This window comes from Gastrolobium bilobum, unplaced genomic scaffold (assembly GCF_033153095.1).
Source record: "Gastrolobium bilobum isolate Gb01-03AN ecotype WA unplaced genomic scaffold, APGP_CSIRO_Gbil_v1 utg713, whole genome shotgun sequence".
NCBI lineage: Eukaryota > Viridiplantae > Streptophyta > Magnoliopsida > Fabales > Fabaceae > Gastrolobium > Gastrolobium bilobum.
Window position 1 is genome coordinate 275,467 of NW_026897492.1, and position 70,699 is coordinate 346,165.

Sequence of the window (70,699 nt, forward strand, 5' to 3'; positions counted from 1 at the left end):
TTTCCAATTATTTCCTTTTAGGTTCAATGTACACTCTAATACACTCCAAGTATTTTTCCTTTAATTTCCAATGCATCAACTCATCACACAACTCATCCAAATACCATTTAAACATCACAACATATCCATAACATAATTTTGCATCATCCAACCCCAAGGGCCGAAATCATCAAGCTCACAAACCAAAGGATATTCAATCCAATTTAATACTTCCACACACCTTACAATCCTATATTTAACTCATACAAACACTCCACAACTCAATTACACAATCATACCACATAGTCATTTCATAAAGTGTTGAATCATCCATTCCAAAATTTGCCTAAGTTACCAATCAAATCATCAATAATTTTTATGACATAAATCACTCCAAAACATCATTCTAAGCCACATTTTAAAACTACATCAATTCATACAAATCAACCCTAGGTCACAAATTTTAAAACTCATGATTCAACCAATGGAAAGTTTTAAAACTTACTCAAAAGTTTGGTCTAGGACTCCTCCACAACATACTAAAGCATTGGAGGATTTAAACCACTCCAAGAACACAAATCTCTTCACTTTTTGTGGCTGAAAATGGCAGTTTCCTCCCAATGTAGTGAGTTTCAAGGCTTGTGGATGGTACGGTTGAGTTCGGATGGTCGTTTACTTGAAGTTTGATGACCAACTTTCATCAATTTGGTGGCTAAATCACTAAGAACCAAACCAAGTCTTCCTCCCCCCTTTCTTTGTGTTATCCACGGCTTTTAGAGAGAGAAAAGAAGTTTGAAGTGATGATGAATAGTGAATGGGACAAGCGACTAAGTCCACTTAAGTGAGGTGGGCCACACTGCCACCTCACGCGATTTCAAACGACTTTAAGTCTCCCGCCTATTTCGCTAAACGTCCATAATTTTATATACTATTTAGAAACTCTAATTTTTAACATTAACCATTGTCCTTTAATTGACCTTGATCAGATGAATCTGGAGTTTTCCGATCGTTCGGAGAAATCACAGTTTTAAGCTGTTATGCGCGTCGTGGGCACGCTTCCCCAAACACACTAATTTCCATCAATTTCACCATAAATCATATTTCCTAGTCCTATGTACCATTTATAACTTATATCCAAATCTATAGCTCAAAATTCATTCGGCACGCTTTACGGTGCAACTGTACCGCGATATTTTTATCCGGTAAAAACATTATTCACCAAATTTTCGGAAACTTGCCTAACCACTCAATTTTCGTTCTGAATCCATTTCCAGGGTTAGTTTTCTCATTTGAGACCTCCTACTGGATTTTACTTTCCTAGAGTTACGTGTTTGGCTAATTACCGTTTTACTCTTCCTTTGTATTTTGACCTTAATTTCAGGATTTTTACTAATTCTGCCCATTAATCTATATTTAATATATTAATATATGTTTTAGAAATGCAAGGTGTTATACTAGGCACTGCAAATGTGATCTTGAGGATATAGATCAAGAGGGAGTGTGACAAAGGAAGGTTATGGTTGAGTAAGCGGAAATACATAGAGGATGTGCTGAAGAAATTTAAGATGACTGAATGTAAACCAGTGTTGACTCCGATGACTACTGGTTCTAAGTAATCGATTGAATAGTGTCCCAAGACTGAAGAAGAAGAAGAAGAAAAGATGGCATCAGTTCCTTATGCTAGTGCAGATGGAATTCTGATGTATGCCACGATTTGTACTCTTCCAGATATTACTCATGCAGTGAGAGTATTGAATAGGCATATGTCTAAGCTAGGAAATGAGCATTGGACGGTGGTTAAGCGTGTGTTCTGTTATCTTCATGGTACGTATGACCTTAGGTTATGTTATGAAGGCGTGAAGAGCTCAAGGGGACAAACATTACTAGAGCTGAGGTGCTTTGTGGATGCTGATTGGGGAGGTGATATTGATAGTAGAAGGTCTACTAGTGGATATGTTGTTTTCTTATTTGGTGGAGCTATCAGCTGGATTAGTAAGAGACATACCACAGTTGCTTTATCTACAACAGAGGAAGAATACATGGCCTTGACACATGTTCTCAAGTAAGCTATCTGGTTGCGCAGGTTGTACAAAGAGCTTTCCTTTGCACAAGGAGAGGTGACCGTTGGGTGTGACAATCAAAGCGCCATTTTCTTGGCTAAGAACCCAAGTTTTTATGCGAGGACCAAGCACATCGGCATACAATACCACCTCATCAGAGAGAAGATATAAGACAAGGTTGTATTGCTAGAGAAGGTTGACATAGAGGTCAACAATGCTGATTTTCTAACCAAGGTAGTGAATTCAAAGAAGTTTAACTTGTGTATAGCTTTGGGACTGAAGAAACATACAAAGCATTCACCAAGTGGGAGAATGCTAGGTACGGTTCATACTTCACATATGGCGAGGTTAGCAGGAAGCCAACTGGGTGAATAGTTGTTGTTAGGGTTTATAAATCCTATTTATATGTCCCTTGTAAATTGAGTGACTTGTAATGAGTGTCAGTGAGACGAATATTGTATAGACAAGCTGGATGTAGCCTACATTGGGTGAACCAAGGTAAATCATTGTGTTCAATTTCTCTTCCCTTTCTCTTTTCTGCGTTTGATTTATGTGTGCTGATTTCCAACACCAGGGCCATATCAAAAATGAGAACTTTTCCCCTATAGATCAACCAAAACTCAAAAAAAACATTACTAATGTTAAGAAAAACTTGGACCAAGCAAAACATAAGACTTAGGCCCCTCAAGTCTGTCTTTCATTCTAAGCAAAAGAAATTCTTAGGAGTTATCTTCACCCACCATGGCATTGAACAACCCAAACAATTGTTGGATGGTACTCTACATGAAGAGTCCTAGACAATCAAGAATGTTCAACAACTAATAAGACTCCTAGCTTCCCCCTTCAAGATTCATGGAAAAAGTTGTTTATCATTCCTTACTCCTTTACAAGTTGATACAAATGGAAATTACTTTGAACGGATAGCAGAATGCAAAGCCTCTTTTCAACTATTAAAAGACTATTTAACCTTCCCGAGAAAACCTAGTTAGATTTGAACAACAATAGAAGCAATATTACCGTATGAAACATTGTTGGTCATAGGAATATTAGTCATACTAAATCACCTTAGTGTAAAGAAACATAAGTGGCAAAAAAATTTGAACTATGTTCACAAATTTTAGATGAAAAAATTATCATTAACTCATCTTTATATGTGATTTTCTTAGGGTGTGCATGACAACCATTTGAGAATCAATTTTCTTTTTTTAATTTTTGTTCCCGGGAACAGAAACAAAGAGAAATAACATTTGGTAAAATCGATTTATTTTTTTTCTTGGTATGAACCGGTTTAATTTTTGTGTTAGGGAACAAAAAAACGAAACAAATTTTTTTTGCTTCTCCATTCCAGGGCATAAAAAGAGAATCACCTTCATGTTTTCTTTTTTCATTCGCCATTCCAGGGCATAAAAAAAATTTGAAACAAAATTAAAATACAAAAATTTAATTATTTTTTTAAAAAACCCAAATCCCTTCCCTTTTCATCTTCTTCTATTGACCAGCAACCCCCATCCTCATTCAGCTCCAACAACCACCAAACTCCATAACCACCATATAAGCCAACCATCACTTCCCATCTTCATCGGCGAACCATATATCCACCACCGCGCCCAACCAAACCACCACCGTCAAACCTCATTTTTGTTCGCATATAACCATTCCACCTTTCATTGAAACCCCAAACATCATCTTCTCTGCCATAATCCTCCACGGCCATCACCACTTTCTTCCGACCAAATCCCACCAAAACCCCACCCCTTCGACCACTAGCCTCCACCACCACTGAATCTACTAAACACCAACCACCGACCCACAAGCAAGTCTCTCACAATCGATCCAACCATCTCCCCTCTCCACTCATGTAAAGTAAAATTAGAAACATTTCATCACCTTAAATTTTTTGACAAATTATTTACCAATCTATGTGAAAAGGTGTGTATCCTGATAGTATACATTCAAGTCGCGCATCACCTTATGCACAACTTGTGCAAAAGTTAGCATGTGTCTGCACGCATCATGTTCTGCATGATGCATATCATTCCTATGCTCATTCAAGGCGCACTCCCCCATATGCATCTTTCATGTGTGATTAGTGGCATATGCAAGCCAATTTTTGCACTAGTAGTACATGAGAATGATACATGACTACCATAATGCGTGTATTTTCATATTAGATTAGTAACTAGTTTGTTAAAAGAATTAAACTTGTGAATGGTTATATTATTCAAGGGTTAATCTTTTCTCATTTTACATAAGAAAAGATTCTCATGTTTCACACACAATTAAAAGGTCGGTCCCATCTTTATTTTTTTTATCTTTTCATTTTTTTGTGGACCCCACTTATGTAATGAGTGTGTAGCATCAGAAAATTGTCTCATGTAAAATGAGAAAATTAATCCTCATTATTCAATTTATATGAGTCAAACAAAATCTAATAATCAATATATTAAAAAGGGTTTGCTTTTTCTGCAGTTACTGCAGATAATTATCTGCAGTAAGCCCAATACGATGTCGTTTTGGGCGGAAATCATGGTATTTTTATAATTTTAATTTATTTCAGGGTTATAATAGTCTTTATATTTATAATTTTTTAAGATTTCAATACCAAAGCGACGTCGTTTTGAGAATAAATGCAGATAACTTATCTGCAGTAACTGCGGAAATATTTTTCCCATTAAATAATTTAATAATTCATTTTTTTATTTTGAGAAGTTGGCTAACATGTAATTTAAGGAAAGTATTCGTTTTGTAATAAAAGTGAAAAGATTTAAATAAAATAAAGGCTTTTAAATTTTTAAAGGAAAGTATTTTTTGTTTTATTTAGAAAAATTTATATTTAATTCCTTAGCAAGTGCTTTTAGAAAAACTCTTCAATAATCTATTTAATAATTTATTTATTATTTTTATTTCTTACCAAATGCTTATTTTTTAACAAATACTTTTAAGAAACTTGTTAGTAAAATTTATAAAAAAGTTGAGCTTTAATAAGATTAATTGAATAATTAGTTGAACAATAGAGGAATTAAAAAAAGTTTCCGGGGAATTTGTGATGAACTTTCTCTTTATATTAAAAATGGAGGGTCTAAGTGCTTTTTGCTTTAGTTTTTGTGAGATTGGATATCTTAAGATATTGTGCGGAGGCTTTATAATTATCAGTCCCCTTTCAGAACTTCAATGGAACCTAATAATGAACTTGTTAAGTTGTCATATCCACTATCTTTTCAGTCTAGACAATGCCAAATAAATAGCTAATATAGCTCAATCTCTCTATATACTACAGCAAGCTGGGAAGTAAGAGAAACCAAGCGCTGAATGTCAAGAAGCTTTAACATTTTAAAAGGGTTTCCCCACAAACTACTCATCATCAATAATCTAAGCCTTATGCAAAAAATTTAAATAAATAAATGGTTCTGAAGTAGCTATCACCCAATCTACTAAAAAGGCAAGTGTACAAAATCATATACTGTAATATATCTTAGAGAATATCAAGTTTAGCGAGAAGACCTTGATAATCTTCAGATCAAATTAATAGGGAAAGGACAAAACCAGATAAATAAAAAGGTTTAATGATTATTTTGTGGGAAAAATGTTTGTCCTTTTAAATGACACAACTTATATCCTTTCACTCTCACAAAGAGGTGGGACCCACGCCTTTATATTTTTTGTTTACTCTCTCTCCTCCTTTTATCTATTTCTTTCTCTCAATTAAAATGACACAACTTTACATCCTTTAAAATAATACACATTTTTCCTTATTTTGTTACATGATATATAGTTATTTCCTACAATTTCAAAATGACAAGTAGAGTGTATTTTGAAAAAAATTATATTGTAAGTGAAAAAAAAGTTCAAAAAAGTTCTATATTTTTTCTCCCAAATCGCAACAGACGTAATTTTTGAATTGTAAGAAATAAATTTATCTCCTATGATAGCATAAATATTTTTCCCAAGTAAAAATTAGAGAAAAAATTGAAATAATTATTATGCATTGCTTAATAAGTCGTAGAAAACAAAATAATACTTCTTTCTGTTACAAGAAGAGTGTCTAAACGTGAGAAGAAGCATTCGGTTAGACTGAATGAGTATGTAGCATAGACAATTACATGTAAAGGTAGGGAAGTGACAGGTGTCATTAAACATTACAGGTGTATGTTACAGGTATAGTTACTGGAGTTAGTGAGATTACGTGGAGATTTTACTGATGTATAAAATAGGTACTGATGTACAAAACAGGATTCATTCTGAATAATACAATCGTGTTCTTTTTTTTCTGAGTCTCTTCCTTTCTCTGTTAGGACAATACCTAACAATTGGTGCTTTCATCCTTTGAACGCCAATCGTTCGCCAAAATGCGTGTACAGGATCTGGCTGAGGAGTTTAATTCCTTTCAGCAACATGTCGATACTCGTTTTGATGATCACCAATCGTTGATGTCTCGTGTAGAGAACAATCAATCTCGGATTGAAACTCGTCTCGACGATTATCAAACTCAAATAAATTTGATAGTTTCTCAATTGCAGCAACTCAATACTACTGTTTTGGCTTTTGATGTGCGTCACCATGAGCCTTCGTTACGACCTTCACCAATTCCTTCCTCGGATGGTGTTCTTCGGCTCAAACTGGTTCGCGACAACCGGATGGTGTTTCTTCGGCTCAACCTGGATCACGATTGAACACAAATGTTCGCAATTTATCAAGAGCGATTCGATTAGAAATTCCTATGCTCAGTGGCGTAGATCCAAATAATTGGATTTTTCGCACGGAACTGTTCTTTGTTCTTCAACAAATTCCTGAAGAAAGTAAGGTGCCTATTGCTGGGTTGCGCATGGAGGTCACGGCGTTCGCTTGGTATCAATGGATGTTCAGCAGCGGTATGCTTCGTTCGTGGGAAGAGCTATCGCGATCTTTGCGTGAGAGGTTTGGGGCCTCTGCTTATACAAACTTGAAGGGGTTCCTCTCTAAATTGACCTAATCTAGAACATTGCGTGACTACATGCAACAGTTTGAAATGTTGCTCAATCAAGTTCCTGGCCTCGACGATGATTTGTATCTGAGTTTCTTCATCTCGGGATTGCAACTAGAGCTCAAGAGTGCGGTTCAACTTCATTGTCCACAGAACTTACACCAGGCGATGCAACAAGCAATGGCTTATGATGACCATCACTCAGAACTTCGAGCATCTTTTGTTGTTAGGGGGAAGAAATGGGTTCTTAGAGGTCCTGTTTCTTCTGACACTCTGGGACCTTTTGTTCGTGGTTCCTCTAATTCTCCAGGTTCACATCTTCCAGCTCCCATGCCTCAGTTTAATGGTCCCAAGCAGCCGTTAGCTTTACCTCCACCGCTAGCTATGAAGAGATTTTCACATGCAGATCTACAAAAGAAACGAGAGTTAGGTCTCTGTTATTATTGTGAGGAGAAGTGGAATGCTAAACATATATGCAAGAACAAGTTTTTGTTCATGGTGGGATTTGAAGACGAATTTCAGCAAGAACCAGAAGAGGATGAGGAGATTGTTTGGCATTCTGAAGATATGACTAAGGTAGCAAGAGATGGTGCTTTACATGTGTTAGGTGGTAACACAGGTACTTGTTCTTTACAATATTTGGCTGAAATTAAGAGCTGTAAAGTACCTATATTAGTAGATTCTGGTAGCACCCATAACTTCATCAAAAAGGAGTTAGCCACTGAATTGCAGCTACGTTCCAAAAGAATACGAATATTTTTGGGAAATGGAGAATTCCTAGTTGCTGATCATACCTGTTTAGATGTTTCCATTGATATACAAGGACACTTGTTCGTTGTAAATCTGTGGGTATTGGACTTACATGATCTTAATGTTGTGCTGGGAATGCCATGGTTGGAAAGGTTGGGCAAGGTTACTTATGACTATGTGAATATGACTATGGAATTCATGCAGAAGGGGAAGCAGGTCATTTTAGAAGGACACAAGGAGCTTGCTAATTCTGAGATATCGTTGAATGATAGTGAAGCTGCCTTGGTTAATTGTTTTGCCTTATTTGAAACACATGAGGAACAACTTTTACTTCCAAAACCCGAGTTATTGGCACTCAAGGATTCCATTCCAGAAGTGTTGTGGTCTGTTTTGCTAGAGCACCAGCATGTGTTCCAAATTCCTAATGAGCTTCCACCATTCAGAGGGTTGGACCATGCTATCCATGTGGTTGAAGGATCAAAGCCAGTGAGTGTCAAACCGTATCGATACACATATCACCAGAAATCGGAGATAGAAAAGCAAGTTTATGAATTAATTTCTACTGGGTTTATACAGCATTCCCAAAGCCCTTACTCTTCTCTGATTCTATTAGTGCGCAAACAAGATAATACATGGAGGATGTGTGTCGATTACCGGGCTTTGAATGCTATCACCATCAAGGATAGGTTTCCTATTCCCACAATAGATGAACTCATTGATGAGTTGGGTGGTGCCCAAGTGTTTAGTAAGTTGGATCTAAGGCCTGGTTATCCCTAAATTAGGGTCTTACCTCAAGATATACAGAAAACAACCTTTAGAACTCATGAAGGTCACTATGAGTTCTTAGTCATGCCTTTTGGCTTGACCAATGCTCCTGCCATATTCCAAGCTGTCATGAACCATCTGTTCAAGCCTTATTTGCGTCGGTTTATTATTGTTTTCTTTGATGACATCTTGGTGTTTAGTAAGACAATGGAAGAGCATGTTGTGCACTTGGATGTGGCTCTCGAATGTCTTAGAATGCACAAATTCTTTGTCAAGCTGTCTAAATGTTCAATTGGAGCAACTTCCATTAAATATCTTGATCATATTGTATCTCCTCAAGGAGTAGAGGCAGATCCGAAGAAAATTAAAGCAATGGTGGATTGGCCTTTGCCTTGCAATGTGGAACAACTTAGAGGTTTCTTGGGACTCATGGGATACTATCGACGTTTTGTTAGAAATTATGCAGTGATAGCTACTCCACTGACTGACATGTTGAGAGCATCGGCAAGGTTCCAGTGGTCGGCAGAAGCTTCTTATGCATTTCAACGTCTCAAGGAAGCTATGACATGTATTCCTGTTTTAATTTTACCCGATTTCACCTCTCCTTTTGTAATTAAGACAGATGCTTTGACTAGTGGAGTTGGTCCAGTTTTATTGCAGCAAGAAAGACCTTTATCATTTCTCAGCAAGAAGCTAAGACCAAGAATGGCTAATGAATCCACTTATGTGAGGGAGCTTTATGAAATTACATCTGCTGTTAAGCGCTGGAGACAGTATCTGCTTGGGTCTTCATTTGTGATTCGGACAAACCATAAAAGTATCAAAGAATTGCTTAATCAGACCATCCAGACCAATGAACAGCAGAAATACCTATGTAAATTGTTGGGTTATACTTTTAAAATCGAGTATAAGGCTGGAAAAGCTAACATTGTAGCTGATGCACTATCACGAATGTATGAGGATGGAGCCATCAATGCTTTAATATCTGAACCAGTATTCAATGTGCTGGAAGAAGTGTTGAAACAAAACCAAGAGGACCCATTTTTGCTGCAGCAACATTGTAACAGCCCGTTACGTACCGGTATTGTTAACATTAATTATGATATTAAGCGCAGTTACAATCACAACTTATTTTTACTGAGAAACTAGACACCTCAACCTTCGATTTGATATATCATACGCTTATTTTGACTGAGAAACGGAGCGGGAATTAATTTCCCAAAACTGGACCAGAACTGCCACATGTGCAGTGGGCACATGAGTAGTCTGCGTTCCTCCAATTTTTCCAGGTCGAAGACCAACCCAGAATTTCCTCCAATTTTGACACAAGGTAAAGGACATCTCAACCTTCAAAATGGCATATGGCACGTCCCTATTGGAACTCTATGGAGGGAGATATGCTCTCCCGAAGTTCGCCTAAAATCTGCAAATTCTACAGAAAATTCGCCAGAGTTTCCTTTGTTTCTCCAAAAATTCCAAATTTGTAAAAGATCATTTAAGTCTCAAAGGTACATAATAAACACATGATAATACAGTAATAATCCAATGGGTGGCACACACAAGGACCAACAACGCCTTGGGGCACTTACAACCCAATCAAGTTTATAGTTATTAGACATATAGCTCATATTAATCATTCTTAAGTAGTTGCAATCACTAACACCTTTTTCATGCATATTTTCATCATACATATAATCATAACCTAAAATAGGCCTAAGGCCCTTCCATCATAAATAGACATGCATCAAGTACGATTACAATATTGCTTTACAACTTACAACTCCAAATGAAACTTAATTACAATCTTCCAATATTACAACATAATACAAATGGTAAATAAACTACATGGCATAGCCACTACACTTAGGCAAAATGACATGAACAAGATGCTAATGAAGCTCCTACCAAAATACAATGGGATGTTCATGCCCTAAGTCTAGCCTAGGCCACATGGCCAACAAAATGCAAAAAGCTAAAACTCCACGGAATCACTCTGCGGGCCTCTTGCCCGCTGCTCCCGCTCCACTACTACCTCCTGAAATAAATGCCCCGAGACGGGGTGAGATATACGAATATATCTCAGTAACCAAGAGGTTCTGGAGAAAACTCCACCCAATGGTTCACTTCGATGCATATCAATAAAATAAAACAACCACTTTGAAAACGGGATATAGCAAGGGATTTAGAGAAAGTGGGGGATATCAGAATACAAAATACGACGATGCGGGATGGTAGCTACCAATACCACGCACGCCCTGGGCATATATAAGCCTATGGGTCCACCCAAGGTGTGATCAAATCACTGCCCCCAAGGTACCCATTCCATCAAGCCCATGGGTCCACCCAAGGTGTGATCAAATCACTACCACCAAGGTACCCATTCCATCCATAACACCTAAGACATTCCTAGTGTGCTCCTATCCGGATCACACACTATGACCCTCGGTCAACTGGAACTCCCTCTCGGAGACCTATCAAGTGGAAGTCCGTACTTCCCGCAGGCTAAACTAGTCTACTGGCCAGAGACTCGGTACATAAGTACCCACTCTGATATATGCATGCATGCCAATGTTGTTCTACTCTACTCATACACACTTCCTACCGTTGCCATCAACTGGCAAGGTGGAACAGAAAAGGGGAACAAGCCCCAGTACCAAGAGGTTACCTTAAATATTGTTTTCACAAGCTCCGCAGCAGCTTATCCCTCAACTCGGTACACAGCAGAATGCCTACACAGAGGACATTCCCAATCACTTATAGTTCAACCAATACATGCTAATTTGCAATTATACATGCATTGAACCAATTACTTACCTCAATCCTCTTGGTCCCGGACCAAGGGCAGCTCACTGATTCAAGATTAGGGATTCAGGTCGACGTACGTCAACCTATTCAATGACGTACAACCATCAGTACGCGTCAAATAACGTCAAAACGCCAAAATCACAAAATCACCTCACCCACACTTGGTAGGTTCGGCCATCCTAGGCTTATTTTCAATTTTATTTTTCTAAATTTTCTTTCTCATTTTATTACGCCTCAATTTGTTGCCAAGAGGACATTTCAAGTGCCGTTTCTCCATTTTCGCGTCGAATTACATCAGAACGTGAAAACCGCAAAATCCCCCCTTCCTCCTTGAAGGTTCGGCCATCTATGTGTTATTTGGGAATTTATTTTTCTAAATTTTCTTTCTCATTTTAGTACCTATCCTTGGGTTGCCATAAGGCCATTTCAAGTGTCGTTTCGTCGTTTTACGTCTTTTGAGCATCGTTTCGCTAAATATTTCGCTCTAGGTCCATTTAGGCTTCTAAACCACTTATTATTTTTCCATTTATTCTAACACTTGCCAACCACCACACAACCCATCTAGTCATCATATAAACACACAACACATAATTCAAATCATTTTTCAACATCAATTTACTCATTTCTCCTCAAAGTTTCGAATTTTGCCCTATGACATTCCAAGGAATTTCCATTCAATTTTAATCACTCCAACCTTCACACAACCTATTATATCATCATATTATCATACCACAATTCATCAAACAATGCCTCAACACAAAATTCCAAAGTCCCAAATTCATGACCTCAAATCCACTAAGTAAAAAATCATCACATTTCAGCTAAAATTTTCATTGCATTTCTAGCATTAATACATCATTCTAAGGCATTATCATCTAATTGACATTTTCCATTTGAGCTCTCTAACACAACACATCATAAAACCCCTCTTTAGGGTTCATAAACACAAATCACAAATCAACCATTGAAATGTTGAAATAACTCACCCAAATGCAAGGCAAATGACTCCTACTAAGTATACTCCACCATTGGAGCATTTGAAAACTCCATGAACACACAAACTTCAATGTGAGCCGCGGCCTTTGAGGGGGAAGATCTCAAAATCCTCTCACTTTCACGACTCAACAAGGCCACCAATGGCTTTGGAAGACAATTTCCAACAAATTTCAAGTTAAACTTTGTTGGATTTGGTTAGGATTTGAGTGATTAAAGGGGAGAAGAAAATTTTGCATGGAGAAGGGTGGGGAAGGGCTGATGGCTCGGGTTTGGGAGAGAGAGGGGAGTGGGAAGATGATGAATAGTGATAGGATGAGGTGGACTTAAGTGATTTTAAGTGGGGTGGGTCCCACGCCACCTCACGCGATTCAAAACGCGTCAAAACTCTCACTAAACGTCCTTAAATTCAAAGCCTATTTAGAAACTCTAATTTTTAACGTTAACTATTCTCCTTTAATTATGCTTGATCAGATGAATCCAGAGTCCTCCATTCGTTCGGAGAAAACACTTTTTTAAGCTATTGCGCGCGCCGTTGGTACGCATCCCCAAAATGACTTACTTTCATTAGATTTTATCAACAATCATATTTCCTAACTCAATAGACCATTTGTAACTCATATTTGAAACCTAGAGCTCAAAATTCAGCTGGCACGTTTTACGGTGCAATCGAAACGCGATATTTTTACCCGCGAAAAACACTATTCACTGATTTTTCTGAAACTTGTCTGTTAACTCAACTCAATTTTTCGTTCTGAACCCATTTCCAGGGTTATTTTTATCATCTGAGACCTTTTACTCAATTTTTTTATCCTCCTAGGGTTGTGTGTTTGCTAATTATCATTTTGCCCTTTCTTTGTATTTTGGCCTAATCTTTAGGATTTTCACTAATCCATTACTTGATTGCTCACTTAATATTTTAATTACTTGATTTACAATTGTGAGGTGTTATAATCACCCCACCTTTTAGAATTTTGTCCGCAAAATTAAACCATACCTGTCAGCTAACTCAGGATATAGCCGGAGGATCTCGTCCTCACGCTCCCAAGTAGCATCCTCAGGTGTACGTCCTTCCCATTAAACTTTAAGCATTGGAATCACTTTGCTTCTAATCTTCTTTTCACTACGGTCCAGGACCTCACTAGGACCTATAGGAACCTTCAAATTCTCTCTGATTTCATTGTCGTCCTGTATCACCACATGTGATTCATCCGGAATATAACGCCGCAGCTGCGATACATGGAAAACATCGTACAAATTTGACAACTGTGGGGGCAAGGCAAGCTGATAGGCCACTGGTCCTACTCTTTTCATTACCTGATACGGCCCAATAAAACGAGGACTCAGCTTCCTCACGCCCAATGCACGTCCAACACCGGTAACTGGAGATAATCGTACAAACACATGATCACCTTCTTCAAATTCCAGCGGTCTGTGACTATTATCATAGTAACTTTTCTGCCGATTCTGTGCCTGTTTAAGTTTTTCTCTGATCATTTCAATCTGTGCTGTAGTTTCTTGCACAAAATTCGGCCCAAACCTCTCTTTATCGCCTACCTCTGTCCAACAAGTAGGAGTACAACATCTACGTCCATACAATGCCTCATACGGAGCCATGCCCAGACTGGAGTGAAAATTTTTATCATAAGATAATTCTACCAGTGAAAAATATTTGTCCCAAGCAGTGCCCTGCTCTAGTGTACACGCTCTCAACATATCCTCGAGTGTCTGTATGGTCCTCTCAGTCTGACCATCAGTCTGCGGGTGATACGCAGTGCCCAGCCGAAGCTGAGTGCCAAAAGCCTGCTGCAAGGCTCCCCAAAAACGAGAAGTAAACTTCGGATCCCGGTCACTCACAATGCTAACCGGTATTCCGTGGAGCCTTACAATCTCTTTCACATATAACTTTGCCAATTTCTCAGTAGAAAAGTCCACTCGCACTGGAAGAAAATGTGCAGACTTCGTAAGTCTGTCCACTATAACCCAAATCGAATCATGACCAGCCTGAGTCCGAGGCAAACCAACAACAAAATCCATAGAGATGCTCTCCCATTTCCACTCTGGTATATCTAACGGCTGAAGTAACCCTGCCGGTTTCTGATGTTCTATTTTAACCTTCTGACAAATCAAGCACTTTGACACATATTCAGCCACATCCTTCTTCATCCCAGGCCACCAGAACTTAGTTTTCAGATCTTGATACATTTTTGTGGCACCCGGGTGTACAGCAAACTGACCCTTATGGGCCTCAACCATTACCTCTCCTGCTAACTCCTTGGGCACTACAATTCTTCCATGGTACAATAACAATCCCTGCTCATTCACAGATATTCCACTCTGCCCTTTCAAATACTTGACACTGTCGTTCCGTACCTGTGTTTCTTTAATCTTCTCGTATAATTTATTTTCCACCCGACAGCTCTCATGCAACCCATCTTCAACCCGTGTATTCCAGAATTCATCCACACTCCTAATAAAGACATCTGTCAGCTTCAAGTCACGGAATTGCTCAATTAATTCATTATCCCACAACATCAACTGGGACACGCTGACAGACTTCCTACTCAATGCATCCGCTACCACATTAGCCTTACCCGGATGGTATTTCAACTCAAAATCATAATCTTTTAGAAATTCAACCCACCTCCGCTGTCTCATGTTCAGCTCTTTCTGATCAAACAAATACTTTAGACTCTTATGATAACTGAACACAACAAATTTCATCCCATACAGAAAATGCCTCCAAATTTTTAAGGCAAATACTATGGCAGCAAGCTCCAAATCGTGTGTCGGATAATTCTCTTCATGAGGCCTCAACTGCCTCGAAGCATAAGCAACAACTCTCCTTTCTTGCATCAGCACACACCCCAAACCTTTCTTGGAAGCATCACAGTATAATTCAAACTCACTTTCCGGATCGGGGAGGGTCAACACATGAGCAGTAGTCAATTTATCTTTAAGGCCCAGAAAACACCTCTCACATTCCTGAGTCCACACAAAAGGAGTATCTTTTCGTGTCAATCAGGTCAATGGCAGTACCATTGTAGAAAACCCCTCAATAAACCTCCGATAATATCCAGCAAGACCCAGAAAGCTGCGGATTTCAGTAACAGTTTTTGGTCGTTCCCAGTACATAACAACATCAATTTTATTTGGATCAACCGCAACACCCCTCTCAGAAATAAAATGACCCAGAAATTGTATCTCAGATAACCAGAATTCACACTTTGACGGCTTCGCATACAACTTTTTATCCTTTAATACCTGTAACACCGTCCTCAAATGCTCACTATGCTCCTCTCTGCTCTTAGAGTAAATCAAGATGTCATCGATGAACACAATCACAAACTGATCCAAATACGGTTTAAAAATACGATTCATATAGTCCATGAACACTGCCGGGGCATTTGTAAGCCCAAATGGAATCACCTGATACTCGTAGTGTCCATATCTAGAACGAAAGGCTGTTTTAGGCACATCCTCCGGCCTAATCCGAATCTGATGGTATCCGGACCGGAGATCAATCTTTGAAAACACACAGGCGACTGATCCAACAAGTCATCAATACGCGACAATGGGTACCTGTTCTTAACCGTAACTTTATTCAATTTCTGGTAGTCCGTACACAGTCTCATGCTTCCATCCTTCTTTTTCACGAAGATCACCGGTGCTCCCCACGGAGACACACTCGGCCTAATAAAATCCTTTGCAGAAAGTTCCTCAATATGTTTCTTCAACTCAGCCAACTCAAGTGGCGCCATCCGGTATGGAGCCAATGAAATAGGCCCCACACCAGGCAACAATTCAATAGAGAATTCAATCTCTCTCTCAGGTGGAAATTCCGGTATCTCATCAGGGAATACATCCTCAAACTCATTAACCACCGGAATTGTAGAAATTTCAATCTCCTTACCACCCACCAATCCACCCAAGAAAAAATAACCCTGATCCCCAGCCTTTAAGGCTTTAACAGCTTGACACATAGACAAAAAGGGAGACGGAGTAACCGAGGGCTTCTCGTGAGATAATATCAACCTCTTGCCACAGCAATCAATCATCGCACAGTTTTGAGATAGCCAATCCATGCCTAATATCAAATTAACAGAGGCCAGGGGCAAGATAATTAAATCAATAGTGTAACCCCTGCCTTCGTAGACAAACCTGACCTCTTTGCAAATGAAGGAGGAATCACTAACCTCTCCTGTAGCCGTAGTAATACGCATAGGGGGATTCAAGTCAACGTATGACAACCTATACAATCACGTACAGCCATCAGTACGCGTCAAATAGCATCAAAGCGCAAAATCACGAAATCACCTCACTCACACATGGTAGGTTCAGCCATCCTAGGCTAAATTCCAATTTTATTTTTCTAAATTTTCTTTCTGATTTTATTACGCCTCAATAGGTTGCCAAGAGGCCAGTTCAAGTGCCGTTTCGCCATTTTCGCGTCGAATTACATCAGAACGCGAAAACCGCAAAATTCCTCCCCACCCCCTTGATGGTTCGGCCATAAGTGTGTTAATTGGAGATTTATTTTTCTAAATTTTCTTTCTCATTTTAGTACCCATCCTTGGGTTGCCATAAGGCCATTTCAAGTGTCGTTTCGCCGTTTTACGTCTTTTAAGCATCGTTTCGCTAAATAGTTCGTTCTAGGTTCATTTAGGTCCCTAAACACAATTCATTTTTTTCCATTGATTCAAACACTTTCCAACCACAACACAACCCATCTAAGTACCATATAACTACACCAATCATCATCCAAATCATTTTTCAACATCAATTCCTCAATTTTTTCCACAATGGCCGAATTATACCCTAGGGAATCCCAAAGGATTTCTTTCCATTTTCAACCATTCCTCAACTCAACCAATCACATTATATCATCATTTTATCATACAACAACCCATTATCAACATCACAACACATTTTTCCAAGATTCCATGTCATGACCATCAAAATTATTCTAAGTTAAAATCATCAATTTTCACCTAAAATTTTCATTGCATTTATCAATAACAACGTTATTCTAAGACATTTTCATGTACAAACTTTTCCCAATTGAGCTCTCTAACATCACACATCATACAATGCAAGCTTTAGGGTTTAATAATACAATCTCATGAATCAACCAACCAATAGGTGTAGAAACTTACTCAAAAGCTAGGCAATGGGCTCCTCCTAGACATACTCTACCATTAGAGCATTTGAAAGCTCCATGAACACCCTTTCTCCAATGTGAGCCGCGGCCTTGTGAGGGAAGGATCTCAAAATCCACTCACTTTCACGGTTTAACAAGGCCACCAATGGCTTTAGAAGACAATTTCCAACAAATTTCAAGTTAAACTTTGTTGGATTTGGTTAGGATTTGAGTGATTAAAGGAGAGAAGAAAAATTTGCATGGAGAAGGGGGGAGAAGGGCTGATGGCTTGGGTTTGGGAGAGATAGGGGAGTGGGAAGATGATGAATAGCAATAGGATGAGGTGGACCTAAGTGATTTTAAGTGGGGTGGGTCTCACGCCACCTCACGCGATTCAAAACGCGTCTGAACTCTCACTAAACGTCCGTAAATTCAAAACCTATTTAGAAACTCTAATTTTTAACATTAACTATTCTCCTTTAATTATGCTTGATCAGATGAATTCAGAGTGCTCCATTCGTTCGGAGAAGACACTGTTTTAAGTTATTGCGCGCGCCGTTGGCACGCTTCCCCAAAATGACTTACTTTCATCAGATTTTATCAACAATCATATTTCCTAACTCAATAGACCATTTATAACTCATATTTGAAACCTAGAGCTCAAAATTCAACTGGCACGTTTTACGGTGCAATCGTACCGCGGTATTTTTACCCGCAAAAAACACTATTTACTGATTTTTCTGAAACTTGCCTATCCACTCAATTTTTCGTTCTGAATCCATTTCCAGGGTTGTTTTTAACATCTGAGACCTTCTACTCAATTTTTATCTTTCTAGGGTTGTGTGTTGGCTAATTACCGTTTTGCACTTTCTTTGTATTTTGGACTAATCTTTAGGATTTTCACTGAATCTCCACTTAATTACACACTTAATGGTTTAAACACTTAATTTAAAATTGTGAAGTGTTATACCCATCACATACCAATTCGGTTTTCATGATTATTTTACTCCATGAATTTCTGACTTCTTATAATTCTAGCAACTCCATTACAATGATGAAATCCAACACATAGAGGTTCGGCTTCCTTAGCATAAAAACATTCAGGATTTAATTTAAATAGCCAGCCCCACAAAGCCTAGAGTACGGTAAAGTGGCCTAGAGCATGTTGTCAATTTAATTTAATTCACGCCATACAGTAATTCACAAGCAAATTTTCAAGTTTCTAATCCTTGTATTTTAATCGGTTTATCATGCTTCCCAAAGCTACTAATTTTCTGCCTTTATTTTATCCCAACCTTGGTTAGCAACTAACTAAATCTCCACTGTTTTACATGCAAGCCAGTTCGGTTTTTTAGCATCAAGGGTTGTTCATGATTTTTACTTACATAGCCAAACCTACTGAGCCTATGTGTGTGCTAAGGGAGGTTCTTAAACAGGCTGCACAATTTCATTTAATACATATAGCACTAGATACATCATCCTAATTCAACAACCGACCAACAAATATAACAGGCTACTGCTCCAAGTCCCAAAACTATTCCTTGAACTTACCATGGCTAGGTCCAAGTCGGCCAAAACGAGTAGAAACAAGAAACATAATTAACAAAAGCCTAACTTCCTAGAACCCACATGTAATTGAAACAGAGGAGAGTAAATGAGAGGTTTATCTTTTTGTAAATACCTTTTTGGCTGGTACACAACAGTCACGGTTTGGCAAGGAGCAGCTTTATACTTTCCTATGCTCCAAATTTCGGTTTTGCTTTTCCCCACTTGGGGTTGACGGCGTACACAAGGAAAGAAGGACGATGGGTTGAATGAAATCACAAGCTCCTTGGAGATTAGTCCATGGCCGAACCAGGGAAGAGATGAGAACATGATTCTGAGTTTGGTTGTCTCCCAATGTGGCTTCACGGACTTGAGGAGAGGAAAAAAATATAGTTAAGTGTTTTGTTTTCTCCCCAAGTGTTCATGATTTGTGGACTGGATGAGAGAAAGAACATGCAATGAGGGATGTGTGTGCGTCCTACAATGCGCTTAGGGAGGAGATGGGGGTGGATAAAGCTGGTCTACCTTCTGAACCAAAAGGGTGAACAATCAGATTGATTATTCCCCTTACCATACGCATAGGAAGGGAAGGGAGTAAATCTGTTGATGCTTCTGAACCAATGGGGCAGCAATTAAACTACTTGTTCTTCTTATGGCAGCGCTCACATCGGGTGAGGAATAGGGATGAGGCAGAGTCGTTATGGTCAACAATGACGATCAACCAGATATATGTGGGTCTCCCTTTTTCTATTCGCACATGTAAAGAGATGGAAGAAAAACAATCATGCTTTGTTTTCCCTTACTCCACGCAAGAAGGAAGAGGCTAAATGATGGTATACTGTAAATCAGAACTTTCTCTTCTTCCTTATTGGCTACAAGGTGAGGCAGCGCTGAGTGACTTGGGACAAAGACTCAAGTAATCAAAATTTCCTTTTTCCCTTACACCAAGCGCATGGAAGGGTAATGTGGACAAAAGGTTGATTCTAAGCCAATAGTAGGCTGACATGTAGGTTTTGTTGGGGATGAGATAAGGAATCACGAGGGAAAGTATCGTGGGCTGATTTAGGCCTTACATTTGGGGTCTTGGGCCGTGGCCCTTAGTGAAAAAAATGGGTTCAAAATATATATAAGTCCCATTGTTCTCCCACAATGGGAATTAACCCTTGCCTTATTATTTTAGGTATCTCAAATTATTAACTAAGAGTTTATTCTTTGTAATAAAGTTACTCACATACTTTTAATGAGTACCCATATAATTCTAAGTAGCATCATACTTTCTATAAGTTATAATTAAATTATTCCTAATTTCACATACCCAAAATAGGTACTCGTCTTCCAAGGTACTACAAATAATTCCTTAATTTATTTTAACTCCATGCTAATCAAACATTTATATAATCCGAAGGCAAGTGCTCTACCACATTCCTAATTGCAATTTAAATAGATTCCTAATTAGGCGGGATGTTACACCTATACTCATAACTAGAATTTCTCATGCATAAAATGGATACTCCCCTTCCATGGTAATACCAATAATTTCCTAATTTTAATTTAACGTCATCCAAAAGCAAACATTTATATAGTCCGACGGCAAGTACTCTACCATATTCCTAATTGCCATTTAAATAAATTCCTAATAAGATGGGATGTTACACTCTCCCCAACTTGTTTGGAATTTTGTCCCTAAACTTCATCTCACCATCCCAAAATCTGCTTAAATCTAACGTTTAATACCATTACACCATGCCGTACAGTTCACTGCATTCATACAGCCAGTTATAAAAGCCATCAACATCTCAGAGCATCAACAACAAATTTGTACTTTACAGGATCATTAAATAATATAGGTATCACACAATTTTGTTCGTACAGAATGAATACAAAACATCATCCTAAGCTTAATCATGATACAAGCAATTTCCTTAGTTCTCTTTTTTGTTTTTTAAACATCAACAAATACCAGATTACACAAGTGGAATAAAACGGACAAAAATCTCACTAAACCAAGAAACTCCAGCTATATAAGAAAACTGTAATAGGGTTTTAGTGCATAATGATTAAACAACTAAACAATTCCAATTGCAAAACACTTCTTTACTATATGAAGTTCAATAATTATTACTAGTGTAGGCATAAGTGCTTAGCCTTTTATTCACCCGATTCAAGATTATATCCTATGAAGGAAAATATGACAATAGACAAAGGGCTTCCTAACATTCCTATCTCATAATTCATCTTTGATGTCTCCCTATACTACTACTCAACTGATCATAAATTTCAATGTTTCCAAATAAAATGTAATTAACAAGTCAGTGGCCTATATCAAAGTTCCTTGGAATGTGGAGTCACATTTAACAATAAAATGATATTACCTCCTATTACCTGAGCAAATATAAGGCTAATTAACTAAGATTTCCACCTACAATTGTTTCGTCTTTGTAATATGCACGTTACAACTTCTTAGAAGTGCCATCACCTTCTACTTGATTCTTATCAATAATAACGGTCCAGTTTACTCGCTACACACATCACACATATGCATGACATTCAGGTTTCTACATTAGTTGTAACACCCCGTTCTAGAACCAGTTTGTTAACATCGAATTATGATATTAAGCGCAGTTACAATCACATGGGTTCAATTAAAATCCGGATAAATTTTTCATTTTTAAACATGCCGAATTTATAATACCCAATTTCATGATCATAACCATATTACCTTGCGGAATCAGATAAATCAAGCTTAACATCATGTTCTTATTCTATTTTTAAACCATTAATTTACTTCTTATTTATTTCACAACTTCTACTATATTGTAGATCTCTTCTTTCGCTACGCGTGGCTTCAAACCGCTCTCAAATCGGAGTACTGTAGCCCAAGTTATGACAATTGGAAGCAACACAAGAGAGTATTGGTCACAGGCCCCGCGCGCTTCAGCGCGCTACCGGGCGCTCAAGCGCGAGTTATCGGGCGCTAAAGCCTCCATCTGGGCGCTTAAGCGTACGTAGGCAGGAAGCATCAGGTTTTTCAGTATAAATAGGCGCTTAAGCGCGCACCAGGGCGCTCAAGCGCTTTATCCTGGGCGCTTCAGCCCCTATTTGGGACGTTTTAGCGCGCAGAGGCAGAAGCATCCCCTCCTTCAGCGGCTAAGGGCGCTCAAGCGCGAACCAGGGCGCTCAAGCGCGCAACCCTGGGCGCTTAAGCCCCCACTCTGGGCGCTCCAGCGCGAGGAGGCCGAAAGCATTGGCTCTCACAGGGGCAGCAGGGCGCTAAAGCGAGCTCCAGGGCGCCAAAGCGCGCTGCCAGGGAATTCCATTACCCTCATTTTTCAAGTCCAAGTCTAGGGGAAGATGCATCCCCATTCCAAACCCCAATGGTTCATGCCTCAAAACTTAATCCTAGCACTCATCCAACCTCTCCTCATGAGATTTAGCTAGAATTTGGGTAGCATAACCTTTGTTTTCTCAACGTTTCCCAATTTAAACAAAAGGTACCTAATTGATTCTCAGTCCAGTCAATTCAATAACTCAATACATAACAAGCATGCATATATTGAATTTCAAGTAGGCATCATTTACAGTACATATCCATTACAAATCATGGAACTTAGCTTACAAAACACTATGATCATTCCCTTGACTCCCATCAACAAAAGAGATGACCAAAGGCATGAGCATAGGCTAAGTCCATTCCAATATACAAATCATAATCTATCATTACCTATTAATTACAATTCTATACATGCGAGCTACAAAACAACATGTATAATATCAAAAAAATGCAACACTTCATGCATATGCTAATCCAGATATGGTCACTTGCCACCAGAGGCTCCTGCAGCATCCTTACCTGAAAGGGGATCCCCACAACACGGGGTGAGATAAACGAATATATCCAGTAAACCAGGGGTCCTTGGAGCATCTCTCCACCCCACAATTCCATATCAGTGTAATAGCAATAACAATAATAATGCAGTAAATACATATCTATGCAAAGTGCAATAACATCTCCAGGAGAAATCCCTCGAGCTTTCAAGCTGTCCTAAGGAAACTCAGATGCAAATAGTCCTACTGGCCAGCTAACTACCAAGTACGATTTACGCATCGTCATGCAACATACCACATAGGGAAACACCATCCTATGCCACACCAAATGCATACACATACGTATAACAAAGCATTACACTATTTCATTGCATTTATATACACTATAATTACCACTACCCTTTCAGGGGCTTGGCGGAACAATCAAGGGAATTACACCCAAGGTCCGAAGGCTTACCTCAAGCTTCAATTCGACCTTTGTTCACCACCCACGGATTCTACAGCCCGTTAATTACGATATTCCACTTCTCAAACAAAACCTACACAAGGTTTAATGCAATTAACACATATTGCATCCAATAACATCTCATAGCTATCAACCAAGCTATACAATTCATACCAAACATAAGCATGAACTCACCTATTCAATGGAGCTAATCAAGCTCCATAGCTTGCTCCAATGGTTGATCACTTACGGTTGGTCCAAATGCCTCAATCCTAGACATCATTAGGACACAATCATCAATCAACCAAACCATTGAGTACAATTGCAAGAAAGTCCAATATCAAGCATCATATTCTTGCCATTTTCCAAATATACTCATTTAGCTATCTAAGCTCATTTTCACCGATTAAACGTCGTTCTTAGCATTTTTCACAACATGCTCTAAGCTCCATTCTTCCTAGAAAATAGCTAATTTAACAACATTTCATCAAAACCCCAATTTACTATTCATTGAACCCTAACTCATGCAATTTTCCATGAAAATAAGGTTCAAGGGGTAGAATCTTACCACCACTGGTTGCACAACCAAGGATTGATGACTCCTCAAGCTTCAATGGAGGTTGAAGCACTCAAAACCCCAAATTTCACCAAATGGGCGAATTTTTGAGAGGAAATATCTCTCTCCACAATGCTCCCCACTCAAAACTAAGCTAGGATTATGAAAGAGGGGAAGATTTAGAGTAGTTTAGGCTTTTGAATCACCCAAAAAGGTTGGGATTTGCTCCCTCCTCTCTCTCCCTTTCTTCTCCTTCTTCTTTCTGGCGTCGACGGGAATGGGAGGGTTTGGCACTCTTTTTTGTGTTTAAGTCACTTAACATAGGTTAAGTGACTTTAAGCGGGTATTGGTTCGTCTATCTATTTAGCTCCAATAATTACCAAACTTCACCCAAAAGTCAGGAATATTATTCTAGGAATATTTCCATTTTTATTTTTATATTTTGGGTACTTTTGCCTACACCCATTTATACCCCTTAATTTTCACTGTGTACACTTTTTAACTTCAAAGTGACTCAGATTCATTTAATTAAGCCTTATACTTAATTTTACTCACTAAAACATGCTTAATTATTTAATTACATGTAATTTGCTAATTAATTAGATTAAGGCTATTATATTAGTCATCTTGCCTAATAATATCGTCTACAGAATTTTATTCTCATTATCCTTCGGGAAATCAAGTAAGTAAAACAGAGCACATTACATTCTAATTTTCAAATGAGAAGGATTTTCGTAAAATCACAAAACTTCTATTCTACCTTACAGACATGTCATGTTAAGTGGTACCCCTCATACAGCTCGTCAAAACACCCATATGAGGAAACATCCTCGAGCTTTCTGCTGTCCTAGGTACCTCGAATGTAATTGACTCCACTGATCAGAGGATCCATCAACCATGATATGACTTTCCAATTATCGACACATTTTACAATTTTGAAACGGAAATCCAACATAATCCACTAACAGAGACCACACTGTCATAATTCAAGTTCACAAAAACCACATCCAATTTCCGAGTTGCAATTAAATTTCCATTTATAATGACGAGTCACAAGCACGTCACAAATCTCATGCAGAAAAGAACCAAATCCAAAGTCCACTTAAACCGAAAACTAATCTCATCCATACAAACAACAATACATCCATCCAATGAGAACATTAAAAAAATAATGATAATATTTTATGCTGCATTTAAACAATTTCAAAATGAATATCAAACTTTTAACATGAGGTTTACCGTAGCATATTTAATTCACAGGTTGAATATTGTTTCGATCAAACAGCAATTAAACAAAATCAGAATGCTCAAGTTAAATTCAACTCTTACAATGCACTCCGTTTTTATATGAGGTGTTCTTGGAACCATGCAGGTATAACAAAAATTTCTAAGTGGTACTAGCTCGAATGTCTTATACAAAAATGATTAACAGTTCCTAACAAACATGTGCAGAAGGTAGGGATGGTCCATATTAAGTTATATCTAGGATTTGAATACACATGCAATCAGATCAAGAGAATGGTTGATCCTAGAATTTAACATAGAGTAGAAAATTATAACCCACTGTTTCTCAATTAATAATTCAATCAAATCATAAGGTGAATAGATGCAGTTTAAGGGTCGGTATTTTTATAATCCAAAAATATAGTTTTCTTTTGGAATTAGATACTGTGCAACCTGGCGAGAACATAATAACAATACTCCATCAATTCGGCTATGGCACAAACAAAGGTATTAGTCAAGAAAGTCAAACCACTCATATGTCAGGTGCAAGGTTTTTAAGCAACCAAAATTTTCTTTCAATTCGCTTAACCAACCAAGGAAAATCAAATGTAATTTCAGACGCTGCTCTAACAGTATATAATCAACACAGATTAAGTCAAAGACCAAGCATAATGCACTGCTCAATAATTTTCGTTGTGGTTCACTTCAGCCAGAAAATAGAATCATGTAGTGTTAAGGAACATTTCCAAGGACCACGAGTTTGACAATTTAAATGTAAATATTCATCAGAAATAGTAAACTGATTTGACCAAATTAATATTATAGTATACATAAAATAAACCAACTTAAAGTCCGGTGTGCCAGCAGACATCAACCTCCGAACCCACAATTTAATGCAACTAACAGATATGAGCTTCTATCAGTCAAAGCTTATAAACATTCAAAGTCCAATATCACTATTCGATCTAGTTGTATTATTGGTGCAGATTATCCATGCCCATGCACGATCAACAAAATTCATAGAATCCAGTTAGAATCTCCTAATGCTTACTCGAACATTAATTTTAGCAAGGTGTCAAATAACCAACATAATAAAACAAGTCAAACAATGTGTAGCCCCATGTAGTCACAATTTACCTGTTCAGTCCACTATATTTTAAATTCAGTTCAGATAACCTTTCCTTAATTAGGCATTCAGTTCCATTGATATGTTAAAAATCTAAACTGGTAAATTCAAACAATCACCACATAAAATCTGTTGTTATAATCAGAGGCAATAAATTTACATGCAAGTCTAAAAGTGGTCAAAATCACACAAGGCAATCCAACACGTACGAAGTAAAATGACAAGTATCACTCACAAGAAGGGCACAGAGACAGGAGTCAAGTACCCTACCCTACACATCACCACTTTGTTTAACAACTTCTTTCTCAGAATTATGTCTAGTGCCAATTCACCATTAGAAGATTTATAAAGACAACAGACCCACATGTCTAAGCCTTAATTAGTTCCAACGTCTACTTTCTAAGGGCATTAATTGGATCTACTTTGATAAGTGATCTATCACTACATAAGTTTGTCTACATACAGTTTTTAGGTCAAATAACAAGTCCTTCGTAAGGCTAGATAACTACATCAATCGTCATGATTATATCACTGCTACCCTTACTCAGTTATGAGACCCAACAAAATTAGTGAAAAAGAATAACAGTTTCTATTACCCGGTCATATGCTACAATCACAATACACAAGAAAAGTCATAAATAAAAAAAACAAACATGTAGCAGAAGTCATTATTTAAAGATAACTTATATCACCCACAACTTAGAATATCACAAAATATTCACATCAAGTATAGATATATAAAACCTTGCTTATAATTCATAGAAAACAGAATTAATAATTCACCATTAATTCAAGTGGCAATTCACTATTTCACACATAGTGCTCAGACACAAGTGTACCCCGTCACAACCATGATTGTGCACACACGACTTGCGCGACAGTGAGTTGATCAGGCTCACCACCTAGCAAGTGAATGGGCACATCCATGCTTAACATCGTGTACTCCCAGTATCATCACACCTCCAAATATAAAGTAATTTTAACCAGTAATTCATTCACAGTTAAGTTCAAACAGCAACAATGCAACAAACATATACAAATAATCAATAAATTCAGACATTGACCATTTAGCAATCAAGTACAAACAACAGATATTTCATCAAATACAGACACCTTGAATCAAAATTGCTCTGATACCAATTAGTGTGACACCCTCCCCTGTACGCATCCAAGGGAGTTGTCTGCTAAGCGGATTAGAGTTGAATTATTAAATAGTAAAATTTCTTGTTCAGTAAAAACTTTTTCATTAAACCAATTAGAAAATCTTACTTAGAAGACTGACTTTGAGGAATAAAACAACAAGTAAAATTTAAAAAGGCTTTTCGCTGCGCAACTCTGATTTTCCTGAAGACAGCCTGTCTTGAAAATATCATGAAAAATACGAATACAAAAATTTACAAAAAATTTCTTTGCTAAGAAGAAACTAGACATCTGGGGCTTCGCGTACATATAAATTATACGCGAATCGAAGGAGAATAGCCCCACGAGACTGAACTCGCAAAGTACTCAAAAATCCAGTGTGTTTTTCTAAAAACCTCCTGACTTATAAAAATCATAGTAAATCGATTGTCCAGAATTTCATTGTAAGGTTTACATAATATGAAAGTACACAACTGGGGCTTCGCATGCATATAAAGTAAGCCTCATTTGGAGGTCTGTAGCCCCAGAACGACAACTCGCAAAGTGGTCGCAAAAACAGTTCAAAAACTCCGAATTTAAATACAACGGAAATCGGTTTGACACTTTAATTTTTAGAATCACTTAAATTTAGATGTTATGAAAATATCATGTCACACTCATTTCAAGACAGAATACACATAATAAAATACCATCCTTAAAAGGCTACATCAAAACTGAATATACATTATCCTTCCAACAGAAACATCAATTAAACAGTAGGATATCCCAAACAGTAAAACTCAATCAAATCATTTCCATGAAATCACGTAATCAAATACTTCTTCACATGCTTCTAAGTCCTCCTGCAATTTATAAAAATTTAGCCCCCGAAGGGGTGAGAAAAATCCCAGTAGTGTGGCAATAAAACCAATACAGCAACAATATTAGACTAGGTACAAAATTGCAAAACAGTCGCATCAACATTTAAATTTCCGAACAGATGCTAACATATAATCAAGGTGCGTATATAACACCAAAGTACTAATCAAGATGCGTATATAACGCCAAAATACTAATCAAGATGCGTATATAACGCCAAAAGGTACGTTCATAGCACCGTCGTGCACGTACTAACAAGTACAGTGGAGATCCCATAGTGGCTCCTCAAGAGGGTTCCAACTGCAACCTATGCGGACTGAAGCCAAGTGTCTCATACCATGGTACCGTAGGGATGCCTATATGATGCGTGCTCAAATGTATGCTTATATTTATTATATACTTCTGTCTCCAAAATGAATGCATAATGCAGTATGCGATGACATGCTCGACACACACACAACCAGACACAGGTGAAAGTATGATGTGCATATGCATGACTAGATCATAATCATAATAGCATATTTCTCTTGTATATGAAATACCAAGCTGCCGAATAACAACTACTTCCATAAACAGAATCTTCCATCAAAACAAGTCCAAAGGCAGAATACATATACCATATAACAGGATACTAATCAGAAGGCACATGTGTGCATCAGTTCAAAATTTCATACACTAGCTAATAGTCACAGTAGGTCTCACCACCAAACACATACCTTATGTCCAAGCAATAATCAACAGCACCAAAAATCATCCCACACTTTAAGGATCAGGCGCACCTAATCAAATGCACCACAAGTCAGAATTTTATTCCAACTATCCTATTATTCATATGCCATTTTTATGCCTTCCAAATCCTTGTATGTGAACCGGTTTAACGTGCTTCTTGTACTATACAATTTTCTAACTCCATATTAATTCAATAGCATGTAGTAACGAAGAATTTTCCAAAGTCTTATACTTACACTGGTTCGGTTCTAGTTAGCGTAATAAAAGGTTCAGAATTTTATTCACTTAACCCATTCCACTAATTGCTAGCAAATCAGAATTTTCCAGGGTTTACAACACACACCCAAACTCGGTTTTAACATGCTTTCTAACTTAGGTTCAATTTCTGACTTGGTTTAACTTTACCAATCGTTAACAAAATTTACCACTTCTTAAGCATACAATTTTGGCTTTGGCTACTAATTAAGAATTCATAATTTAGATATTCATCTAACCTTTCTACAAGTCCTAAGGTGTACTAGGGGAAACCCAAAAACATGTTGTGATCGTTCATCAAGACATAAGCAAGGCCTAATTAATTTTCTTAATTCAATGACTGTAACATCTCGCCTAATTAGGAACCTATTTAAATTACAATTAGGAATGGGGTAGAGCACTTGTCTTCGGATTATATGAATGTTAGCTTTAGGAAGGAGTTAAATTAAATTAGGGAATTATTGGTATACCTATTTTAGGCATGTGAAATTCTAGTTATAAGTATAGGAATAATTTAATTATAACATATGAGAACCAGAGGATTTTCTAATTGAGTATACATATAGGAAGAGAGGTAAATTGACTCCACTGTTTTTCCATATAAGCGAGGTGTAACATAAAAAGTGATTAGGAATTATATTCAAATTACTATGAGGATTATGGATGTTTATATTAAATTCGAATTGTTGGGAGTGCTTGCTTTGTCTTCAGAGGATGTAGCTAGTTTCCATACCAAGGAATTAAAATTAAGGAAAATACATGAAATATTATAAAATGTAGAGTGCATGTGTGCTAAGGTTGAACAACAAGTAATACTTGTTGGAGTTCGAATTATGTGATTATTAAGTGATACCGAGTTAGGAGATTATTAGAATTTTTATGATAGGTTAGAAAATTATTTTTAGGCATATAAAGCCCTAGAAAAGATGTAGGACTTAATTAATAGCAATTTCAAGAAAGAATTAAATTAATTAAAAGGCTTGGGAATTATAAGTTCATGGGTTTAGTGTCTTTTGGGCTTGTAGTTTTTTGATTCCCAAGTTGTTTTGGCCGAACCATAGGGCATTGGGAGGGTTCATCAACTCAGCCCAAGTTCTCCACACCTTGCCCTAATCCTACCTCATCTTAGAAATCCTTCCATGGCAGCCCTTGATTGGGATGTAGCCTCCACATGGCAAACACATCAGCCACCTTATCCCCCTTGCATGTAGCGCTACATAGGGCACAAAAATCTGATGCCTTGTTCCCTTTAAGTTGAGTTGGTTCAGCCTTAATTCCATGCAACCAATCAGTTCACATGAGTCAGATTGCATGATATTTGTTTGGGCAGAAATCACAGCCACACTTTTTCCTCTTTTGTGCGCATAGTTAGGGTAGGAAGTCTGAACCTGTTGCTTGTAAGATTAACAAGAATAAACCAAATCAATTCGCTGCTTCCACATGCGCCCAATGAAGAAAAAAAAAACTGATCAGCTTGCAGGTGCCCTTAGTGGGCAGAAACCTTACACCCTTTCCCCACACTCACATGTGCGCATGGTAAGGAGAGGTCTTGATAAAATTCTGGCCATGGGTGATATTGCAATCAGATTTTAAACTTCTCTCTTCCTCCTTCTTATGCGTTGTGTAATATAAGTTGTGGCTGAACTCTTAAGCCTTAAACAGAAACCTGGTTTTCCCCTCTCCTCTTGACCGTGCTCACCCTAGCTAAGCACATCAGAATCATTGTTATACCATTTTCCTTCCCTCACACAAAAAACCGTGAGCCAACATAGAAGGATATCAAGAACAACAACACCTGAATCCTTCCCTTTCCCTTATTCTAGCAAGGCCGCGAGCTCCTTTGAGCAGGGAACAAAATCACTCAGCATTTTCCTCCTTTCTTTCTTATTGATCGAACTCCACATAACAAGAAGACCGAAGCCTTGGAGCATAAGAGGAACCTCCGTTTGCATGCATGGTTAAACCTTGACTCTAGTCTTCCACCTTTTTCTCCTTGTGCGCACGGTCACCATTTAGGAGGGATGGACCTGTTGCCTTCGTGGAGCTTAGGAGGCTTGGTGTTGCTTCTCATTTTGTGTGTTTCCTTGTGTGTGTGCTTGCAAGAGGTATGCACCAAATCCTTCCTTTTTCTCTGTTAAACCGTGAGACATGCTAGGGAAATAGCCCTTTTAATTATTTTATGGCTCTTCTAAAATTCTGCCGTTTTGTACCCTTAGGTCATAGACTAAAAACATGAGTTGAATAAACCTTGAAATGATCTTCTTATAAAATTTGGGATTGAGTTAGTGTATCTAAATTGTCATGGACTTAACTAAAGAGGACTGTATGTTAGACTCCCCATGTAGCGCACCATTGAGGAAGTAAGTAGAGTTTGAGGAAAGAAATAACCCTTGATGTTTTGTTGAAGAAATCGATTCTGCCTTATTGAACCTTGTTATGAACTAAGTTTATTTTAACTTAAATGTACTGTATGAACTTAGGTTTTCCGTTACGCACCCTTGGCATTGTCAAGCTAAAATCTCGAAATAATATCATGAGCCCATTGTATGCTTAGGACCGATTCTGTTTTGATGAGTCTTGGCATGAACTAAAATCCATTTAAATTATTTAGACAGCATGATAATAGGCTTCTCTCTTGCGCACCTTGAATAGAGAAATAGGAATTTTATGAATAAAGTCTTGTATAATTTTGTTATAACCGAATCTGCCTTGGTTGGGAACATTAGAAATTCACGCTGTTTAACGTTGGTAAATCTCAAATTAAAGTTAGAATATCTTTGGGAAAATAGCCGTGGTGGCCGAATGGGTGCATGAACCCTTAAGCTTGGAAACTTATTGGTAATTTATAAGGAAAAGCTTAAACGTATTCTGATTGGATTACGCTTGTATATACCTATAGGTGTTCATGCCTTGTGAGACTTTGGATCAGTTTAGTTGTTGCCTGGTAAATTAATGGTGACATGTGAGGTAAGTGTTTGGTGGTATTACCTAATGTGACTATTAGCTAGCGTATAGAATTGTGAATTGTTGCTCACATGTGCCTAATGATTATCCTGTTATTTATTATGAAAGTATTCTGCCTATGGAAATGTTATGTTGGTAACTCTGTTATGAAAAAAAATGATGGCGTGGCAGTATGGCATCAAAAGTACATGAAGTATATGTTATGAAGATGATGATATAAGCATGCACTTTACATCATACTGCATCTGTTTTTCTGTTTTGTGTGTGACAGCATAGCATGGCATACGTGCATATAAATTTCATGTTGCATTGGCTAATAATAATATCTATATAAATATGCATACGATTGAGCACGCATCATATAGGCATTACCTCGGTACCAGGGAAGGGGACACTTGGCTTCAGTCCGCATAGGTCCACAGTTGGAATTCACCTTTATGGGAGCCATTATGGAATATCCACTGTGATGGTGCGCGCACGACGGTGCTATGAGCGCAATGATGGTGTTATATACGCACTAAGATGACTATGATGAATATACATGACCAGGGCGTTATCTACGCAATAAGATGATGATGATTAACAGCTGTATGGAATTTTAAATGTTGATGCGACTGCTTTATAATTCTGTGCCTAGTTTAATACTGTTGCCTTATTGGTTTTGTTACCACACTACTGGGATTTTTCTCACCCCTTTGGGACTGTTATTTTTACAAATGGCAGGAGGACGGAAGAGCATTTGAAGACATAATTAATTGGATATTTGTTGTTATGTACTGCTGTTTGGACTAGTGTTGTTGTTGTTATTTAATGGATGAATGTATTAAATTAAGTAGCTTGGATTACTGTTGAATTATGATTTTATCACTGTTTTTAAGACTTTTATGTTCAGCAGGTATTTGAAAACAAATTCTAGAAACGTTTTGCGAAAATAATTTCTGAAGTTTTGAATGCTGATTTTGAAACAGATTTGACGAGCACTTTACGAGTTATATTTAGTGGGGCTACAGACCTCCAATTCGCTTATATTTTATATGCACGCGAAGCCCCACGTGTCTATTTTCAGATTATGTAAACGTTACAATGGAATTTTGAAAACTGGATTTTATACGAATTTTGCAAGACAACAACGTCTGCCAGGAAAATAATAATTTCAGCAAGTTAAGAATTTTGAAAGTATACTCTGATTTTTGGTAAGTAAACCGATTTCAACTATGTATTTTAATTAGGAACGTCAAAATGATTTTTCAGTACATAAAATTGTGACGAACGAACTCTAATTCTGCTTAGCAAACAACTCTCTTGGATGCATACAAGGGAGGGTGTTACAATGACGATTCTAAAACTCAGGATGGGTCGTACCCCAAATTCACACAAAACCCAATTTTTCAGACTTGCATGCATCAAGGTCACGGCTGTTCATAAGGCAGAAAAGTCTTATTTCTTTTAACATATATACCAATAACCGAATAGTGAGGGGAAAGGGGAGAAAGAGTTACAAAATCAAACTATTCCCTTAAAATAGAAACAATGGGGTAAGATGAGGTTTTAGGTTCAACCTTTAGCATACAAAATGTTCAAAAAATTTATTTACATACCCACTGCATTAAGGGTTACAATTAAAAAATTTCCCATTGTTCCCAACACACACACATACGGTTTTTAGGGTCCTTAAATTAATCAATTTCAGCCTTCTTATCCATTTCTAGCAAGGGACAACACTTCCAAGGTTCACTACACATAAGCATAAACAAAGGAATAGAACGACAACAGTATTCCCCTAAGCTACTCATTCAGACCGAGACAGTATTTGAAAGAACGACAGCACAAGAATTTCTCTTCTCAATATTCAAGCTACAGCCAAACTGTGAGGGAAAAGAATGACAACACAATAACTCCCTAAAATATTTATGTAATCGAGACAGTGATGTGAGAATGAGACTTGAGTTTGGACATTACCCCTTTATAAGTACATACAGCTAGTAAATTATTTCCGGAACAGCAGCCTTCTTCATCCAATGTTCCACGGAACTGATTCCCATCATACACAAGGAAGGAGAGACTCAACCACAGCCGAGTCATGGGCATGCAGTGGAACAAAACGAGACTTAATCAGAACGGGTTTAATTTGAGTTAAACAAGGAGGAAAAAAAACGAACACATCACCTCCTAGAGCTGAGTTAAACAGCGCCCAAAAGGAACAGAAAAATGATGCTAGGCTTGGTCCCAAACGAGGAAGAAAGGACAGGAATCAGCGATGAGCTCCTCACTTCCTTGCTGATGAACGTTCGGTTGAAAAGGGAAGGAATAGAAGTGGAACTTAAGTGCTTATTCCCCTCCTAGGACAACCACGGTCTTGATAGAGACTATGAGGGAAAATGATCCAACATGCATACCCCCCCAACCATCGGTTGGGTTTGGCAGAAAGTGTGGAGTGAGGTGAGGTTCAGTTTAGATGTTCAAGGTACTTTAGGAGTGTGAAAGGGTGGGTCACGCTTCTGATTCGGTTCCTCACTGTTTTCGCGCAAGAACAATATGAGGAAGAAGGTTAACTATCCATCTAATTCAATTGCCAAAGCATCAACCTTATCTTTCCATGAGAACCTTAGAGAGGATTGATTTGGATGAGGTAGAAGTTTTCAGCCAATAGGAATATATGCCTAGGGAGTGGACCAATCAGAATTCATGCATGCTGATTGCCTTTTAAGATAACCAATAAATAAGTGTTGGGGTATTTTAAGGCTAAATGGGGTTTACTTTTCGAGTTTGGGCCGTGGCCCATTATTAATGCATGGGGTTTAATTCACCTTCCTATGAATCATAATTTCATGTAATTACTAAGTATTTTCTAAGGTTTTATTAGGGGATGTAGTTTAAAGTTTAAATCTATCCCACACCTACATGTAATTCCATTTCATGGCATGACCCCACACTCCCAATTGCAATTTAAATAGTTTCTTAACAATTATTATTCCACGTGATCACTAGGTAGTAGCTAATGTTTCTATATGTAATAATTAAATTATCCCTATACTCATAACTAGAGTTTCTTATGCATAAAATGGGTACTCCCCTTCCATGGTAATATCAATAATTTCGTAATTTTAATTTAACGTCATCCTAAAGCAAACATTTATATAATCCGACGGCAAATACTCTACCACATTCCTAATTGCCATTTAAATAAATTCCTAATAAGATGGGATGTTACAATATATATATATATATATATATATATATATATATATATATATTGATTTATCGTTTCTCAAGCTGCTTGAAATAACTTTATCTCCGGCTACTAAATCATAACCGTATAAAGATGGATCTACGGTGATAAAGGAAGAGAGAGAAATAGAGAATCATAACCATTCAAATGTGAATCAATTAATATAAGGAAATAAATAAATAAAATGACATAGTTCTGTGGTCGACGGAGATAAATATATCTCAAGCTGCTTGAGAAATATTTCTCTCTCTCTCAATGGTGTCACATGCTTACAAATAAGAGTCGTTGATCTTTTTTGATCTAACGACTCTTAGTTGAAGTGTCAAATTTTAAATTTGAGACTGGTGTCAAAGGATCATATATATATATATATATATGGGAAATGTTTTTCTTATGTTGTTGGAGATGTGTTTTCTTATGTTAGTGAAACAAAATTATTAGAAGGACCCACAAATAATTGGATAGAGCAAAAATAGAGGTGAGATCCACTTTTATTATGTGTGTATAGGAATTTGGTTTATCTCATGTTGAATGAGATAAATATAACCCTATATATATATATATATATATATATATATATATGTATATATATATATATATGTATATAGATATAATAAAAAATGAACCATTCAACTATGTGAACCGTGACCAGTTAACACATGTCAACTGGTTTTCAGTTTCTATACCAATTTTTTAGATCTCTTGAGTGGATGTTTAGGATACCTCGTTTTGATATTTTGTCTAGCTATCAAGGTATGGCTTAGTGTTTTTTAACAAACTGATTGCAAGAGGGGAGTGTTGAGAATATGTTCTATTATTATTCATTTTCTTTGTTAAAATAATAGTTACACGTTGTGCATCCAAAGTGTACCGTTGGGATCTATAAGCCCACTATGTTCCTTTTAGGTATAGAATCACTGTATGGATGATACCCTTAGCACAGGTAGAAACCAAGCTAAGAGGTATTGTTCCAAGTATGTAGCAAGCAATTAACAATGGGGTTAGATGTGTGTAATATGACTCAATATAAATGGGCATAATAACGATACATAAGATCCCTTCCTCAAGTGCCCAGGGGGCTATTTATAGTGGAAGTGATGTGAATCTTGCTTGGGTTGGTGAGGAGGGGGTCAACCCTCCTTGGGATCTGCTAAGGGTAGCAGTGCTGGGCGTGGCAGACGCTGCTGTGTTAGCAGCGCTGCACCCCCTATGCCTGGCGGTATCAGCGTGGGACAAAGGGCAGTTCCCCTTATGGCATCTGGGGCGACTGCCTTTGGGGGTTATGGTCCCAAGGTAGGACATTTTGGTGTTTCCCCTTGGGAGAGTGGCCGTGTTGGGAGTTGGGGGATCTCACCAGCTGGTAGGGCTGACGTGGATTGAGGGTTGAGATTGGGCCTGGACCTTTGGGTCGTAGCCTTGTTGGGCCATCCGGAACAAGAGCCCCCAGCTTGGTAGCAAGCGTAGGTTGGTGCCAAGGAAAATGGGCTTCAACGATGCCTTGTTTAGCGATCTGAACGGTTGGTACAGGCTCAGATAGAGATCTCTTGATGACTTACCGAATATTTGGAGTTTGGCAGTTTGGCAGTTTCGAGTGGGGTTTCCTGGGTTGACATGGCTTTGGCGTTGCCTTCTTGGCGATCCGAGCGGTTGCCAGGGCGTAGAGAGGGATCTCTTAATGACTCTAGCGAATGTTTGGAGTTTGGCGATGCCTACTTGGCGATCCGAGCGGTTGGCAAGGGCCCTTTTTTTTGGAAAAGACTGCCATTCTGACAGACAAGGTGGCTTTTCGAGTTTCGAGAGCAGTAATGATGGGTATTTCCATCATTGCAATCAACTGCAGGCACTCAAATGTCACGAGGCACGACGCATTAATGCGACGTGAGGGGTGTCTTGGCCCCCTGCAATTACCATCTGGCCCCTCATCACAACCGCCCGTTTCATGACGGTTGTGCCATCCTACGGTTGGGTATGGAGGGCCTTACACGTGTATGCCATCCTGGTCTTTTTCTCCCTATTTAAAGGGGAGAAACACCTCCTTGAGGACCTTCTTCACGTAACCCAGACTCCCTATTGCTCCTGCCTTGTTTCCCCTCCGTGAAAGTGTGCTAGTGCCGGTCCTCTTTTCTTCATTCTCTGCATTATCCCAGGTATAATGTTTCTGGCTTCCTCTTTTGGTATTTCTTTGTATTTCTTTGGCTTTGCTTCCCTTCTATCTTTTTCTTGTGATGGTTAAGTTTACGGAACCCATCCCTGGTTTAATATTGCCCGAGTTGGAAGTGGAGATTAAGGAGGAAGAGTTTGATGAAGCTTTCGACACTCTGGATGACAGTGCAGTGGGGCCAGCTATGCGGGAATACCTTGCTAGTCATGCCCCAAACCGCTCTTTAATTCCTGGGGTTGAGTCATTACCTCATGGTAGAATACCCGAACTTCTGGGTTTTAGTGAAGAGGAGATCCAAAATCTCCTACCGAAGAGGGCATTAGACCTGTGGTTCCGTACTCTGGTGAGGCGTCTAGTTCCCGTCTTCATGGAGGGCGCCGTGAGGCGACTAGAGAGAAAGCTTCTAAATCCGGTAGGCGCCAGTCTGCAGGATCTAGAAGACGACGGTCAGGGGGCTCTGGTGAGGGGACTGGCCCTCGCCCTTCGCGAAGGAGTCATTCTAGGCCTTATGTTCGCTCTTGTGATCAGGGGCCGCTTCACGCTACCATGTTTCGCGGCGCTCCGATCTTGGAGCTGGGCGACTTATTCGGCCACTATCCAATATTAACAGCCAGCCGCAAAACCGTCCATTAGAGTACTTATTCGGCCCTTCTTGTTGCGACTTTGTATAATTTCTCTTACAAACTAGTGTTCGGCTTCTTCTTTCGATTGCTAACTTTGATTATTAACCGAAATCACCCATCATTTTAGTCCAACGTTAGGCGGGGGTGAGAACTATCCCAGTCCGACGTTAGGCAGGGGTGAAAACCATCCCGTGACTTTGATGTTGGATGGGGGTGAGAACCATTCCAGTCCAACATTGGGCGAGGGTGAGAACCATCCCATGACTTTGATGTTGGCTGGGGGTGAGAACCATCCCAGTCCAACGTTAGGCGGGGCGAGAACCATCCTGTAACTTGATGTTGGCTGGGGGTGAGAACCATCCCAGTCCAACGTTAGGCGGGGGCGAAAACCATCCCGTAACTTGATGTTGGTTGGGGGTGAGAACCATCCCAGTCCAACGTTAGGCGGGGGTGAGAACCATCCCGTGACTTTGATGTTGGCTGGGGGTGAGAACCATCTCAGTCCAACGTTAGGTGGGGGTGAGAACCATCCCGTGACTTTGATGTTGGCTGGGGGTGAGAACCATTCCAGTCCAACGTTAGACGGGGGCGAGAACCATCCCGTGACTTTGATGTTGGCTGGGGGTGAGAACCATCCCAATCCAACGTTAGGCGGGGGTGAGAACCATCCCGTAACTTTGATGTTGGCTCGGGGTGAGAACCATCCCAGTCCAACGTTAGGTGGGGGTGAGAACAATTCCGTAACTTTGATGTTGGCTCGGGGTGAGAACCATCTCAGTCCAACGTTAGGCAAGGGAGAGAACCATCTCGTAACTTGATGTTGGCTGGGGGTGAGAACCATCCCAGTCCAACGTTAGGCGGGGGTGAGAACCATCTTGTAACTTTGATGTTGGCTTGGGGTGAGAATCATCCCAGTCCAACGTTAGGCAGGGGTGAGAACTATCCCGTAACTTTGATGTTGGCTGGGGGTGAGAACCATCCCAGTCCAATGTTAGGTGGGGGTGAGAACCATCCCGTAACTTTGATGTTGGCTGGGGGTGAGAACCATCTCAGTCCAAGGTTAGGCAGGGGTGAGAACCATCCCGTAACTTTGATGATAACAGACAGAAAAAAGAACCAATGGGATTTTTTTAATCAAAAAGAAATGACCTGCCTCATTAAAAACCTTCCCAGGAAAAACCCAGTGGCACAAAATCTTGGGAAGGAAAAGAGTACAGCATACAGGTTACATTGCGGTTTAGCTATAGCATCGCCGGAGCTTATCAGCGTTCCACGCCCTTAGGATGGCCTTTCCCTCAAGTGTCTCCAAAGCATACGCTCCTCCTCCTAATTTGTTGGCTATTCGATAAGGTCCTTCCCAGTTTGGGGCGAGCTTTCCTTCACGGGCGTTCTTATTTTCGATGTCTGCTCGCCGAAGAACTAAATCCTTTACTTCAAATCTCCTCACGATTACTCTTTTGTTGTACCGAGCAACTATCATTTCCTTGGTTTGGCGCTCAGATTGTGCTGCTCACTCTCTGAGCTCATCCAGAAGGTCTAGAGCTTCATTGAGATTTTGGTTGTTGGTCACTTCGGTCACATGCTCTTTCCTCCAAGAGGGTTCTCCGATTTCGACAGGAATCATTGCCTCAATGCCGTAAGTCAATCTGAAAGGGGTTTCTCTAGTACTAGACTGGGCGGTTGTCCAATAGCCCCATAGGACGTTCTCCAGATTTTCCACCCACACCCCCTTATGAGATTCCAGCTTCTTCTTGATTCCCTTAGCTAGCATTTTGTTAGCTGATTCTACTAGCCCGTTGGATTATGGGTGTTCTACTGCAGCAAAATGGTGTCGAATGTGCGGGTCCTTCATTAGCTCCTGGAACTTGGCGTCTGTGAACTAAGTACCATTGTCCATTACGACTTCTCCTAGGATTCCGAAACGGTAAACAATATTTCTCCAAAAGAACTTCCTCACCCATTGAGATATAATGGTAGCAACTGGCTCTGCTTCAACCCATTTGGTGAAATAGTCAATGGCGACGATCAACCATTGAACTCGTCCTGCCGCCTCAGGGAAAGGGCCCAAGAGGTCCATCCCCCATTTGTAAAGAGGCCAAGGGGATGTTGTCACAGTAAGTTCTTCTGGTGGGACTTTGTGTATGTCTGCAAATCTTTGGCACTTATCACACGCTTTTACGTGCTCATGGGCGTCATGCTCCATGGTCGGCTAATAAAAACCTGCTCGGAGAGCTTTCTTTTGCAGAGAGTGGCCGCCCATGTGGTGGCCATTGATTTCTTCATGGATTTCTTCCAAAACGTACCCAACATCGCTAGGGTTCAGGCATTTCAAAAATAGGGTTGAGCAGCCCCTTTTGTATAAGCGCCCCTGCATCATTCAAAAGTTGGCGCATTTCCGCTTTATCCTCTTGGCTTTCATCTGGTCCGCTGGGAGGGTACCTTCTGATAGGTAGTTAGAGATGGGAGTGATCCAGGTATTTTCGGCGACTCCTTCGGCGATGTCTGCAATACTCATGACGATTCATGGATTAGGCAGGCTATGCTGGATGACGGAACGATTATTACCTGGACTTTTGGTGCTTGCTAGCTTGGCAAGAATGTCCGCACGTGTGTTTTATGATCGCCTAATGTGCTCAATTTCAAATGTCTCAAAGGTCAAAATTATCTCTTTGACTTTTTCTAAGTATTTGCACATCAGCGGCCCTTTAGCTTGATATTCACCCGAAATTTGAAATGTCACCAACTAAGAATCACTGAAGGCCTTGAGATTTTGCGCTCCCAGCTCTTTGGCTTGGAGCAGGCCGGCAATCATTTCCTCATACTCAGCTTGGTTGTTAGTGGTATTAAAGTTGAAAGATAGTGAATGCTCCATCGCCACACCGTCTGGATTTTCAACTATCATTCCGGCTCCGGATCCTTTGCCGTTGGTAGAGCCATCAACATATAGCTTCCACACCGCCGACCGAGGGGTTTCTGTTGCTTGGCTAGCTGCTGCACAGGTGTGCGTCATTTCGGCTATGAAATCTGTGAGAGCTTGAGCTTTAATGGCGGTTCTGGGTTCGTAACTGATCTGGTACTCCGACAGTTCAATCGCCCAGGACATCATCCTTTCGGCGATATCAGGTTTGTGCAAGACTTGGCGAATAGGCTGATTGGTTCTGACTATAATAGGGTGGCATTGGAAATACGACCTCAGCCTTCGTGCAGCGAAGATGAGTGTGAGGGCGACCTTTTCAACTTGTTGATACCGCAGTTCTTCCCCTTGCAACACTTTGCTGAAGAAATAAATTGGTTGCTGCCCTTCATTTGGTTCTCTGACCAGAGCTGCGCTGATGGCCTCAGCACCCACGGTGAGGTATAAGTACAGAGTTTCACCGCTGTCTGGCTTGGTGAGGACTGGCGGGCAGGATAGGGCTCTTTTGAACTCCTAAAATGCTTTCTCACATTGATCAGACCATTGAAAGGACGTACTTTTTTTAGCAAGCTAAACAATGGGAGTGACTCTTGCGCAGAATTCGCCAAGAAACGGGTGAGGGCCACTAGCCTCCCGGTCAGCTGCTGTACCTTTTTGACTGTTCGAGGGCTTCACATTTCTATAACAGCTTTGCACTTGTCGGGGTTGACCTCTATACCTCTCTCTGCTAGCATGAAGCCAAGAAACTTACCCGAGGGAACGCCAAAGGCGCACTTGCTTGGATTCAGCTGCATGTTGTACTTTCGCAACCTATCGAACACGCCTTGAAGGTGTGAAAGGTGTTCCTCTGGCGTTTCCGATTTGGCGATCATATCATCAATGTAAACCTCAACGCTGTTGCCAATCAAGTCTTTAAACACTTCATTCATCATTCTCTGGTATGTGGCACCAGCGTTCTTCAGTCCGAAGGGCATCATAGTATAGCAATAATTGGCGTTCTGGATGATGAACGCCGTCTTGATTTGGTCCTCTTCAAGCAACGGAATTTGATTATAGCCGGAGTAAGAATCCATGAATGAGAGTATTTTGAAGCCTGATGCATTATCAACCAGCTGGTCAATGCTTGGAAAGGGATATGCATCCTTAAGACATACCTTGTTCAGGTCGGTATAATCTACGCACATCCTCCACGCCCCGCTGGGCTTTTTAATCAACACTGGGTTGGAGAGCCAGGTTGTCTATTTAACTTTTTTAATGAAGCCAGCGTCATGGAGCCTCTTTACTTCCTCATCGATCACTTTCTGGAAATCGGGGCCAAACTTTCTCTTTTTCTGTGCTACGGGCTTTGCTTAGGGTCCACGATCAACCGATGGCAACACACTTCAGGGTCGATGCCTGGCATATCAGACGGTTTCCAAGCAAACAGATCTCTATTACCTCGTAGCAATTCAATCAACCTGTCTTTTACTTCAGGGTCAGCGATCGCCCCGATGGTGGTTGTTTGGTGGTCAGCGTCGCCTAAGACGACATGTTCTAATGCTCCATCCGGCGTGGACCTGGAGTGTTCCACCTGGGGGTCATCCCTTGCGTCAAATTCTACAAGAAAACACTGATCAATATCCTTATTACTGTTGCCAGGGTTTTCTTCAGTTACTTGGGTTGTTATGAATTGGGGGGCAGGTTGGTCCTTGAAGGAAACCCTGGTTGCCGGTTTCAAAGATATGTTGTAACAGCTTCGTGCTACCATTTGGTCTCCTTTAACCGTTGCGACTTTGTTATCCCTTGCTACAAACTTCATTGCCAAGTGTCGATGAGACACACTCGCCTAGAAAGCGGCAAACATCCTCCTTCCGAGGATGGCGTTGTATGCTGACGAGGTGTCGAGAACCAGGAACTGGATGTCTGCAGACCTTGAAGTGGGCGGCGTTCCCATTGACAAGCGTAGATTTATCATGCCAAGGGGCTTGGTTATTGTTGCATTAAAACCTGACAGTTCACCAACAACAGGGGTTAAATCATTTACCGTAAACCCTAACGCCCTAAAACAAGGTAAAAATAAGATGTCAGCAGTGCTGCCGTGGTCAACAAACACGCGATTAACACCGAAATTAGCTATTATTGCTTGGATGACTAAGGGGTCATCATGTCCGGGTAGGACGTCGCCCAAATCGCTGTTGTCCCAGACGATTTTAGGTCTGGTGTGGTCAGTATTGGCTTTTGCTTTTTGATGATTTTACCGGACACCGCCAAACACTGTTTCAAATGCTTCTTTCGGGCATTCGCCGTTTCTCCGCCGCCGCTTAGTCCTCCTACAATCATGTTTATTATTTCGTGCTTGATGACGAATGGATCCTCGTCACGCTCTGCACGCCCAGCACTGTTGTTTGGGCCCTCCGGTTTCTTGGGGAGTTTTCTCTATGGTTATGTTCACGGCGAGGCTTGTAGTCATATTGGCCGGCTTTTCGCCTCTCTGGTGACCTGCTACGTTGACGGCGTCACTGCCGATACCTGCATCACACCCAGGGTTATGAATCTTTCTTTGGGCTCCTCCCTTGATTAGCTCGTCAATTTCATCCTTGAGGGATCTACACTCCTCAGTGCTATGGTCGTTGCTATGGTGGAACTTGCACTACACCGTGAGCTCTCTCTCTGGCGGTTGTGGCTGAGGATTAGCCTTGCGTTCTTTGTATTCCGTTTGCAGGACGCTGTGTGATTGACGGCTTTGGGTATCCCGCCCTAAAGGGCGGTTGGAATACTTAGAGGTTTTGTGACTTTTCCTCTCTTCATCCTGGTGGTCTATTTTGTTGGCTCTCTTCTCTCTGTTATGAGAGTCGTCAGCTCTACTCCCCTTATACTCTTTGATCTTCATGAATTCCTGAGCTTTTTTCTTGACCTCCTCGAGGTCCGTAATTTCGTGGCGGGAGAGCTCATATGCGAACACCCCTTGTCGCAAGCCTGACAAAAGTACTTGCACCTGTACTTTAGGGTCTAAGCCCTGCACCTGGAGATCCTCTTTACCGAAGCGGTCCAAGAAAGATCGGAGGGGCTCCCCCGACTGCTGGCGGATCTTTTCGAGGGCATGTACAGACTTGGGCACTGGGCGACTTGTTGCGAAGTGGGTCTGGAATTTGCTGGCCAGATCATCCCAGGATGCTATACTGCCAGTTGGCAAAGTGGTGTACCATGTCAAAGCTCTACCCCCCAGGACCGTAGGGAAAGTCCTGCACATAAGGAGGTCAGTCTCACCGTGCAGGGTCATTGTTGCCTCGAATTTCTGGATCCATTCAAAGGGCTCTGTATCGCCCACATACATTGTGATGTTTGATAGCCCTTTGAAACCAAGGGGTATTGGCGTTAGGCGTAGACTATCATTCAGGGGTTTGTTGCGCCTTGAGGTATTAGCGGGTGTTATTCGTAAGTTAGGGTTGGGAGTATGGAGGTTTGGTGGTGGGTGTGGTGCTTGGGGGTCCTCAATAGAGTAAGAGAGGGCTGGGGCTTGATGGGCGCCATACTGTGGTGGGCCTAGGATCATGCTTGATCCTTGGGGTTGTGGGATGATTGTATTAAGGGGAGGTACTGCGTAACCGTGGAACGGAAAGCCTGTAAGGAAAGGCGGAGGGTAAGGGGCAGCAACATTATGGGTGTAAGGTCCAGGGGATATGGGGCGACCATTGGGACTTGATGGTCGTTGTGCAGAGCGACAGGCTGACTTCTGGCCGGTCGTTGGTGGTGAGTTGGGGGAATGATTTGTGGGCCAGGGATGGGGAGTGGCATCCTAAAACGAACTCCTGGTGGTGGAGGCTGATTTGGGATCACGTTTTCTCCTTGCATTTCGCGTATGGCCACGCGACGATTCAATTGTACAGCCCTAGCGTCTGCTGCAGGTAACGGTGGGTCAACAGATTGCAGTATCGGGGAAAGGGTGTCACCGACTGGTTGTTCAGCTGGGGCTAAATGCATGGATGGTGGTGAGTTGGAATGAACTGTTTGCACATGACCTTCAGGGGTAACGACTCTAGTTTGTTCTGTTCTTCTCGTCGTGACAGCCATGTTTAGCTATCAGAAAGTGAGATGCCTCATTTAGATCTTTGGTATGAGAATGGGAATAGAAGTTTATAGTTTCTCACAGACGGTGTCAATGTATCGTTGGGATCTATAAGCCCACTATGTTCCCTTTGGGGATAGAATCACTGTATGGATGATACCCTTAGCACAGGTAGAGACCAAGCTAAGAGGTATTGTTCCAAGTATGTAGCAAATAATTAACAATGGGGTTAGGTGTGTGTAATGTGACTCAATATAAATGGGCATAATAACGATACATAAGATCCCTTCCTCAAGTGCCCATGGGGCTATTTATAGTGGAGGTGATGTGAATCTTGCTTGGGTTGGTGAGCAAGGGGTCAACCCTCCTTGGGATCTGCTAAGGGTGGCAGTGCTGGGCGTGGCAGACGCTGCTGTGATAGCAGCGATGCACCCCCTATGCCTGGCGGTGCCAGCGTAGGACAAAGGGCAGTTTCCCCTTATGGCATCTGGGGCGACTGCCTTTGGGGGTTATGGTCCCAAGGTAGGACATTTTGGTGTTTCCCCTTGGGAGAGTCGCCGTGTAGGGAGTTGGGAGATCTCACCAGCTCGTAGGGCTGACGTGGATTGAGGGTTGAGATTGGGCCTGGACCTTTGGGCCGTAGCCTTGTTGGGCCATCCGGAACACAAAGCAAGGGGAACAAGTGTCGTTTTTCATTCATACTTTAAGTACAAATGGAGGATTAGTAAATGTATGACGCTCATTTTCAGAATGTTCTTTAAAGCTTCTCCTTTCTTCCTTTTATATCTGACTTTAAATATTAACTGATTATAATCATAACTATGATAAAAAAATTTCCCAACTCTATTGTTTTGTGTTTTAAGGTATAAAATGTGAAATATATTGTGTAAGATGTTTCAATTTCATGGAAACATGATCATCTGGTAATTTCATTCTTAATGTAGCTAGCATCTGTTGAAAAGCTTTGGCAGATAGGAATATGGGCAAGCTTATATGAAGGGTGGTGGATTGCTTTGGCAGCCTTCCTGTTTGGAACTATCCCTAAACTGTAATTAGTTTTAAGTAAAAAGGTTTGTCATTTCAAATGACACACCTTACATCCTTTCACTCTCACAAAGAGGTGAGACCCATATTTTTAAAACTTTTTTCCCTCTTTCTTTCTCTCATAATTTATCTCTTTTTCTCACTTAAAATGATATAATTTTATGTCCTTTAAAATGATACACATTTTCTCCTTAGTTTTGACTCTCTTAAGGGGGTGTTCAGTATGAGTATTTTGGGGTAAATCCTGGAAAGGTAGGGTGGAGATTTTTTTTTTTACCATATTTGGTATGAGTATTTGTAAAATTATCCTAGGAAAATTTTTTCCCCATCATCTCCTTTTTTAACTACACATTCCTAAAAAAAACCCATCCCACCCATGGTGTTTTTTTATTCCCGCGAAATGGATTTCGCATTTTAAAAATTTGAGACCAAAATGCCCTAATAAATATATCAGCAAAAGTGAAGATATTGCATAGAAACAAATAAATCTTTGGTGCTACTGTTACACCAAAGATTCAGTACATTCCACCAATACAAATATTACATGTCAGCTAAAGTTTTCTTTTCTCTGCCAAATTTTTTCTCTCTCCTATGATGTGTAATGCTCTCATTGGTGGGATGCACTGAATCTTGGTGCAACAGTAGCACCAAAGATTTTTTCCATAGAAACATACATCGTCATCTTCTTCTTCATCTTCAATGACAAAATAGTCCTCTGAAGCACATTCAGAAGTATCATTCGATTTCCTCCAGCAAAATTCATACTAGACCCTCTTAATATCCATGCCCGTTCATGGGATGATGTGTATGCTGCTAACTAGGGGTGAAAGTGGGCTGGGCTGGGCCAAGCTTTGCCCCGAAAAGCCCAAGCCTACATCAAAAAATTTTAATTAGGCCTGGCCCAAACCTAGTATGAGTCTAACTGTTAGCCTGGTTTGGCCCATTTATAAAAAAACAAATGGCCTGGCTTGGCCCGTTAGCCTGTTAATTTTTAACTTCCAAGCGGAACCATAAATCAACTTTACAAAGTACTCAAATTATGTTGCTACACCAAAAATCATAATTTCAACGTCCAAACAGAATCATGAACCATAACAAAACTCATACAATATGCATTTAAGTCATTTTCAAAAGCAAAATGCTCAAACTAAATAACATATATTTCATCAGATCTAACAAACAAATCATACTATGTAAATTAAAATAACTACATGAATCCAACAAACACATCATGATTCTTGTAGTAAGTACAACCTCACCCAAAAATCTTTTAATATATTCATATACACAATCTAACATGTTGAGATATTGGTTCCTCCTATATAAGAAATAAAGTAAGATTTTTATTAAAATATAATCGAATATAATTAAGTTATAAATAATTGCAATTGATTAAATTTATATCTTTTGTTTTTTCTTCAAGGCATATTTACTCTATTTTATTTTATTTAAAATAAATAGTACAATATAGGTCCGGTATGTAGGCTTATAGGTCCGACCTTTTGAAAGTCGGCCTACGACCTTTTTATTAAACAGGCTTTTTTAAAGCTCAAACCCGGCCTATTATACAAAATATACTAGGTCAGGTTTGGCCTGATGTAGGCCGAGCCGTAGGCCCGTGTAGGCCGGCCCGACTCAATTTCACCCCTATTGCTAACTGAGCTCCTAATGCAAGCATTGAAAGTGTTCTCATGGATCCTGATATGGTTTCTTTAGATCGCACCACACTAATCAATTCATTTTTATATTCTGGTTCATTAGCAAAAAAGCCCATCATGAGCTTCAATGAACAAAAAATCTTTTCCAATGCTCAAAATTATGAGGATAGTATTTTTCTTATTGAAACCTTATACTGTAAATTGTTTCTCAAAAGCAATTTTTTTTTGCTACATAAACTAAAATCATTTATTGAAAAACATTCCAAGAAAACCTCTTCCAAGGAGCGAGGAGGAAGAGAGTCCTGTATGTGCTTCAACAGATGTATATAAGTTGCAGGAAGCACACGGAGAGAGACAGACTGTCCTTTTATAAAACGAAAATTGAAAACAAATATTCACACACATGGCTAATTTTGTAATTTCAGTCCAGATTCCTACAAATATTTTATAATCAACCAAATATGACATTAGAAAAATAATCCAACATTCTCGAGAAAATTTTGGGCTACCAAACACTTTTTCGTAACTTATTTGTGAAAAAAAATTTCCGACCATATTCTTGATAATTTTTTTTCACTGTAAAAAAAAATATATCTTCTCTGTCAAAGGACACCTAAAGGGTGCCACATTTGGATGCTATTTTTAAGTTTTTCAGTATCTGGGGCCCGTATAACATATCACACACTATGCTCATTTTCCACTTAAGGACATCCACAAGGCTACAAGCTTGGCACTGATAGCTTATCTCGTGGGGACCAGCTGGTGGTGATAAAGGTATCTGAGAGCTTTTTGCCGGGACAATGGGCAAAGGTGCCAGCTTGGAGGACATAACCTTTCATTGAGAGATAATAATAAAAATGGTAAACTCCGGTGCACGAGGCTCACTGAGTTGTGGGGATAGGGTTGAGAGTTGATTATACACAACTTTATCTTTGTATTTTTGCAAATAGAGGGTTTCTTATACTCGAGCCTAGAATCTTCCAATCATAAGAATCAACCTTATCATTGCTTTTGAGAGATAATATGTCTACATAAAATTTTGAAACTTGAATTAGATATTAGGTGAATCATACAAAAACCTAGGACTACCATTGTGTGCATATGTATCCTTATAGGTGATTATAGGTATGATTCAGAGCAGCAAAGCAGTGAATAACGTTTATCCCCCAGTTGTTGAAGAGCAGATGCTGTAAAAAAGTGATCACTCAGAACCATTTAGGAAGGTACCATTAATATACTTGGCAGGTCCATTGCTTTCAAACTTTCCTGTTACAGCTGATGATGCTGGCAGATAACATTGACAAGAAAAAAAACCAAATCTGAGTGGGTCCTGATGTTGTTCAACTTGTTTAATCACCGTAAGCATCTGAAGCCATTATCATGTCCTGATTCATAGGAACATGGTTCCAAGTAGTATCCCAATCCTACCCCATGAATGAAATGATATATTTTCATTCCAAAGAGCACTCCTAGCCTAATGACTAGGATGAAATGGATTGTGAGATAATCTTAAATCATGTCAATTTGATGATAAGTACTAATGAAGATCATTCAAGGAAACGGCGGATTTATTTCATGTCACTAAATGCACATTTAAGTGCCAAACGTAGCCATCCACAGCTTATATGAATATAACACATGCAGAGAGGAATGCATTGCTATAAAGTCTAAAATATGAAAGGTTGCTAGTGGCTTGTGAGTCATGTAATTTGTAAAAAATTAATTCAATCCAAAAGCTTGAGCAGATGAATGAGGCTTCCTTAATGATTTTTATATTTCTCTAACACACTTCCGTAGACTTAATTAATTATTAATTAAATGGGGATAGAGAAGATCAAATGATATCATGTAAAAAATTCAACCCAAAAACTTAAGCTGATAAGTGAGGCTCCCTTAATAATTTTTATATTTCTCTAACATAGTATTTTCAAATAAAAAAGGTTAGACAATGCTCTGGGTAATAGTCAGTATGTCCTGAGGTGAACATTAAAACACAACCAGAATAATGGCAGAACAAAATATAATGCCAAACTTGTATAATGTTATGTTTTGGCAATGGAGTGGTCCTAGGTAAGTTTCTATTGCTTATTTACTGACATGAACCACCTTTACTATATATAATGACACACTTTTTAATATATTCTAATAAAAGGAAAAAAAATGCAGCACATTTCAGCTTTATGAAAGCAAACTTCAGAATATTTACAATGTTTTTCCTTCTTTCCTGATATTTAATAACAATACAATCCCATAATCTGTTTATTCTAGTTTGTAACTTGTTTTTACACTCGTATAGCTGAATAAAATGGTAGCAAGGGTAGCATAAGGTGATGTTTCCGATCAAATGACTAGAATCGAAAAAATTATAACTTGTACAAATATCTACTAGTCTTCATAATGTAGTACAAAGAATTACACAGCAAAAGAGAACATGTATACTATACAATCTCTTTGTATAAAGAATCAAAGAATGATATCCTGTTGTGTATGATTTTAAATCTATCATTCGACTAATGATGGAAATTTACATTGCCTCACATACATATTACGCCTATTAAAGGAAATTTACATTGACATGATATGTATTAAAAAATGGTGCTCTAAATCCCACTGATACCTTGAAAGGCACCTCAAGTGCTTCCAAAGGTATAAAAGCAGCACTCACTTGTTAAGTTGCCAAGTAAACTTCATGCCATAAGCTTTGGTATTCATTTGTATATCATGAACTAGCATGTGAGTCATTGCACATGCACTCAGGGACAGGATACTTGGTAACATCCCTCCCAGCCTTGCTAGTCCTGAGTTCTGGCTGCCCCAATGAGTCCTTGTGCAATTCATTGATAATCGTGTTGAACTCTTCTTCACGGAGGGAAGAATTGAGAAAATAGGGGATCGTGTGTCTTTTGTTTGGGGTAATATATTTCTTGTGCCCGGCATATGCCCTATGACCCTGAAATGATATTTTAAGTTTCAGAAACTAAAAATTTTGCCACATTAAGATTCAAGTACAAAAGCATTTCTTAGAATAATTACCAGTAACTTACTATTAATAAGCATACCTGAATTGCATGGCCCATGTTTCCTCCATGAGATGGCATGAAAACATCACTCTTCTCAGAGACTATGTAATCTATGGCAGCCAATAGAGAAGCCTTTTTTGCAAATGGTTGTAGTTCTCCAGGCATGGCAAGATCTTCCTTACCGAAAAAATGAGGAAACTCTTGGATTAATGGAAGCAAGGCTTCTTTTACACCCAATGGTTGTCCTCCAGCCCAATAAATTCTTGCCTTTTTTGGAGCTCCTAGAGCTTTAAGTAACCTAAAAATGAAATCACAATAACATCTATCAGGAAATCCAGTTACACTCAAATTTTTAAAAACCAATAATAAAGAGCACGAGTCTGAAGTAGAGGTAAAGTTACTCCTATGTGGCTGAAAGATCACAAATTTGAATCCGGAAACAGCCTCTTTGCAAATATGCAAAGGTAAGGCGTCGTACAAGCATTGCTCTCATCCCTACCCTCCCTAACGGGGAGTGGTTTTTTTAATAAAACAGAAGGGTCACAACTGTACCTGGTAACCTCCATAGCATTCAAGGGGCAAAGACCAGCCATCTTTCTTTCATGGTAAGTCATGTTTGATCTTGCAGTCAAGAGCTCCGGCCGTTGTATCCTCTCATTGTTGACAATTTCATCAAACTCAGGACTCAGACCAGGGAGGCAACCAGTCCTCACCCACACATCCTTTTCCATTCTTAGATGAAGAGCAAGGTAAGGACCCTTGCTCTTCATTCTCTCTGCAAATGTGTTACCAAGTTCCTGAACTGGTGGGGAAAACCTTAGTGCATTAAAAGCAACCTGAAAAATAAGATGAGAACTTTAAGTATCTGCAATTAGTTGTCATATAAATAAATTTCTAAAGGGTGAGTTTTAGTTCTTTTTTTTAAAATTTCTTTTATTGTTATGGTTTTTCCTCTTTCACTTGCAGAAAAAGAATATGATGATGAAGAGACTTTGCAATACCTTGCATCGAAGCTTCTGAAGATCAGAAGGAAGATCCTTTGATAGCCTTGAATCCAAGCCACGTAAAAGCAAAACACCTTCTCTATTGAGCTGCATCGTACAACCAGGATTATAATTAGAAAAAAGTCTTGTTCAACAAGACCAACATGCATTATTGCCAACACTCTAGTTTGAGCTTACGTACACAAACAATCATGAAGCACTATGGGACAACAATTTAGGACTCAAAAACTGGAAAGGCTAAAGACTATTAACTATTAAGTACTACTGAGTATATGCCCACTGGAACAAAACACAACAAAAGTTAGGAACTCTTCTTACTCTTCTGAGATATCTTGAACGGATCCAACTGGGAGTGACATGAAGGGGAGGGCTTCCCTCCACTGGCCTTGTCATTAGGTGTGTTGATGGCAATGCTGAAACCACTCGTACATCATTGGCAAGAACTCTTCTGAAGTGCTCCAGATCAAATATATCAGCAAATTCACTGCAACCAAATGAATGTAAACATTACAAAAACTGAAAGAAATTTAATTGTATGATTAAACATAACTAATGCTTAAGCTGCAGCTCCAATGCAAGCATTAATCAATATTTTGTCCAAACTTTTAAAATTTGAATTCCTTAATCTGCTAAAAGGCTAAAACCAATTCTGAATATGCTAATATGATTCAACTTGAAAAAGATCATAGGCTATGGACAAGAAAAATAGTTACCTTTCATCACCCCAAATGACATTGACTTGCAATATAGGAACAAGCAAAGCAGCCCCAAGAATCCTAGCAATGACAACCGCATCAACAATCTGATTTCTCTGCTGATTCATGCCCCCAGAAACCACAACCATGAGGTACTTTCTTCTGTCATTGAAAATCCCTTGACTTGCTCTCCTATAATCTCTGCTGAAACCCAAGCAAGGTTTGTATCCCAACCCATTTGGTTGCTTCCAAAACTCCCTCTTTTCAACATCCTCATCATCACTTTCCACCTTGTCCAATCCACTAGGCCCTTGTGCTCTAAATTGCACATGGGAAACTAAAGCCTGTGCCCAACTACTTTTGTTCAAAATCTCATCTTTCTGGGCAATCTCAACTGGTTTCTCTGTCTGCAAGACAACACCAATCTTGGATTTTGAATGGTCATTTGAGATTGAGAGGTGTGGCTTGGATTTGGCACATGGGTAAGGAGAAAATGGGGTGTCAAGATTGAAGCCAAACTTGAGCATGCCAAGGAAACCAACGAGAAAGAGCGTGAAAAACCAGAGTCTTGGGGTCCTGCTAATGGTGTTGGTGAAGATAAAGAACCTGTTTTTTCTTGAAGACTTTTTGGGGGAAGATAGCAGAGATTGCAGAGAAGATGATGCTATGGAATTTATTATCTGAGAAGGAACTGATATGTATGACAACTTCTTGGCATTATTTTTGGAGTTGGCCATTGAAGAACTGCAAAATGAGACAGAGAGAGAAACTCTAACTAATTTTCTTTTATTCTGTTTGATCTTATGAAGTTAAGAAGAAGAAGAAGAAGAAGACTCGGAGATAAATGAGTCTGGAGTGTTTTTAAAAGAGCCTACTTTTTCACTCCGAGCCTTCTTCTCTTAGAGAGAGAAGAGAAGGTCGGCGGGAACGCGAAGTCAGATCAACATTTCTACGCGTAATCAAAAAGGAGGAAACTTTAGACAAGTTTTGCTCTTGGGAGCTTAATTTAAGGAGGAAACTTGCTTCGTTTTGTTCCTGTAAGTCCCAATTTTTTGGAATAGGGGAGAAAAGTGAATTTTTCACTAACGTTAAAAAAAAGAAAAAGACTGTTTAGTACGGTAAAAGATTTTATGAATATTTGTTCAAGTTTTCTCGTTATTTTTGGGAATATAAATTGGTTTTACAAAATTAAACTTTGCCTAATTTTGTTAAAATTTTTTTGATATACAACAAGTGGGTTAAAACGCGGAATATCATATTTTATGAAGAGGAACTCACAATTTTATAAAGTAGAGTATCATGGCTAGAATTTTAATAAGAGAGTGTATTTTAATCATGAAAATATTAAAACAAGATTATTTATGTCCTATAAATTATATAAAAAAATTTCACCTAGTGGTATTATTTTATAAGATTCTTATTCACAATTTTAATTCACATGAATCTTACTTTTTCCATGAAAATTTTAAGAATTATTATATCAAACATGAGTAACTAAGATTCTCAATATAAGTTTTCTGAAATATAAAATTCGCTCTCTATCAAACAATCAGATAATATCTTATTTATCATGCTTCATTTCTAAAATGGGCATGTTTAAGTGTTGGCATTCGACATTCATTATAACATTATCCATATTTGTCTTTCAGTCGAGCTGGACATAACCACAAGAGTTACAAAGCTCTCCTTATTAATTTTTAACAGTTGTATATCTGGACTCGAGCTCAAAATTATTGGTTAAGTTAGAATATTTCTCACCAATTAATCCACTTACTTGGTGATCTCCTTTGTAATGGATAGGTAAATGAATTGTTTATTTGGTAGGGAATGACCCTTATGCCCATTTTTTTTTATTAACCCGATAAGTAAACAAATAACTACAAATTTGGTTGGATTTTTCACCTAGATTTTGATGTTATCGTTGGTAATCAATTTTTACATCCAAATATGGCATACGATGTTGCTTTTTCGTTTGTTTTCTATGGAGACAGGTATAATATATAGTTAGAGTTAAATCCAAAGTCATCTAACTATTATATCTGTGAGAATTCTATCTTACCATCATGGGGATAAGAAATATGATCAGATATTTCTTTTATATGAAGAGGGATCTAATATTTAATGAGATGTAAATTTAAGGTCATCTAACTATATATCATGGGAATCCTATCCAGCCATATACAGGGTAGAAATTGATATTTCAAATCCACAAAAAATATGTGAAATATGTCAGTTAGTTGAAATTTTTTCGAAACTGAATAAATTTTAACTCAACTCAACTCAACTCAAATCTGTAAGTTGTCTTAGACTAAGACATACTGATTATTATTGAAAAAAAAGTATGATATTGAAGAGTTTTTTTTTAATTTAAATTAATACTGTTAATACAGAAATTTTTTTATTTGATATTTGCTAAGACTAAAAATATGTACAAATTAATTTTTAAGTGTTAAAAACTTTATATATATATATATATATATATATATATATATATATATATATATATAATTCAGGTCAGCAAGTTGGTTTCAATGGTTTGCCCCATTCGTGACCCACATAAGAAAGCAATTTTTATCCAACTTTCATAATTTAAAATTGAGATTTTGTAGCGACTGACCCAATGAGTCGAGTTAGTTTAGAGTGTCATCTTTAACTAAAAATTTCCCAAGAAATGATTATTATAGTTTAGAGTGTCCACAAAGTAGAGTTAATTCGAAGGCTGTTTCATGAGGTGTATGAAGCGTATTCGGGAGAAAAGGATACTGCTATAAATAAGAGATCCATGGTTATAAATGTTTCTTGGCATTTTCCAATGGAAGGATTTGTAAAGCTGAATACAGTTGGTGTTGAGAGGGAAAATTTGGGTCCTGCTGCTTGTGATGGTGTTATTCGGGATTCTCAAGGTAATTGGCTAAATGGATTCGCCTTCAAACTGGGAATTTGTAGTTCGTTCAAGGCAGAGCTCTGGGGTGTGCTTAGAGGATTGGAATTGACTTGGAGAACTAGGTTCAGACAACTTATATTAGAAAGTGATTCCACAAGTGTGGTCACTATGCTCGCCTCTCATGGTGTAGCAACTCGTGATGATCAAAATGATCTCTCGTATACGAGCATGGCTTTGTAGAGATTGGACTGTTAAAATTAATCACACTTACAGGGAAGGAAATGCTTGTGCAAATTGGATGGCGAATTTTATTCTCAATAGTGATGATACTGTGCAACAGGTTTCTAGTGGAGAGCCTCCTCTTGGTATTCAGCTGATTTATCTGGCGGACCTTGCTGTTGTGGGTAGTTTGCGTGCTGTTGGCATATAGTAGGATTTTTTTTCTTTTCTTGTTGGGCTCTAGCCCTTTTATTTACCAAAAAAATAAAAATAAGGGAGAAAATAACTCTTGTAACGATATTGAAGTTATAATATATAATAGAGAGGTTTCTTCTCTTTGGTTCTTATCTAGAACTCTGAACCTATCAAGAAGTTTGTTCTTGTGGCGTTTAAACCAGACTTATCACTCACCTTCTTCTTTCTTGAGTGTGGCGTCTTTATCCTTCTTATACCTTTGGTTCTTATCTTCCATAGATAACGGGTCAATGTTCTTTATTTCTTGTTTTAAATTCATGATTGTAGAAACGACCCTAACTAAATTGGTCTTGGGTCTCACTATTCTTTGTGAGGTTCATATCAAATACAAAACGCGTGGGAGACCGACCAGATCCAAGATGGAGAGAACCGCAGAAGAGAAACTCACAGTGAGGTTCGTCAACTCGGAATGTTAATGATCAGGTCCGGGTTAATACGGATCTAACCTGGATACTCAAATCCAGGTTGGGATTACTGAAGTACAAGGTGTGGCTAATACTGGTGGGATTTCAAATCCTAATAATCATATCCGAGTTGAGAACACCGATGAAGGTCATAGCCTGCACAATAATCACAATGTGAATATGATAATTCTTACCCTGAATGCTGGATCAGGAAGGAATGTGGGGTGATATGCTTTACAACCAGATACCCAGTTTCAATATAACCAGGATCATATTCAAGGTCGTGTTGAAGCTGGAGCATACAAGAGGAAATATAGTAAAGGACAATACAATAATAGTCCCTTCACTGGTGAATTTCTTAATGCTCCATTCCCAAAGGAATTTGACTCGACACACTTGTCGAAGTATAATAGAAGCCAAGATCCACAGGTTCATATAGACACTTTTGACACTGAAATGTATATCAGAGGGATTGATGAGCCCATTATTTCCTGGATATTTGCTACAACTCTGACTGGAGCTGCTCAGACATGGTTCTCAACTCTAACTGGTAATTCAATTGGATCTTTTGAAGATTTTGGAGAGAAGTTTTTACTGAATTTTGCAATGAGCAAGAAGCATCCGAAATTCGAGTTTGCACTTGGAAAAATTCGACAGCAATTTGGAGATACTCTCCGAAATATTTGAACCATTTTAAACATGTGGCATTACAAGTTTTGGGTTTATAAGAAAATGTTCATGTGCATTTGATTGTGGCCGGCATGGATGGTGTATCTCGGTTAGCAAAATCAATATTTAAAGATCCAGTGAAAACACTATAAGAATTTAGAGCTCGGACAAAGAAGTACTTGGAGCTTGAGAAAATGGAGATAGAAAATGCATCAGGAGAGGAAAAAAGAAAAATGAGTAAAAGGAAAAGTCCAACTCCAATGAAAAGGGAACGACCAGGGACTAAGAAGAAAAACTTCCGAGGAAGAAACGCGGATGACAGATTTTGAGTAAGGAAGTATGAAAAGTATACTCCCCTGAATATACCCCGGTCTCAAATATGGAGAGAAGTAGCAATGACCGAGTTGAAGAAAGTAGAGCGACCTCAGCCTGTACTGAACAAAGGAGGCTTGGATCAGTCCAGGTTTTGTGCATTTCATAATGGACCTGGGCACACTACATATCAGTGTTGGGACCTTAGAGATGCTGTGGAAAAATTCATCAAAGATGGAAAGCTGCGTCAATACGTAATCAAGACTCAGGGATGGAAAAATAATAAGAGGAAATTTAAGGGCCAATGTAAAAGCAAGAGCCCAATTCTTGAAAAGAAAAAGAAAGAAGATAGAGGAAAGAAGGAAGATTTCAATGATGATGAATTCCCGGAAGTCGAGTTTGACTGTAATATAATCAGTGGAGCTCTTGGTAGAGGTGGAGATACTGTAAGCACAAGGAGAAAATATCTCAGAGAGGTGCTTTCGGTTAGGGATCGACCAAAGTTTAAGGAAGATCTCAGCAAACTGGATGCTCCTTTATTTTACTTTAACAAAAGAAGATTTGAAAGATGTAGTACTAAGACATGGAGATGGCTTGGTTATTATAGGAACTTTGGTGAATTGCCGGGTTAAGAAGATCTTCGTAGATGCCGGCAGCTGTGCTGATATTATCCATTGGGATGCTTTCAAGAGGATGAACTTGGATAAAGAAGACCTCAAGCCATGTAATCCTACGCTAATAGCCTTTAGTGTGGAAAACACACCCTAAGGGATATATAGATCTCAGATTAACTCTAGGAATGAAAGAGGCGTTAAAGTTGGAATGTGTAAGAACGTGCACCGTTAAATTAGGAATTTAAATTAATTAAATGTAAATTACGAAATAATTCCATAATTGACCCTAATAATTATGAGAAGGCTTAAATTATTATGGTAAATGATTATATATATTGAAAGTCGCTTTTCTGACGAAAAGTGCAGATACCGGTTCTGCCTCTCGGTATAAATGCATACCGATGAAGTATCCCGAAAAATTATGAAAAATGTGTATATATTACTAGAGTAATATATAGGACTTGTGTAACAAGTTTCAAGTCAAAATAGTGAGAACTGGTGTCAAAACTGATATTGGCTGCGTAAAAGCGCGTACCGGAAAAGTACTGCGAAAAATAAAGTAAAAATATGACAAATCTTAGAAAAATGGCTAGGTCCAGAATCCTAAGTTTAAGATTAAAATGATAAGTGTAGCTATTAGCACTAATACAGTGCGATTAAAACTTAAATGGGCTATATAAGGACCTTTGCACATGATCCTAGGTCAGCCTCCCTCTATTCTACGTGGGTTTTTCTGAGTATTGGTTGCAGCCACCTTGTCCCCTTCTCCTCTCCATTTTGGTGAACCAATTTGTCACCTTTCTTATTACTATCTTCACCAAAATACCTTGTCCTTGTGTAAGCTAGCATTGTGAGTGGGAAAGTGCCACCATTTCTGACTTATAGCCTCTATGTTGGTTGGGTTTGGGGGCTGTGTTAGTGAGTTGGGTGGTGGGAGCCATTGACATGGCATTTTGAGCTTCAAGGAGCCAACTTTGTGGAGAAAGGACCTTGCTTGATCATCATTTTCGTGTACCCTTGGAGTCAGCACCTTGGAGTTGACTTGTGAGCTCCAAGAGCCCTTGTCTTTGCTGTATTGAGCCTTTGGGTAAGCACCATCACCTTGCTCATGAGTTTTAGTTGTTTAAAGGTTGAGTCTTGGCATGTTAATGAGTTAAATAAGTAACCAACCTGAACATGAACCTAAAAGTGGATAAAAATGCATGCTTGGACGTCCTAATGGGTTAAAAGTTGAACCTTGGGAGTGATATCTCGCGAAATGCAGAAATTGCATCCTGTCGTGAAATATCTGGATATGATATCCGGATATTGATATCCGGATATGGGGTTGGAGATATCCGGATATGGGACTTGTGATATCCGGATATGGATATCCAGATATGGCCCCGACAAATATCCGGATATTTTGGGAATTTCGAGACAGTGACTCTTCTGTGCAGACAGAATTGTATCATGGGTTTGTGGACCCATGATTGGTTAAGTTAAACCTCTATATTAATTAACTAAGTCATAATCAAAGTGATTATGGGCTTATGGCTTTGTGAGAAGCCTAAAGACATGAAACGTTAAAAGAAAGTGTTGTCTTTATGTCATATGCTTGTAGACTATGATTGTTGATATGATTGCTGGTCTAAAACAGATTGTGATTCTGCTGTTTGTCGACTTTGAGCTTGGTTGGATAGTTAGCTTGCGAGGTAAGCTTTTGTGTCCTCGGTTTAGCCATTGTTGGTTCCACCATACCCTATGGGAGGATAGTTTATATGCATGATGTATTTTCATGTATTGATTTTGAAATACTGTTGAGCTGTTATATGCAAGTGCTTATAATATGCATGTGTTATTCCACCTAGACGGTAAGCCTGTGTATGTATGAGACATGCCATAGGGTGATTCTGTGGGTGGGTGTAAGTAGTGACTTGCACTGAATGTAAGTAATAGACGTATCTAAATCCTGCATTTCTCTGGCCAGTAGAATAGATGACACACATGAAATGATTATTCTGCTGCATTGCACTGATTTTTGAAACTTATATTATATTACTGCTTTTGAACTTATATTGCACATGTAAGTGAGCTTGGGGTGGAGAAATCCTTGAGGATCCCTTGCCTTATTGAGATTTCTGTTTAGAGATCTTACCCCACGTTTGGTGCACATATTTCAGGTTCAGGTAACTCGGGGGTTGAAACCTCGGGTGGCAGGAGGCCGGAGCTGAGTTAGATATCTGTTGTTTATGATGATGTGCTTGGCTGATGACATGCTTATATTTATTAACCTGTTATTTGATGTGAGTCTCTGTTGGACTTGTTGCCTTATTTTGGTGAGCATGGGGGTTGTCCATGCCATATTGATTGACTATGTCTTCTTTTAGATACATCCTATATTAATGTATCGGGATTATGTCCGGACTACGTGTTGTAGATCTGTGACTTAGATACTCACATTTGTTTATATATTGAGGTTATTCAGTGTAATTAGCTTTATTGCAATTTACATACAGATGATGTTTTATGAAAAAGGATTAAGTAATCAACTTGGTAATATTAATGACGTCATGATTGAAAAGAAAAAGTTATTCCGCATTTTAATTAAGCGTGACTTAATACGATGACATGATAACAAACCGGGTATACACGAGGTGTTACAGAATGAGAAAGATTCATTGTAGCCGATTTTTCCTCTCCATATAATGTAATCTTAGGAAGACCAACTCTTCATAAATGGGATATGCCAGTTTCCACTAAGCATCAAAAGTTGAAGATAATGAGCAATAAGAATGAGGTCACCACTATTCAGGGGGATCAAAAGGAGTCACGACAATGCTACTTCAAATCTGTTAAAGAGAATGAAGGAGGACATCTAACTCCAACTCGAATTCGTCCGGGGGATAAGGTTGGGAAGCAGGTGACTTCTTAGCATACAAGCAGACCAGGTAACATGGTTGAATTGGATATGAGAGAAGAAACTATCATCCCAAGACCTGAGCCAGATGGTAAGTTAAAAGATCTTATTCTGGGGGATGAGCCTGGATAATTTACCAAAACTGGTAAAACTATCAACTCGGAGGTAAATGTTGGGTTAATAGAATTTTTGAAGAAAAACAAAGATGTTTTTGAATGGAAGTCATCTAAAATTCCTGGGATTGATCCCAAATTTGTTGTCATAAGCTGGCAATGTATCCCGGATCAACCCCAGTTGCACAGAAGAAAAGGAAGCTGGGACCTGAAAGAAGACAAGTGTTGGCAGAACATGTGAAAAAGCTTCTCGATGATAGGTTCATAAGAGAGATCTAGTATACCACATGGCTAGCCAATATGGTAATGGTTAAGAAACCTAGTGGAAAATGGAGGGTCTGTACGGATTGCACTGATCTTAACAAAGTGTGTCCTAAAGATTTATACCCAATGACCAACATAGACCAACTCATTGACAATTCAACCGAGTTTCGGTTACTGTCTTTTATAGATACTTATTCTGGCTATAATCAGATACCAATGTATCTAGAAGATCAAGAGAAGATGGCCTTCATTGCTAAAAAAGCCAATTATTGTTATAACGTAATGCCTTTTGGATTGAACCGAAAATTTGAAGATCAACTCAGCAGAAATGTAAAAGTTTATATAGATGATATGATTGTCAAATCAACAGATCTTGCAAACTATGTTCAGGACTTGAATCAAACATTTGAGAAGCTTAGAGCTCATTGCATTCGATTAAACCCGATTAAATGCACATTTGGAGTCCCGGCTGGCAAATTTCTTGATTTTATGTTAACTCAAGGGGGATTGAAGAGAACCTAGACAAGTGTAAAGTTGTACTAGACATGAAGGCTCCTAGAAGCAAAAAGGAAGTTCAGCAATTGACGGGTAGATTGACCGCCTTGACTAGATTCTTGCCAAAGTTGGCTGAGCATGCCCTCCTATTCTCCAAGTTGTTAAGGAAAGAAGCTGAACATGGATGGGACTCGGATTGTGAGTTCGTGTAACAACCCGTGTATACTCAGTTTGTTATCATATCATCGTATTAAGCGCTGCTTAATTAAAATGCGGAACTAACTTTTTCTTTTCATTCAATTATGATTTCATTATTATTAACCAAGTTGATTACTTAATCCTTTATAAAACATTGCCTGTATGTAAATTGAAATTAAAAAACTAAATGAAATACCTCACATATAAATGTGTTTCTAGTCACGGAACTACAACACGTAGACCGCACAAATCTTGATAGTTTATTCAACTCAAAGCTACAAGCATAACTAACATCAATGTGGCATGGACAATCCCCATGCTCACCTAATAAGGCAACAAGGCCCAACAATGTCTCAACAAAGATAACAACCAGACATATAAGCAAAAACAACATATATCAATCAGTCAACTAAGCTCCGGCCTCCTGCCGCCCGAGGTATCAGCCCCCAAGGTACCTGGAGGATCTCTCCACCCCAAGCTCACTTACATGTGCAATATAAGTTCAAAAGTAGTATAATAATATAAGTTTCAAAATGAGTGCAATGCAGCATATAATCATGTCATGTGTGTCAAAATCCTACTGGCCAGAGAACATGCAAGAATTACACACGTCTATAACCTACAATCAGTGCAAGACGCTACTTGCACCCACCCACAGAATCACCATATTGTATGACGACACATACTCAGGCTTACCGTCTAGGTGGAACAACACATACATATCATAAGGCATTTTCACTTAATAGCTCAATAGCATTTTAAATATCAATACATAAAACACATCATGCATGTAAACCATCCCTCCATGAGGTATGGTGGAACCAACAATAGGCAAAACCGAGGATACGAAAGCTTACCTTGCAAGCTAACAATCCAAGCCAAAGTCCACACTAGCCCAAGGTCACCAAACAACACCCTCACAGTCTGTTTATAGCATAAATAATCATTATTATTCATAGCCCAATGTTTTACTAAGTGTTTAAGGCTTTCCAACTTATTTTAAGTGATTTTAGGCTAATTCTGCTCCATCTCTTCAGAAAGTATCCTAATACTTTCACTAAAGTATTTGAATACCAATAAGTATCCGATTACTTTTTCCACTGTATCTGAATACTACACAGTATCCGAATACATTTCCTATAGTATTCGAATACCACAAGGTATCTAAATACTTTTCTAAGGTATCCGAATACTTTCCTTCCTTAAAAAGTATCCCAATACTCCTTCAATGAGTATTCGACTACCGGCTGATGAGTATTCGAATACTCCACGAAAAGTATTTGAATACTTATTAGACAGAATGCAGAAACTCATGCATTTTTTTGCATAATCCTATTTTTAAGGTTCCAAATGCGATTGGGAGTCCAATAACTCCATAAACAGATGTTCATTAACGTATTTTAAACATGGTTCATCAATCTTTAACTTGAATGATCAAAGTTTAACCTTTTAATGACTCACACAAGCTCAAAACATGAATATAGAAAAGAGGTGATCATGGTTTACCTAGTCACAGTGATATGGAGCCCTCTATACAGTACTATAGTTCAGCCACTCCAAAGCTACGAAAATGCACTTCAAGCTTGGCCCTTTATACCAAAAAGTGGCCTCTTGACACCACTAAAGATATGAACATGGCCTCCACAAAGAGAACTCACATACACAGCCACAAAACCCCTTAATTCAGAAGCCTAAACTCAGAAATGAGTGGCCTCACACCCTCACAAGGCTTGGTCTCACATACCTAAGCTATTTTAATGAAGGGAATATGCATAAAGATGATCACTTTGGAGGGTTCAAGGAAGAAGATGGTCAAGAAATGGTGGAGAAGGAGAATGGAAGCAGCCAAGGGTCAGCAACTCATGTAGGAGGCACCAACAATCTGACCTAGGATCATGTGCCACCTCTATTTATAGGCACATTAATTTTTAATCGCACTAATAGCAACGTTTATAATTTTAATCCCAAACTTTGAATTTTGAACCTAACCATTTTTCTAGAATTTTTCATATTTTTATTTTATTTTTTGCAGCACTTTGTCGGTACGCGCTTTTACGTAGCCGATATCAGTTCTGACTCCAGTTCTCATTATTTTGACTTCAAACTTGTTATACTAGTCCTAGATATTATTCTAGTAATATATACATACTTTTTATAATTTTCCAGGATACTTCATCGGTACGCACTTATACGGTGAGGCAGAACCGATATCTGCACTTTTCTTCAGAAAGCGACTTTCAGCATTATAAATCCCTTATATTAATTATTCAAGTCTTCTTATAATTATTCTAGGTCAATTATGGAATTATTTCCTAATATCATGATTATATCATTTAAAATCCTAAATTAATGGTGCGGGTTCTTACATTCACCCCACCTTTTAAAAATTTTATCCGAAAAATTAGAGACATACATGTCTCGAAACTCAGGGTATTGCCGGAGAAGCTCGTCCTCTTGCTCCCAAGTACACTACTCAAGAGTCCTTCCTGTCCATTGCACTTGGACCATCAGAATGATCTTGCTCCTCAGCTTCTTCTCGCCACGATCGAGAATCTTGAGTGGTCCGACGGGAGTTTTTAAGTTCTCCTGAACCTTCACATCATCAGGTTGCACCACGTGCGATGGATCCGCAATATACTTCCGAAGTTGAGACACGTGAACACGTCGTGGATGTTGGCCAAGTTTGGAGGCAAGGCAAGCCGGTAGGCAACAGGCCCTACCCTACCAAGGATCTGGTACGGCCCCATGAATCTTGTGCTAAGCTTCCTCACTCCGAGTGCCCGACCAACACTGGTGACAGTGAAAGTCTCACAAACACGTGCTCACCCTCACTGAACTCCAGTGGTCGATGCTTGACATCATAGTAGCTCTTCTGGCGATTCTGCGCCTGCTTTAGCTTCTCTTTGATCATCTGGATCTGCTGGGTGGTATCTTGGACGAAATCCAAGCCAAACAACTTGTTATCTCAGACCTCCGACCAACAGGTAGGAGTCCGACACCTACTATCATACAACGCCTCGTAGGGTGCCATGCCCAGGCTAGCATGGAAACTATTGTTGTACGAAAACTCAACCAATGGCATGTACCTATCCCATCCTGAACCCTGCTCCAATGTGCAAGCCCTCAACATGTCCTCCAATGTCTGGATGGTCGGCTGAGTCTGTCCGTCAGTCTAAGGGTGATAGGTTGTACTCAATCTCAACTGAGTCCCAAAAGCTCCCTACAGCGCCTCCTAGAACCGTGATGTGAACTTCGGGACCTATCACTGATGATACTCTCGGGCACCCCGTGAAGCCTCACAATCTCACGAACATAGACCTTAGCCAACTGCTCTGTAGTGAAGCTCACCTTTACTGGAAGAAAATGGGAGACTTAGTCAATCTGTCCACAATGACCCAGATAGAGTCACAACCAGCCTGAGTCTTAGACAATCCCACCACGAAGTCCATGGAAATGCTCTCCCACTTCCACTGCGGAATCTCAAGAGGTTGAAGCTTACCAAACGGTTTCTTGTGTTCTATCCTCACTTTCTGGCATATCAAACACTTGGACACATAAACAACTATATCCTTTTTCATGCTCGGCCATCAGAAATTCCTCTTTAAATCCTGATACATCTCTGTCGCACAAGGGTGGACAATGAATTGGCCCTTATGAGCCTCTGCCATCACCTCCTCACTCAATGGACCTCGAGGAATTACAATCCTCTTTTGGAAAGTCAACAAACCATCTTCGTTCCAAGACACACCATCTTGGTTCTTCACATAATCCAGGCACTCTCTTTGCACCTGCGCCTCTTTAACCTTTTCCATTAACTCATTCTCGACTCTCACAGTCTCCATTTCGAGAAGTGCACCCCCAAACAAAGAGGTCACTGTCAGATCCCGAAACTTCTCAATGACATCAAAGTCACCCATCATCAAACCGGATAGACTCCCAGAATTCAGACTCAAAGCATCAACTACCACGTTCGCCATGCCCGGGTGGTACTTCAACTCAAAGTCATAATCCTTCAGGAATTCCATCCATCTCCTATGTCTCATGTTAAGCTTCTTTTGATCAAACAGATACTTCAAACTCTTGTGGTCACTAAACACGGCAAACTTTATGCCATAAAAATAATGCCTCCAAATCTTGAAAGCAAACACAATCGCAGCCAACTCCAAATCATGAGTCAGGTAGTTCTCCTCATGAGGCCTCAACTGCCTCAAAGCATAAGCAATCACCCTGTCCAACTGCATCAGCACACATGCCAGCCTCTTTCCGGAGGCGTCACAATACAACTCAATTTGCTCAGCAAGAACAAGAAGGACCAACACAAGTGCAGTCGTCAGTCTCTCCTGCAACTCCTGAAAGCACTTCTCATACTCGTGAGTCCACACAAACAGAGTCTCCTTACGGGTAAGGCGATTCAATGGCAACACCATCTTGGAGAATCCCTTAATGAACCTCCTATGTAATCTTCCAAACCCAAGAAGCTCCTAACTTCTGTAACTGTCTTGGGCCTCTCTCAATCTATCACGGACTCAATCTTGTTCGGGTCAACTGCAACTCCTTCTGCAGAAATCACATGCCCAAGGAATTTCACTGACTTGAGCCAAAACTCACACTTTGAAGGCTTAGCATAAAGATTTTTCTCCTTCAGCACTTGCAACACAATCCCCAAGTGCTCAGCATGCTCCTCCTCCGTCTTGGAGTAAATCAAAATATTGTCAATGAAGACGATAAAAAATTGATCCAAATACGGCTGGAAAATATGGTTCATGTAATCCAAGAATACTGCGGGTGCGTTGGTGAGTCCAAACAGAATCACCAGATACTCACAGTGACTGTATCTCGAACGAAACGAGGTCTTAGGGACATCCTCCGCCTTGACCCGAATCTGATGGTATCCGGACCAGAGATCAATCTTCAAATACACGCAAGCACCCCTAAGTTGATCCAACAGATCATCAATACGAGGGAGGGGATACTTGTTCTTGATCGTCACCTTGTTCAACTATATGTAGTCGGTGCACAATTGCATGGTCCCATATTTCTTTTTCACAAAAATGATCGGTGCTCCCCATGGAGACACGCTCGGTCGAATGAAGTCTTTCGCCGAAATATCCTCAATATGCTTCTTCAGCTCTGCCAACTCTGGTGGAGACATCCGGTATAGAGCTAATGAAATAGGCCCCACACCAGGTAACAAATCAATGGAGAACTCTATCTCCATCTGTGGTGGAAACTCAGAAATCTCCTCAGGAAACACCTCAAGGAATTCCCCCACCACAGGAATGCTAATGATATCCTCCTATGTCCCACTCACCAAACCTCCAACATGAGATATCCAAATGCCCCTGCTCTCAAGTATAACAACCCTCATCAGTAAATTAAGAGAAAAGAATTTAATTAGATGTTTAATTAAATTAAACACTTATTCAAGAAAATTATGTGAGATAAATTATTAGATTGAAATAATAATTAATAAGATGTTACAATCATACAAGTGTAATAGGATTCAAATATAATTATTTGATATGATTAAAAATATGAATGTCATTAAGGTGTAAATTAGGGTTATTTTGGTGATTAGACAAAATAAGCCTAAATATGGATTAGAATGTATAATTAAATAGTTTAAAAAAATTAGTGGATTCAAAGTATCTTTAATTTAATTAAATGGGGCTTAAATTAATTACAAAAAATAAGTCAAACTTGGTTAATTACTAACCAATAAGATGAGTTTTGATTTTATAAAAGTCAAATTAGTGTAAATAAATACACTTAGTGATATTGCTTAGTCATAAACGATTTTGTCTCTTCTTTGTTACATGGTTACGTGAGTTCTTTTCTTTCATTAGATGATTGATGAATGTTGTGGAAAATTGATAAGAAAGGACCAATAGAAATTAAGATAGGTTAAGAAAGTTAAAACCTTTAAAGACTTGTATAATAAGACAATTTTGGTTACCAACCTAAATTCCTAATAAGTGTTGTCTATTTTCTTTCAAGTTACGTTGCTGTTATTCTTTCTAATAAAGAGATGATGAAAGTTGTTGTAAAAGAAAAGTCAAACCACATTAGGGGAACCAATAGGAATTAAAAACAAAGTTAAAATGAAGGTTTAAAAATTGAAGAAGCTTGGTCATCAACATGTTAAATAGGCGGTTTCTCTTTCCTTCTTTAAAGAACACGCTCTGTACTCTCTCCCTCTCTTCTTCCTTGGTCGAAGACTTCAATGGAGAAAGGGCAAGTTTGAAGGTTAGGTTCTAGTCATCATTTCACCTTGTGGTCTTCATGAAACTTGTAGATAACTATGTTGTGAAGTTATTTCTAGATTTATTTTTTTGTGGGAAGCATTAAATCTCTTCTTTCCTCCTTTGGGCAGCAGCGACCTGCATAGGAAAAGAAAGAAAAAAAAGACATTATTTCATAGTTTAAAGCTTTGGGGAGTCTTCCTTGGTGATTGGAAAAGCTAGCCTAGGTAAATAATCTTCACTTGGTGTGTTAGATTTCAAGTTATAAAATTAATTGCTTGGATGGGGGGCTGTTATTAATAAGTTTAAACATGGAAATATTGATGAATTTTATGATTGATTATTGGTATTTAGTTGGTGGAAGTTTATATATGTTTGTTTTAGTTGAAAATAAAAATAGAGGAACCTTGTATATACAAAGAAATTTTCAGCCATAATGTGATTAAGTGGTGCCAACCATGTGTTTGCTAGATTGTCTAAAAGAAATATTGATTTCAAGTGATTGTTTGATGATTGCTTTGATTAAATTAAGAGTGAAATTATGAAGAAAGACTATAGAATCCTTTATAGGCCAATTCGGCCAAGTAAAATAAATTACATAAGACATATTTTAATCTTGTTTTTATGTGTGTGTGTGACTAAAAATATATATTAGAAGGTTACTTAGCATGAAACAAGTTGGTGTTAATGTAGTGAAGTTGATAGAAGTCTCAATTTGTCATATAGTTACTATTTGGCAATGGTAGTTTAAATAGGTACATGATGTGTTTGATTTATTTTGCATATGAATTCATGTTCAATGATTGGTTAAAGATTGATGAGAATAAAGAGTAAAGAGTAGAGGTGGTGAGAAAATCCTTGAAACTCTATAAGTTCCAATCGGCTATTTCATGGAAGTGAATGGAATTATGTTGTCATTAAGCTAAATGGTGTTGGAGGTTCCTTGAATATGATGTAAGTGATTGAAAGCTTGAAAGAAAATTATGGAATCATTAAATAGGCCAATCAACCATATAGTGCAAGAGTGATGAAGAATGATTATTGATCATGTAGGTATGCTTAAAGAATGCTTGTTTTATGATATAAAAGTTGATAAATTATGGGGAGCTTACATGGGACCATTTAGGCTATACATGTATTTTGGCCATTGAATGGTGTTAATTAATATTATGAGTGTGCGATGTTCCTTTGCAATTGTTAGTAAAATGAAGCATTAATTAACTAAGATGAAATGGTAAATCCATGAGTATATGTATATGTAACTATTCGACCAATATTTAATTAAACTTGATGAAATTATATATGTATGAAAGTAAGAGAAATGAATTAGAAATTATATATGTCTATGTTTTTTGGTATGTAAGTAATGAGATAAAAATATGTAGAGTTTTCTCAGCTTTTTTTTGTCCTGCCATGATCAATGGCGATTATGGTTTCCGTATGGATATAATTGTTGTTAATATTGATACTTTGCGTAGTTGTATTCATATAGTGCATGCATATGAAATTATTTATGTTATGATAAGTTAATATGATATGATCTTCAATGGGATAAAAGCCTTGGAAGTGTAAGTTATGGTTTTCTGAACAGAGGAAACATTTATGGATATGATCACGATGTACATAAGGTATAGCCGAGGAAACTTTAGTCCTCTGGTCATTATGAGTATGCTATTGAATATGATACGATATTACGAATATAAGATGAAAGCCTTATTTATACATAAGACATGAACATACTTAAGATTAATAAGAAAGTACGTTATAAGAATGAATTAGAATTATCAGAAAAGATATATGATAAGGAAATTCTAATATGGATTATATGGTGTTATCTATGTCTTGGTGGAAATGGATCCTCTCATGTGCAAAAAAAACATGATATGATCATGTGAAAAGATCACAACCATACAAAAGTAAATCAACGGTTATGATTTCGTAATTACCTATTTTAACATTTTTTCTTTATCCTCCTTTATTACCATTGATCCACCTTTGTATGGTTATGATTCCCCACATGACATGATCATGTGAATTTTCACATAAGAGGATCCAGATCCATGTCTTGGTACTTGATATTTTCTTGTAGGAAGTGGACTCTTGGGTGGAGACTGCTCCATAAACCCCAAGTTTATTGAGATTCATTCTCACCCCGCGTTATGGGGACATATTTCAGGTTTCACAGCAGTTGATGATCGTTCTCGGGGTAAGAGGTCCGTGGTTGATGAGTAGATCGGAGCATAAATGTTGCTTGCTTACTTTGGGAGTCTGTTGTATATATATGTTCTACTGTGATCTGGCAATTTGATATTTTGCCGATGCATGGTTATTAGTTGGGCTTTTTGAGAGGCTATACTAGCTTGTGTACAGATGTATATATTTGTGACACTGTGATGTATTATGTCTATGTAGGTTGATTGGAGGATGTTGTAGTTATGGCACAGAGCCACCTTTTTGATGTGTATATATATAGAGTTATGGATCATGCATGTATATTACTGTATATGATATGGAATTGTTGTATATTATGGGTTGTAAAAGCCCCAAGCTGCATTGTTGGTCCTTGTGTGTGCCACCCACTGATTATTAGGTACCATTTGAGGTCATAGACCACTTGTA

The 70,699-nt window shown here is 38.9% G+C and overlaps 2 protein-coding genes and 1 long non-coding RNA gene across 4 annotated transcripts; 1 reads left to right on the top strand and 2 right to left on the bottom strand.

The window, feature by feature from the left end:
* The first annotated feature begins 1,640 nt into the window (after window positions 1-1,640).
* LOC133307367 (secreted RxLR effector protein 161-like) lies at window positions 1,641-2,045 on the top strand. Its single transcript, XM_061507870.1, has one exon. The coding sequence runs from the start codon at window positions 1,641-1,643 to the stop codon at window positions 2,043-2,045; it is 405 nt and encodes a 134-aa protein (XP_061363854.1).
* Window positions 2,046-22,545: 20,500 nt separating this feature from the next.
* Window positions 22,546-34,706, bottom strand: LOC133307368 (uncharacterized). Of its 2 annotated transcripts, XR_009751026.1 has the most exons (6): window positions 34,079-34,706; window positions 32,492-32,676; window positions 28,888-28,950; window positions 23,463-23,539; window positions 23,280-23,361; window positions 22,546-22,847 (listed from the first exon to the last, which is right to left on the bottom strand). It is a non-coding gene; the product is annotated as an uncharacterized LOC133307368 (long non-coding RNA). The 2 variants fall into 2 exon arrangements; XR_009751027.1 differs by lacking the exons at window positions 23,280-23,361; window positions 23,463-23,539 and having other exon boundaries at window positions 34,079-34,705.
* A 15,750-nt stretch (window positions 34,707-50,456) lies between these two features.
* On the bottom strand, window positions 50,457-53,286 carry LOC133307375 (O-fucosyltransferase 20-like). The gene is made up of 7 exons (XM_061507877.1): window positions 52,932-53,286; window positions 52,531-52,901; window positions 52,136-52,301; window positions 51,815-51,904; window positions 51,366-51,649; window positions 50,853-51,111; window positions 50,457-50,743 (listed from the first exon to the last, which is right to left on the bottom strand). The coding sequence occupies exons 1-7, from the start codon at window positions 53,247-53,249 to the stop codon at window positions 50,513-50,515; spliced, it is 1,719 nt and encodes a 572-aa protein (XP_061363861.1). The 5' UTR covers window positions 53,250-53,286; the 3' UTR covers window positions 50,457-50,512.
* Window positions 53,287-70,699: the final 17,413 nt, after the last annotated feature.

What these genes read in the sequence shown, in the direction of transcription:
- LOC133307367 (XM_061507870.1), top strand. Translation starts at nt 1,641, where the DNA reads ATGGCATCAGTTCCTTATGCTAGTGCAGATGGAATTCTGATGTATGCC.
- LOC133307375 (XM_061507877.1), bottom strand. Translation starts at nt 53,249, where the DNA reads ATGGCCAACTCCAAAAATAATGCCAAGAAGTTGTCATACATATCAGTT. An exon ending in ATTCAAAATCCAAGATTGGT is followed by an intron (nt 52,902 to 52,931) that starts GTTGTCTTGCAG and finishes AAACCAGTTGAG; the next exon opens with ATTGCCCAGAAAGATGAGAT. An exon ending in AATGCTATGGAGGTTACCAG is followed by an intron (nt 51,112 to 51,365) that starts GTACAGTTGTGA and finishes TTTCATTTTTAG; the next exon opens with GTTACTTAAAGCTCTAGGAG.